We start from the raw sequence: 72,089 nt of genomic DNA on the forward strand, positions 1-72,089 counted from the left end.
CAAAGAAGCCATATAGCTTGGTTTTCTAGTTGGATATTGATCCTAAGTTCCAACACATGAACTTCATTGTTTATGTCATTTCTATTGTGCTTTTGCACTTCCTATGTGTCACCTTGTGCAACCATCATTATTATTGAAGAAATGAAATATCAATGACAAACCTTTCTTCAAGTACAAGGGTTGAAATTCGTTGTCACTTAAAGAACCACTCTTAGGAATCAAATCAAAATATGAAGTTTGCACCAAAGTAGCTAGACGTCTTTGTACAATGAAACATTTGTATATGGAGTTGCTATTTTATAGATGTATGCATGTATTAAACAAAACTATGGGTGTGATGGAACAACATAAATATAGATATATGGGAGCAAAGCATGTATAGGAGCACTTGGAAAATTGGATTATATGAGTGATATGTCTAATTGAGAAAGAGAAAATTGCGACGGGAGAAAACTAGGAGAAACTCCACCCATCGAGGAATTATAAACAAGAATATGTTCATCATGAATTGATCAAGCCCAAGTCATTTGATAAATCATCTTAATTTCATAACACGTCAACAACTTGTTGAGAATGCCAATTTTAATGATATGTTGAATTTGTCACATGTTGCCTTCTCTTTTTCGGCATGAAATGCTCCCAACTACTCTACGTGTGTCATTGTTCATTCCTTGCGTTATGTTTACACTTTGATATCTCACAAAGTATTGTCTGTGGAGCTAGGGTCACTCCTTGTGGATTTAATAATGTTGGGAGTTTAAGTATGTTTTGAATGAAATGGAGATTGATCTCTCATTTGTACATTTTGCCTATCAAAACATCCTTCGAGTTTATTTATGAATGGAGTTTATTTGAGTTTCAAAACTAGACATAAATCAACACAACCTTGCTCATGTATTTTGACTTAATTTGATAATTAGAATCAGAAAAAATAAATCACATATTAATATTTGAATTCCAAAATGATTTGCATTAAACAAACACTATGTAACAAATACTAAATAAGATCATGAGTGTGTCGTCACCTTGGAATTTATGAGTCTTATGGAATGGCCCCTTGGCTTTTAAATGTCAAAAGCATCCAAATTACACGTCTTAATATTCACTCTTTATGTCTCTAATTCCTTTTAGAAGTGTTATATAAAAAGGAACGTGTCTACCAAAACGAGTTATATCAAAAACTGAAACAAGTTTTTACTAGAGTCCAACTTCTTTAAAATGCCTCACATGTGAGAATCCACTTCTTTTGAGATGTTTCTCATGTGTATATGGTATGAATATATAAAACCTAGACTCGAACAAAACATCTTGTATTTACAACTCATCCATCCATCTTCTCGCAAAATCTTGAAATTTTGGTCTATGAACCAATGACGATTACTTTTTGAAAGATCAAATGAATGTGACAAATAATTAATGTCATTCACTAAATAGTGTGTTTTAATATGTCGATTGCATGGAAGCTTGTGCTTGCCTATGACCAGCCGATATATCTTTTAATCATATATTTCGAACGAAAAGATGCAAATTAGCACATAAATCATTCGTGGCAAAATGATTGCATGCGCCTATAGCTATCCTTTATTAAATTGTGCATGGAAAACTTGGATTTGAATAATATGATATTTTGAGTAAAGCACGATCAGTTTCCCTTAATGAGCGTCATGATGATTATGATTAAATATTTGGTAGGAGTGCTAATTGATGCTATGATAGCTTCCAAATCATGAACCTCTACAGTTGTAAATGGAAGTAGTCTAAGTAGGATTCTCGTGTGTGGAAATGTACTAGGGGAAATTTGGACAACTCCACCAAAAGTAATTGAAAGTTGTCGACACACTTATTTGATCACGTCATATTCTTTTTCTACATATGATTTTGAAGGTTGTCTCTACAAATATTTGATCACATCACATTCTTTTTCTACATATAAGACATGATTTTGACTCAAATAAATGTGCTACACTTTGTTGCACATATGTAGACCTCTTGGACTAAATTCAAATAGTATCGGAATCAAGGTAGAACAACAATGTACATTGTGACACTTTAATAGATTTACATGATATCAAAATTGTATGCATACACATGAACCCGACATTGTTAACTATAGGACAAAAGATCCTTGCTAGGTAGTTTTCAAGACATTTTCTTTATCAAGGAAATACTAACAATTCAATATGCTTTATGGGGCTACAATTGGTTTTGAAGCACGAGAAACATGCAAAGATGTAACGAACCAAATATTTGGCAATAAAATGAGCATCAACAGGTCATTCCCAATGGCAAAATATTTAGCTAAAAAATCATGAAGTGGACACATATGTTGTTTACTTTGGGTCGTGACATCCAAATTCAAAAAAGTTACTCGGGTAAGTACTAAGCACACATGAATGGCCCCGCAAAAGAAAACCTTACGTTGAAAATATGTACAAGACACACGAGAAAACATAGTGAGCATTTCTCTTTTTCTTTTTTGTCAAGAGGCAAAAGTTGAAATTATGTAGTGAACAAGAAAACCATAAAAGAAAGTTGTACCACATTCAAACTCACAGGCATTCAATATGGATGTAAATTGATTAAACAAGCAAGTAGCCACGAGTTCCACATGTTATTCCTTGTAAGAGACATGTCAAAGTGGACAAGATTCACTTGCAACCATCATCATGTATAACTTGTCCTCGTCCATATATGGTATAGCCTTGGCCCCTAACTTTTATAAAATTCCCAATTATGTGGCACGATCCATTGTCTAACTATGAGTTATATTGTTTGAGCCTTGGGCCAATAAATCCAATTTTCTAATAAATAATGACGTCCAATCAACCCCAAACCCTAGATTGATAAATTCACCACATTCATCTATAGTAAATGTAGGTATAAAATAATCATTTTATCCACCCTTTTTTCACTAATGTAATAGAATGAACCCCAAGTTATGAAAACAACAATGTTCACGGATGTTATGGATGCATAAAAGGGGACAACCATATGAGGGAGAAAAGAGGGGTCCTTTTGTTAACATAAATACAAAGGCTATCCACCTAAAATTGTTAGAATTGAACACATCATCCATATCATAGTACGTAAAATTCGTGTTCGTCTAGCATAACATTCGTTTTCCTACGTTAGAAAACGAATGCGAACGTTATTCAAACATTCTTATGTTTTTTTTTGTTTTTTTCCCATTTTTTAATGTTTTTTTGTTCTTTTCCATTTTTTAGGCTTATTTACCTCATAATAAATAGTTTATCCAAAAGTATGGTATTTATCATTCTTTGAGGGTGTTTTTCTTACGCGAATGGTTTGAACATTCACGAATGCGAATGCACGTATGATATGTATGGTTCAAACTTCATACTATGATCCATATTGTCTTGAGTAGCTCTTGACGACCCAAAAATCTAATATGATGGAAAGTGACAAAGGGCAGACAGAGAGAAACATAGATTGTGGCGATTCCTAAAATCCCATACAAACGCGTGGATCGAATGAAGGAGTGTGTATAAGTGAACAATGTTGTTAACACACTTGATTGACTTCTTCAAAACTAGTTGGGTGGAAAATTTCAACAAGGGGGAGATATAGGATACTCTCGAAAGGTAAACGATGAACAATGGCACATGACCATATTAGCCCAAAAACCAGGCAAGCAAGGGCACAAGTGAGCAGCCGTGTTCGAGAACTGTGCCTGTGCTCGTGCCCTTGCCTGCCCAAAAACTGGGCAGATACGAGGAGGGGGGGGGGGCATGTCCAAGAAGAAAAGCTCATTGGCCGGAGCTTGACCGGCAAATGGACGGTCAAGTGAAGCGGCCGTCAATCGTTTGATGGAGGGACCCGTCTCATGGGCCAATTTTGGCCTTAGAAGACCTTAATATATCTTTCTTTTTTCTTTCTTTCTATGTATTTCGAGCGTTTCTTGTCCTCCCGTCTAGCGCCGTCCAAAAACGTTAACGGCGTTATTGCTCCTCTCGATTTCTTTTTCCTTCTCTATGTACATACAGACATATTGATATAGTTGTTTGAACTTTGAATGTTTCCTTCTTCCGTCAAACTTAACGGGAGGCCTTTCTTTTTCCTTGTTTCTTCTCTGCTGCATTCCACCAGGAAATGGTTTTCTGAGTCAATTAAGCTCACCATCGCTTCTTTCTTCTCTTCTTCTTCTTCGTTCCTTCTCTTTATTTTCTGCCTACGCAGGGATCTCATGCTCCCTTAGTCTCACCGTTCAACCTCCACATCTCATCCGAGAACACACAGGTATGATTCTCTCTCTCTCCCCTCCATATATACACAAGATTCCGGAATACGCGCGCGCGCGCGCACACACACACACACACACACACACACATGCTCAGGGTTTCATTGACACAGACAAAAGCTTGCTTGATTATTAACATATGCATATATGTGTGCGTGTGTCAAGACAGATAGTCTCCTTTTTTCATTGCAGATTTGACATAGAGATAATATTGCTTGCTATAATATATCTATATGTCAATCTATCTATTTATAATATCGATTCCTATATATATTTTCTAGGGATTAATTGTCAACCTGGCAAAGAATGGATGTCTTGGTTTGCCTATTGCAAGTTAAAAAATATAAGTTCTTGCTTTGTCTATGGGTTTTCAGGTTAAAGAGTCATTGTAGCTGAGAAAAGATCGTGAATCCATTGTACATAAACAATTTGCTTCGTTTCTGAATAAAAGAAAATAATTTGCATCCTTTCCAAATAAAAGAAACAAAGGACGTAAGACCATTTTCCTGAAATCCGAGATACGGAAGAAATAAAACAAATTACCCTTATTCCAATCGAAGAAACAAACCGCCCAATCAAGGTCTTCCGATTGAATCAAACAAGAAAACGGATGATTCTTTGTATCGAAGAAAGGAAACAGGAAATTGACAAAATATCAACATACCTTGTTTGAATCCAAGAAAGGAAGCTGTAAATCCGTACCTAATAATTGACGAGTTTGCAGATTTGACAGAGAAGTATTTAGTGCAGACATATCCATAGCTGATAACTGTGCAGTTTGCTGGTTTGACAGAAGAGTTTGATACATACATTATAAGAGAAGAAACAACAAAGTACTTCCTTTCTGAATCCTTAGCTGACAATTGAAGAATTTGCAGATTTGACAGAAACAATTTAACATGTACATAAGCAAGAAACAAAGAAACTGAAAAGATATAATTGCTAGATTACGGAATTTGCAGAAAGAGACAGCAATTTAAATTCCTTCAAATCTATTTCTGTTAATTTTTGAATTGACAGAGAAGGATTGGTACATACATCATATGCTTCGTAACAAAGGAAACGCAGAAACAAGTCTTTTCATCTAAATCCATAGCAAATACTTGCAGAGTTTGCAAGTTTGATAGAGAGCGCTTGATACATAGAGAGGAAGCAGAAACAAGTATTTTCATCTAAATCCATAGCAAATACTTGCAGAGTTTGCAAGTTTGACAAAGAGAGCTTGCTACATAGAGAGGAACTATACAGACATGCACACATCCAGACAGAGGAAAGGAAAATAAAGATCTGATTCTTGTTAATCCATCACCGAAAACTGCAGAGTTTCCAGTTCTCAAAGAGAAGTTTTAATACAGACAGTGATAGGAAAGGAAAGGGAAATTCAAGATCTGCTTTGTGATCTAATCCTTATCAGGTATTGTTCTTGCCATGCATTTCTTCAGTTGTAAAAACAGTGTAGCGCAAAAATAGGATGCTTAATATTGGTTGCTAGGTGGTCTGTTGTTTAAATTTATGTTGAGAAAGAAAGAAAGAAAGATATATTAACGTCTTCTAAGGCCAAAATTTGCCCATGAGACAATTGGTTTACAACAAAAATGGGGTATTTACCCATTCATCGAAAGAAAAAATAAAAACAAAATAAAATAAAATAGAGCTTAAGTTAAATGGTTCTAGTAAAAAACATGTTCTATAAGGAAATGGCTTTATACTAGGCCTAGTTTCATTTCCATCCAAGTCTCTCGAAAAGAAGTGGGAGGTCAAAGGTTCGATGTGGATGTGGCATGTGGTCCCAATGTAAGAGGTACCCCAACCATAGCTTCTAGGCGGCGTAGCTCACGTTCCCTTATCTTCTTAATCATTTCTACTTCGTGTCGAGTTGCTTTGAAGCCCAACATTCGAAGGCGTTTGGTTGTTCTTTACATTTCTGCTTCATCAAGAGAGAGGCCGAGTGGCGTAGGTGTGTCCACATTTATTGTCTCCCCTTGTTCCTGAAAAATTACATTAGTTTCATATTGGTTGATATTAAAAGGGTTATCGTTAACACTTTGTAATTTATTCTCCCTATGTTGTTTTTGCTCTAAGATATACCTACCTAGTCTCTTTATATCCGGGGTATCTAATAGCTTGGAGAGGGTGGAAGAGGGTCCTAGTATGTCTTGGTATTTCGCCCTTATCTCGGCATAAGTTGGACACTTACATGTAAAGTGATGTTCATCCTTTATCTCAATGTGACATAACCTACATAGCCTTTCCTCTCTAGGGACTCTATTAGCACGACCATTCTCAATCTCAAGTTGGTGAGATGATTTCCTGAGTTGTCCAATGGCCACCCTTAGTGCATTTGATAAGAATATATCTAGATATTTTGGTTGTGTAATAAAACCTAACTTAGAGAAGTGCAAGAAATGTTCCTTATAGTACAACATTTTAGATAGGAGTGGATCTTGTGGGGTGATCCATTTATATCGGGTGTAAATCTGCCATAGTTCTTGGCGTATTACTTTATTACGGTCTTCATGAGAGATTAAAGTTTGATCAGTTCCATGGTTGTACTTAACGGGAGGTAGGTTATTAATGTTTATGCCATTTGCAAGTAACCAACTCACTACAGTGCTATACCAAGAGCTAGTGTCTCCGGACGCATATAGGGATCGGGATGCCTCAAAGGCTTGACGGGATATCCTATCTTGTGGTTGGCTATGTATTCGATTAATAAAAACTACCACTTGAAAAAGTGCTTCTACTAACATTGGGGGCAAATTGAACTCTGTTCTAATAATGTCATGTGGTATTGTCGATTTGCCTCGGAGTTGACGTGATAACATCATCACCAGAGGTCTCTCTAATTGCGTCCACATAAAAGATGGTAGACCTGGATCCCATACTAATGATGCATACATGAGGGAAGGGGTCACTAATGACTCAAAGAGCCATCCCTTAATCCGTGTCTCTTGAAAGTATGCCTGGTGGCATTGTCTCTCTAAGAGTGAGAGGGATGTATACTCTCTCGTTAGTCTTTGGCTGCTTGGGTCATCGAGAATTTACTTGAACGAGCACTAAAGGTGACTCCCAAGTACACATATGATCCAACTATCCCAACTGGTTTATGAGAGAGGATTAGATGACATTTACTTCTAACTCGAGACAATGTATGAAAGATAAGAACTTTAGTTTTCACTAGATTCACTACCAACCCTCGTTGTGTGCAAAAGTCATCTAGGGCATTAAGATGCTTTTGTAGGTCGTGTTCAGACTCCGAGAGCAAGACGATGTCATCTGCATAGAGTAAGAGACTAACTTGCGTACCCCCAATGGCTACTCCATTGCCTCCCTTACGAGCAATAAAATCAGTGATCTCATCAATGTAGATCCCAAAAAGAGTCGGTGATAGGGGGCAACCTTGTTTTACACCAATGGCGCTGGTGAAGCAATCAGATAGACCACCTGGGCATCTTACGCACCCAGAGACTTACTCATATAGAGCATAGATGGCCCAGATCATGCCAGTTGGTATCTCCAAGCTTTTGAGCCTATCAAACAACCGCTCCCTAGGAGCTGTGTCAAAGGCTTTGCAGAAGTCCATGAAGCAACAATATAGTTTCTTCTTGTGAGCCTTCGTCTGGTCAATTAAGCATCTAAGTGTGAAGATATGGTCAATAGTGGAGAAGGCTCATCTAAAACCAGCCTGCTCGGGTGCCTGAAGACTTAAGGTTTCCATATAATCACTGAGCTTTGCACCATATAGTTTAGCGAGCGTATGACCTATCATAATGGTCCTTTATTTGGGTCCATTGGGTCCCCTCCTTTATGTATAGGGGCCACTGTGTTCATGGTCCATTGTGGTGGAAAACCCTCGGCGAGGGCGCGATAAGATTAGTGTGAGAAAAGGGGTTAGGCACTCTCAAGCATATATGATGTGCTTGGCCCGTAAACCTATGTGGTCCATGGATTTCCTATGACCTTTGTGACCCTAGAGGTCGTGAAAAGTGTCCCCATGGTAGGTCGAGGTGTGGAGGGCATGGGGATGGGGATGGGTGGTTGGTTCGGGACGTGGTAGAGTCTCTCTGTATATGTGTGCCAAGTGTTGGGAGTAGATGTCAGGAGCTCATGCGTGAAATGTATTGTGGTCTGATGGTTTGGTTGACTAGGGTTTGTGGCGTTGGAGGTGTCGCAATTTAGCTCAAAGTATAGGAAGCTATGGTCGGCACCAATAGGGCATGGGGCCACCCGGAAGGAGTTAATCATGTGGATAGCTTCAGGGCATCCTATCAGGTAATCAATTGTGCTTTCCCCTCCTCCATGTGGGAAACATGTGAGCTCTTCCGAGCCACCACTTGGCTAAGCCATTATATATGATCATTTGGTGTCTACTTTCGAGTTCAAGCAAATGATGGCCAAAGTTTGTGGCATCCGCACCTTGATCTTTTGATCTACGTATTATGCCTATGGCTAAAGGGTCGACATTCACCATTTCGAGGTTTTTATCCATTTGAAATATTGTGCATTGTTGGGACTGGGTTCTCACATTGAAATCTCCTACAAGGAAGACTTCCCCTTGAGAAGAATATTGGATTATGCCATTTGATAAAGGTTCGTATGGAGAAGGCCCATGTGGCGCTCCTACGTCAACTATACTCGCCTCTCCAGCCATTTTATACCGGGATCCTTTCGGGGGGAAGTAACAAATGGCGATAAATATCGCCTGATCCTTGGTAGTGAGGACTTTCACCCACATAAAACGGGCTTTTAGGTCTGTCTTTAGTATTTCTATCCTATTATGTATCTCTCTCTGAAATAATATTGCAACCCCTCCAGACCCTCTAGTAGTGTGTCGACGTGAGGTTTGTCTAAAGATAGATTCCCAACAAAAACCTTCAACTTGTGGCAGTCTTCGGTTTATTATAATTTATTATCATTCGTCCGTCTCGGTAAAAGGCGCGATGCCCTTCTTTACGAGCTTGTATGACTCGCGGCATACAAGTTTTACGGTGCTCAATTTGCAGCTTGGTAAGGTCCTCATCTAGGTAGATAGGGTCCCCGCCTAGTCCTCGAAGAATTGGTCTCTTCTTGAAAAATGTGATTCTAGATTCAGAGTCTTTAAACTGAAGGACTAAAGCTCTCTTCCTAGTAGTGTCACGTCCGACCCTCCAAGTTTTGGTGATTGGTAGGGCCTCTGTGTACCCTAACATTTTCCCAAGTGTTCGTGCATCTTCGTCGGGAGATGCCCCTTCCTTGAGCCCAATGACTCGTACATTTAGGCGTTGAGCTTGACGCATTTTCTCCTCCTCAAGGGTAGTGTTTACAATATTTTCATTCTTTAGTTCATTTTTAATCTTACGTTTGACTACATCGACCCAACCGGTTTTGGAGGAAGAAATCTGAGTTGTACACAGTTTGTGTAGTGCAGAAATATGACGTTTAATATTGATTATTGGGTTTTCTGTTGTTTAAATGTATGTAGAGAAAAAATATATTCTGTTGGATGAAGATGAAGAAATCTGGTTTACACAGTTTTCATGGTTATCTTCTCTATTTAATGCAGTGAGAAGAAGATATGATGTGTTTGTGTCAAGAAATCTGAGTAATAGACAGTTGGTGTTGTGCTTTTCTGTTTATATGATCTGAGAGGGAGATATAATATATTGGATGAAGAAATTCATGTAATAGACTGATTGTATATTTTTATATGTGCTCATATGAAGAGATAATGTGTTGGATAAAGAAATCTTGAGCATTATGCAGTGACAATCTTTGCTTTGTCTGGTTTCTGTAGGTTATTTTAAGTAATTTATTCTGATTTTTTAGATTATGTTAAGAGATACACTATAATGAGATGATTACAGTAGGAAGGTATGGGTGAAGAAATCCAAGTAATAGAGTCTCTCTTTCTTTCGCATGAAGCCATAACAGCCGTATTGTTCAGATAGTACATGTTTTTTTACATCCGTTTGTTCTATAGCGATTTCATTTTTCATTGGATATACACATATATATCTATATATATGTATACACACACACACACATATATATTATCACTTTCTTCCCCATGAACCATAGCATCTATGTTTTTGCATATATTTTCATTGGTTTCTGTTGGTGATTTTATTTAATTTATTTTTGGTTTCTAGATTAGTTTGAGAGATATAGTTTAATGAGGTGATTACAGTAGGAAGGTATGAGTGAAGAAATCCAATTGACAGACTCTATTTCTTTCCCATCAAGCCATAGTACCTGTATTGCTGCAGACAGTAATGTTATTTTACATTTGTTTCTAAAGCGATTTCATTTTTCATTGGATATATTTAGTTTTTCACTTTCTTCCCCATGAACCATAGCATCTATGTTGTTGCATATAGGATATGTTTTGTCCACTGGTTTCTATAGTGATTTCCTTTCTATTTGTGTTTTTATTTAAAGTGAAGGATTCCAAACTACCCTTGAGTTTCAGTTGATACCCCAAATGTTGTTGGTCAACTCCCTGAAAGAGAAATTATGTGGTCAATTCACCTCCATATTATCTATTTCAGGGTTGACAAAGGGCATTTGGGAAAATGACATAAACTCACGGGAAAGCAAAAAAACTCAGCAGGAAATTTTCAGAGGTTTTTCTGTTTGCTAAATTAGCTTAATTGGACATGCCATATACATTTTAATAATGTAATTAAATTTGGTTATTCTTGTATAGGTAAGAATAATGGGGAGCACAGTGTCCAAGCAGGATTCCAAGAAAGATCAATGGAGAGTGTCCTTGTCTCGCAGTGCTTCTCTAGCAACTGGTAGTACTATATATGAAGCAAAAGAAAGCGCCAATCAGTTTTCAAGGAAATCCAGATTGCCAAGTATGCCTAACTCAAGTAGAAAAGATATTTCTCCTGTGAGTGGTTTATTTCCATCTTCTCAGCTTAATCCCATTCAAGAAGAAAATGGTAAAGAAGTCCTTGAGCTTTCAGATGAGAACAATACTGATGTTGCCACTACATTGTTATCAAAATGCAAGAGAAATGTATCATTTAGCCGCTCAATTTCTTTTCAATCAAATAGGAATGCAGATTCAGTTCAACTTATCCGTGAGCTAGAGTCTGATCATAAGTTGTTGAAATGTAATATGGTGGAAAGCACATCACGTAGTGCAATTGATGTGGGCTCTGGATTCAACTCAACACCTAGTATTCCCAACGATCTGTCCATCGACAAAACTCCTGGTCTAAGATCTCTACTAAAGCCACATTTGAGGCCATCGAGAAGCTTTGCTGCTCCCAGCAGAAATGTGAATGATTTCAATTCGACCTTATCCCCAAACAAGAGTTTCAGCCCAAGATGTAATGATGGCAATGATGATCTTTCTGTTAAAAACAAGTTTTCACTTGATAAACATGACATTATGAAACCAGAGTGGATGAACTCGCCAGATATCTTATTAGAAGGAAATGATTTGTTTGATCCGTCTATACTTGCGAGTTTTGGGACATCTGGAATAATATCAGAAGATAATTGGCAGAGTTCAGACTCAAGTACTTCAGAGAATGTGACATCATCTTCAGGGACAAGCTCAGATGCTGATAGCCCAAAACTTGAAGAACCTGATGCCGTTGAATTATTCAAGAAATTCAGGTCTGGTAGCACGGTGCATAATCAACACAGGTTTGAGGATTCATCTAATCATAGAACAAATGCTTTCAAAAGCTTTAGGTCTCTTAGAATGCGTGATGAACATGTGTTTGAGGATTCTTCTAATCATACAACAAATGCATTCTTAAGCAGACAGTTTCCACTATCAAGAGAATTCTCCTTAAATAATGATAAAAAGGATTGGAATGGACAAGACTACCTCAATATCTTTGAAAGAAGGTGTCCACCTAGGTGTGAGGATAAGGTGGTTCTCTATTTCACAAGCTTGCGTGGTATACGGAAAACATTTGAAGATTGTGGCAAGCTAAGGTTGATTATGAAAGTTTTCAGAGTGTATGTTGATGAGAGAGATGTATGGATGCATTCTAGATACAGACAAGAGCTTACTGAGGTTCTAGGTGCACCATTACCTGTGCCAAGGCTATTTGTTTTAGGAAGATATATTGGTGGAGTTGAAGAAGTAGAACAACTTAATGAAGGTGGAATACTTGCAAAGATGATTGAAGGTTTACCTACCGAATGGGGGAGAGTATGTGATGTTTGTGGTGATGTTAGGTTCATACCATGCATCACCTGTAGTGGGAGCCGGAAGATTCTTTCAGAGGACAATATGATTCAACAATGTCAAGAATGTAATGAGAATGGGCTTATTATGTGCCCCTCTTGTAAATAGCCATGATACTTCAAGATTAGCGATAATAGACACAAGAAAAGAGCATTTAGGTCCCTGGAGAATATTGAGTTAGCATGTACAGCATGTATATTTATTCTTGAAAGATGTAAAGATCCCAATGCTAGTTTCACTATGTAGATACTCAGAGATGGGAAACAGGGAGCCTAATAATGCTGGAGCCTGGTAATGTTGTGGTTCTACAAGGGAATTTCTTTTGATAGGCTCACCCGCATGAAATGTAAGTGTATTGTTTTCATTCTAGAAGGTTATTAATATTTCCCCTCAATATTTTATGTATAGAGTTCTCCGAGGGCAGTACTCTGTCATCTATGTCACATGGACATATATACAACATGTGAATTCATGTGAGTACTCTTTTTTCGTTGCTAGTACTAGCAAACATTGGATACATATATACCTGTATCACAAAATTGTATTGAGTAGTTGGTCATTATCTACGAGTTTTTGGGCCTATGCAATGGCCATATGCGGAAGTTGATTGATGTAGTCAATTTTCTTAGTGGAAAATATAAAACTCTATTTTCTTTTTCTTTTTGTAATGTCCACCTAATGATTTCAACCATTTTCTTGGTTTTGTTAATCCTCTCTTCTTCTGTAGAAGAGATTCGTCGCATTATGGAGTTGTTCCAAGTAATACTATCAGATTCTTGATTTATTCCTTTTCTCGAATGCATCAGAACAGGTTGGACCATAATGCAATTCCTTGTTATCTAAGTTTTTAAATAGGAAGATGTATGCACTAATGATTATAGAGAGAAATCATTATTCTTTAACCATTGATTCTGAATTGGATGCCTAGTGATTTTTGTCATGTGCGTGCCCCAAATTCCAAATCATGAGCATTTAGAGTGACTTGGGCTGGTTAAAATAGAGAGAGAGTTGAGGGTGTCTGATTTGAGTGATTGAATTAAAAGGAGTGATTGTAACCAGCCCTTTTCTGGACACAACTTGTACATATTGAAGCGATAGTTACAAAGGAAGTGCTTGGTAGGGTTCCAGAATTGGAGTTCAAATAGAAGTAGGAGAGTAAACTGAATGATTCTATATCTGGAACTATTAAAAAACAAAGAAGTTTTAAGTGAGGTTATGTTATCGTTTGGAAAAAGATCATATGTTTTATATGATATTGGCCATAGAAGAGTTCATAATTGTTTTTTCAATATTTTTAACAAAAGTTTCTAGGGACGATTTTTTAAGGATTTGTTTATCTATTTTTTTTATCAATATACATGTGTGGAAAATATGTTTCTAAATAATTGATGCCAATAAATATGCTCAATATTAATGGCATAAAGAATGTCAATGAAAGCCATTGTTGGGAGCATAATTCTTATGATATATGATCTCAAACTAAATTTACATAGCTACAAAATGGGACTTCAGCACACAACCTTAATGTAAAGGACGCATGAAACCATTATATTATTTTGCAACGATTCATGTTATTTTTATTGACATTTAGGAGTTTCTTATGAGATTATTACAAAGCGAAGTATATATCGGTAAGAACTTGATTTGTCTCTTACAATCAATGTTGTATAATGCATTGGTCAAGTAAATGAGAACATGTGCTACAGCCTACAACACAATCTAAAAGTGTTGCCTTTATACCAGACATGGAAGCCATGAAGACACCTTCACCAAACCAATGTAATTTATTTTATAATTTATGATCATATCATTACTAAAATTTTGTCTTGAAAAGTGAGTTTTGATGTTGCATTCATTGTAAAAGTTCTTCACGTCTTGTTGACATAGATTTGCTTTTCACAACCCAATGGTAAAGAATGATACCATGCCTTATAAACAACAATATGGATATATGGGTTCTAAGAAACATAATGACAAAGCTCATACATGATAAGGTATCATATTGGGTACTGTTAGAGCTTAGATCTAAAGAGCATATGATAGATTAATAAGATAGGAGAGAGACTCGAAAGAAGGGTGTCGATCCACCCGACCACCCCCGAGCGAAGGGATCGAGACGGAGTCGAGCCTCGATCGGCATCCCATACCACCGCCGTGGCGTCGAGTCATACATGGTGCTGGCGCACTCGCTACAAGAGTTGACCCACCACAAGAACAGAGTCTCGACATAGTCAAGAGATGATGAAATGAGGGTAGTTAGGCCTCATATTTATAGCCAGACCCAAGGCCCCCAGGCAAGTTCACACTTGGCCTAATGGGTTGTCTCAATCCCGAGTATTAAAAGTAATCCTCCCGTTCTTTACACTCTTGTTTAACCCTCACACTTTATCCACATGTATAGAATACTACGGTACATTCTCACCACGGGATATTATATGGCCATGCCCGTAAGAGGTATGAATTTCAGGTTTAAATACATATGTATGGATTTCAGACAATCTTTCAATTGAATTAGAGTATCGAAATTATTGATGCACCCAAATATATATTGTGGGGTAGGTCACTTTGTCTAAATGTATGAATATGAGAGGATAAAATCAATAATGCTAAGTTTGTGTTGGGAGATTCAGGAGCATTCACAAATGTTGGTTGTGTGGCCATGATGTGAATTAATAGGAAAATAAATATATTTAACTAGACCGTAAGGCTAGGTTTATTATGATGGGAACCACTTGTTATGCACCTCAAGAAGTATGACACTAATTCTAGACAATGGGACAATGACTAGCCATGTTACATATATAAGTTGTTGAATGGTACCATTGTAAGAGTGTGCTATATGTGTCTTAGTATTGAACATTTGATTATTTGGTGTAAAATATTTCAATCTCTCACTGATTTATTTGGTGAAACTTCGTCTTTGTTTGAACTATGTAAATTGGTGGTGTTGTAGTGCATTACAATTGATTCTTGATTCCACTCCCTATTGGGGAATGGAATTTTCAACAATGTATTCAAGTTTCTCAACGATTGGAAGATGGAACAAATGGCTTGTCATTGGGTTGGTTGATGATGGGTTGTGGAATTTTTTGTATGCTAGAAGGCATGTTGTTGTGATGTGGGAAGCACACATGAGGAAAGAAATCAAACTAGATATATATAGGTTGAAGTCGGGTAAATATATGATAAGAAGGACAGAAAACAAGATAACTACAAAAAGGTATAGTTCAATTGACAAGAGTGTACTCCAATTGTGAAAGGTCGAGTGTTTGAGTCTTGTTTCAGGTGCTCCAAAGGTCTATAAAAAGGAGAGGAGAGGTCATAATGGGGGTCTCGGTTACCATTTTTAATTGCATGAGGTGCTCCCGAGGCCTATAAGAAGGAGGAGAGCTCATAATGGGGGTCAAATTATGGATCAAAGTGAAAGTGTTGCCGATATCTTTGAACGCGCTTGGAGTAACCAAGCTATTTTGATCGTGATTGTGCCCACCAAGTAAGCAGTTTGAACCTTCTTCTCCTCGATCCTTCTCCACCTCCAACTTCAAGATGGAAAATTGCCACATAGATGTAATCATGTAAGGCAAGATTTAAACAAGATTCAAACCTTACACCTAAAGGGTTAGAAGCATTGTATTGATCAATGGGGCAACTATTATTGAGTGTTAGATTTCTCATAGATAAATATTCCATATGAATACATGTTCAAAAACCAGTAAGAGAAACCCCTTAGGCATCAAAACAGATATCAGTCGGTAACTTGAAGTCTCCAACACAACAATTCGAGTCCACATCCCATCCTTTTTGGTTGAATTTCCCCGTGGTCTTGCTCACATTTCACATGACTTCCGACAATATCATCATGCTTTTGAGTCTTGACAATATTTTCCTCCTTAAATTGAATGATCACACTTGTGAACATGCACTCTACATGTGCGAGAGTGAGTTTGTCCCTGACAAAATGGGTACATTGGAGCATAGTCGTCCTTCTGCAAATTTTTGTCCTTCATGCAACATGTGTGCATGTGTAATTTTGTAAGTGCTCCCATGTGCTTGTAATACCCTAAACCTAAGTTGTTGGCAATTGAGCTATACTTTTTTGCACTATTTAACTTCAAATTGTCTTCTCTCCTTGTCATATCTTTGCCCTATCCTTCAACCTTTTATATATATCTAGTTTGACTTCTTTCCTCATGTGTGCATCCCACATCACGACAACATGCCTTCTAGCATACACAAAATTCCACAACCCATCATCAACAAACCCAATGACAGGCCATTTATTCCATCGTCCAATCGTTGAGAAACTTAAACATGTTGTTAGTAAGTCATTCAAAGGGGTTGAAGCATATAGTTATGCATAACACTCAAGATGCAACCCCAAATGGAATGTGTTACAAAGGCTTTTTAGGTGTGCGTGATGGGAGAGATAGTTCCTCCATCACATACTCTATCTTAATCTTCTCCATTTAACTCCTATTCAACTCTTTAGCAAGCCTGCTTTGAATATATTCCTATATCTTATTGGGTTGGCTAGTGTTACATTATCAAAATTGAACCTTGTACTTCAATAAGAAATTACAAATATATGTTAGTAAGATTATATTATGCACTTTATAATATAGGATTTGGTCAATTAGAAAAACCTTCCAAACGGCCAAACACCGAACAGGTGCTCATACCATGCCCTATAAAGTGGAGTCATGTCAATTGTTCAAAAATGCAAGATGTAGTGTATACACACATACACAAATTCCTACAAATTCATAAGATAGTCTCCATTTTGATTTTAACTCTATGATGATTGCATTTAGAAACTCTGAATTGTTACGGCAATTATCACTCTATGTATATCTTTGCTCTCAAAAACTCAAATGGGCATGCATGACAATAGTTTTATATTTACTAAATCAAGAGGTTAGGTAATGCTTCCCTAGTGAATGTAGAATTGAAGAAATCATGGCTTAGTATTATGTATTCAAGAAAAACTGTAACCTAACAATGGATACAAAGATGATAGGTCAACGTTATAGTTTTTGAAAACTATGGAGATTTACAACTCTTTTTGTTTTGGAATTGGGACACGGCTTACGTATTTTGTTAAACCTTTGCAATGAGATTGAGAAAATACAAAAGCACCTTTTTACTCAATTTAACTCTTGGTGATGAGAACGATAGAATTGTATGCCACCAAATGCATGTCTAATAACATTTTCAAAATCTTGAGACTATGCTTCCCAACATCACCTACAGATAGGAAACATAAGATCAACCACAAAAAACAAGCTTCTCCTTATGTTGGATAATTGAACATTTACAAATGAACCTAAGAACATAGGATAATTTTCTACTTGCCCTACTTTAGGTAGCTTGTGCATTAAGTGGAAGGCTACAATTCACTTCAAAGGTAGGTCAGACACTTCCTCAAATAAATCCACAATATTTGAAACATTACATGAAATGAAAAGTTGAACCAGAAACTTGAATTTAGATGTACACAATAGTGCTACTACATATGTGTTCCCACACACTTTACGAATTAAATGTTGGAAGGCAAAATATTGAGGAGAAAATGAGAACATGTGCACAATGGCGTCTAAATCAAATGGAGATAGAAGCATATGTCGCCTTCATGTGCCTTATATTTGTTGAAATTAGATTGGTTTTTAATGAGTTACTACAAAAGTGCACCACATTTCAAGAACTCCTATAGAGGACAAACTCTTCATCCATGACTTTGGCTATCTCTTTTGCAAAAACGGCAAAACCACTTCTACATATTTTTCTATTGTAGTTCATTTCAATTTGATTCCCAATTTACCCACTATAAGTTCAATGGATGGCACTTTGTAAAAATCTAGAGGTCCCATGAGCCATTTTGACCATCACCATATATCATTTGATGCAATGCACACTATTAGAAATCTTGAATATTCTAAGGACAACTTATATTATATAGCGTGGTCACCTTTTTTTATTGGAAGTACTATGTATCTACTTAGGCTTAAGAAGTCACGTGAGAGGTCCTACAATTGTCTAACTTTTTATAAGATTTCAATTGAGATCCCTAGGCCATCTGTCTTTTGAATTATGATTTCTTTTTATCATTAATACACCTCTATTTACGGAGAAGAAGAAAGTACCCACTCAGAAAGTATGATCAACTAAATGCATCTAGGAGACACTGGTTTCTTCCTTGTTAACATGAAAGCTTATGCAGGTAGTTTGGCACATGTAGTAGTTCTAATGTTGCTTAGTGTTAGTGTGTCACAACACTCGTGGGCGTGTTTATCTTTATGAAAGGACTTGAATGCTTTAAGGCCACATCAATATCCCATGATAACTTTTTTTTCTCCTCACTATTTTCTCGCATATTTCATAACATCTCATGTGCATGTGCTACTTTTTGGCTTTATCCAATTGCTAATACGTTATCAAAGTTTTGTTGCAAAGCTCGCCATATATAAAACTACAAAATTCTATATCACAATATGACAATTTGTCCAACCTCGTTAGGTTGAGTAAAAAGAGAAGAAGAGTGAGCAAGGTTGTATTGAGTGTCCTTGTCATTTTGTCCATACCCATCTATATGCATATGCCAAAGAGATGACGACATCACTATGTGACGATGGGGTGGCGCCACTAAGATAAAATTAAGGATGGAAATAAATTTATATGTGGACACAAAAGTTTGGGGGAGCTAGTGTCCTTGCAAGAGAAAGCGATAGAGAGGTGACACTTTTAAAAAGGCAAAGATCTCTCCATCTCAATAATCTTTTGCTTGAGACATTTTCATGCTTATGTTTAACTTCTAGTGCAATATTGGAGCACTTAAAGGTTGGGTCATCATTGTCAATGGCATGTAAAGTGTGTGCTAACAAGTGTATATGGATGTGAATATGTTTTAAAGGGGCCACAATTAAGAAGAGGATGTAAATGACCTTCTAAAAATGTGTTCTATGCAATATCTCATAGAGAAATATCAACTAAACCTTGACCAGCTATTAAAAGTAGAAAGCAATCTTCATATAGTCTCTATACTTCCTTCCTATGTGGTGGCTCATATATCTGGTTCTGGTATGTGACATGTTTGTATCCATAAGAGTTACAAATGTGATTCAACTTTCATGCCAAATGTTTAATGAAGAATTACCTTTATAATTGACACTAGAAAAACGCTAAAATCCTATTTGAAAATTACTACCATGCATAAAAAAACTTCAACTTAAAATATAAAATGGTTAGATTAAATCAAAACCATTTGAATGTAGTATAAGATGCATGCATTAGATTAATGCCTCTACACTTTAAGGGCAAGATATAGAATACATGTTGAAGGCATGGGTGATAATAAACAATCCAAAATATTGATGTAGGCCCAATGTGTCATGGAACAATGGTGTGGACAAACAACAACATCAACAACAACTTTTCCAACGAGATGTGAATGCCAAATTGACATGTTTTGTAGTTAACTTATCAAAGCATTCTAATAGAAAACTTTATGAATATGGTACCAACACAAACTTATCAAAAACCCCTTTCTTAGAATTGGATGGATCCATATTGGAATGTGTTATTTCTTTGATAATCCCGAAACAAGGTGTTACTCCTTAAATTCTCAACAAAAGGTATTATTTTACCAAGTAAAACAACCACAACACTAAATGTAGTAATGTTTTTGGAACTATACATATTATTTCTAACATGGGGGAGAAAGAATACCACTTAAGTGATATCTTAGGAGTTGTAAATGGATTTGTTGGGTTGTAAGATAGCCAAATCTACAAAGATTTCGATAATAAATATATGTAAAAGGCCATTAATTCCTTAATGTCAATGATCTTAAAACTATTGATAGTTTGTTATACATATGAATTTATGGATGCGTCTTTGAGACAACGTTATTAACAATAAATTATTTATTCCCCCATCATTATAGTGATGATTGAGGAGTGCCAATAACATCTTCCTCATACTTATGCATTTTACAACCTTCCACCAAGACAACGTTAATGCGCGTAATATAATCTTCAATTATTTCATTCCTAATGTATTGTGTTGGTCATTTGCGCCACATCATAACTTGTCTTAATATGCGGTTGTAGTCCCATTGTGTAAACCTCTACTATCAAGATTGCAATATCCAAATAAAAGGATGATAGTTGTAGCAAAGACAATGGCCACCATGCATGTGTCCTTGTTTTCAATGGTTTACAAACACAATATCTAAGCGTGTGAAAAGCTAAGATAATCCATTTTGCCTAACATCCATCATGTACCTTATAATATTCCCCATAGATATAAATTATGTTACATAAAAAATAACGATGGTAACATAACATTCAATATTTTGATTTTTGCAAAGTCCAACATGTTTGTTGTGCATACATTATTTGACCTATAACTTGTAATTGTATGTTCAATGATGATTGTCAATTTTTTCTTTAGATCTTGACAAAAATATAACCAAATTCAAAATCTTACGGTTGGCAACCTTGGGGTGGGAATTTCCTCAACTCAAACAAAAATGATCCATGGTGCCTTATGCAACTAAGTTAGGCATTACAAATTTGAACATGCATATATGATAGTCCATGCATGTCCGTGCAATCAAAAGAGTAGCTTTTAATATCTAAAACAAATGATAGAGCATCAACGCAAGGTTGGTTACAAAAGATTTTACTTCAAGAGTATTTCTAGGATAAGATAGGTTAAAACTTCAATGTTCTTGTAGTCTTGGTTGGGAAAATAGTCATGTAATGCAAACATTATATTGAAAGAAAGAAGAGAAATTGAAACAATCATAAAAGTGTATAAATATTCATGGAATTGCAATTTAAATGTAAAAAAAAATAAAACCCTACCTTGGTCAATTTCAAATCTCAATTGTCTCAACAATGAATTCCACCCCCCCTAAATTGGCAACATGAGAGCTTAGAAGCTCCATACCATTAATGGGCCTAAGGTAGACCAACTTTCTCCCATATATCACAACAAAGGCACAAAGAAACATGAGAGAAATGCATGTGATCACATAATTCCTCGTGTATCACAAGTTTTGGTAATGTTGTGTTATTTTTTTCCTAGTGGATGCTCTACAACAATCAAGACCTAGTCACTTAAATAAATGTAGGAATAAAACACAAGGTTATATACACAATTCGTCAACAATCAATTTATTACTGGAGTCTCACAATGTCATCTTGCTTATGGATAAGAGGGCGATACTATAAGTGTTGTCCATTGGGAATATACTAGAGGCATACAGAGACCAATCAACATCCATAAAATCTAGAAAATTTTAATGATATGGTTTAAATATGAAGGACTGTAATCACTCATGGTTGGTAAGAAATCTCAAGCCTAAATAGGCTACATGGAGGTGAGAGGATTACAAGTGATTCATACAACAGATTGGACTTATTCATACACACATACATACATAGAGAGAGAGAGAGACCTAGAGAGAGTATGGTACATCATTGTCCACATGATTGACAAGTTATGTCTCTTGAGAGACGATGTAGTCTACGAATGATGATGTCATGCGCACAACTTTTTTTATTATAGTGTTGAACAATGAATAAAGATGGATGACTCTCAACTTTCTCTATATTGATCCTTTGTAATAGTGTTGAATAAATCTCTCTCTTTCTCTCTCTCTCTCTCTCTCTCTCACACACACACACACACACACACACACATTTGTCACTACATAAGAGCTAGAGAGAAGAATTATTCAACGTGGGACAATATAACAAGGAATCAACAACTTTAGAGAGAGATGGAGGCAAAGAGAGAATGAGATGATATGTGTGTGCTTGTGACAAAATGGGTTTCGTAACTTGAGAGATTATATTCGATTACATATTTTTTAGCGTCCATGAAGAGGCCAATATTAACCCATGGGACTTGAGTACACGAGTTTTCTTGATGTGTGTGTCCTTCCTAAGAAGGGATATTCATACTTCGAAGCACAAAGTCTCAACATGTGTATAGGGCATACACAAATGGCTTAACCTTCCGGGTCTTCTCTTTAGCGTGACACTTAAGTCATCACGCCCTTGTAATATGTCATCATAACTTCACGAAGTGTACTAGATGTTTAATATGGCCACATCCTCTATTAACCCTTCCTAGCATACTTTACATGCTTTCTTATTCAACAGATTTTGATGCCATAATGCAACTTCAATACCTAGTTTGTTTTATCAAGTTTGAAGGACTGTGATCACTCTACCTGGGTAAGCTTGTGACATTGTCGTTTGAAGATGTGTGGTAAGGTGTGGTATTTGGAAATTAGAAAGTGAACATGTGCGTGTTTGTGGGATTGTCATTTAGAGATTTGCATAATCGATCAAAGGCATAATGGATGGAGCATTGTATGGAGAGACTCATGTATGAAGTCTAAAGATTGTGATCAAATTCTTTAAGGAGATATAGAATTCTAGAGAGAGAATGTGGGATTCCACAAGTCTATGGACATAAAGATAGGATTCTAGAATCTGGAGCTAGAAATATAAAATTCTAGAGAGTCTAGAGTGAGGACACGAAAACTTTTGAGCTCATGACATACACAACTATCCAAAAGACCCAAGGGATTGGGGTGTGTATGTGTTGTTTTTGTGAAGGGATCATTTTGATGTGTGAGAGGAAGTAGAAACCTAGAGAGAGAGGGGAGGGGGGGGATTTTATTGTCCTTGGAGGTCAAATATGTCCTATGGAACCAAAGTGAAACATTTTCATGTAGACATACATACACACAAATTTTATTATGGTCCCTAAATATAAGAGATGATCTATCTTACAAAGAGTGAAACATTTTCATGCGCTATGCATGAAATTGAATAGTGACCCTTGACCCTTGTCACAATAGAGCAACATCACATTATGAGACAAATGTAATGTAACCCATTCTCCAAACCATCTCTCCTATTATTGTATCAATGATCTCAATGGGAAGAGATCCGACGTCAAGAGGGAGGATTGTGTACAATATTTGTATCTTGACACGAGAACAAGCTTCCATAGGTTTTCAAATACTTTGTAAGTGGATTTAGTTAATGCTATCACCCCCATACTTCAACCCCACAAAGACGCCCTAAAACTATTAAATTGTTAGAGATATATTTCTATTCCGTTGCAAAGTTCTCAAATATATACAATAAGCATCTTCCACATAGCAAATAACACACTGGATCTATCTATGGTTGAATGGAACCTTAAGCCCCACATATTTAAAGCTATCTACCATTTCCAATGGCTCATTATTGTATATAAATGGTTTATCATAACTTTTGGTCGTTTCAAGCATAACTTTTGTTTTAGGGAGAGAATTACATAGAAGTCTAGGGAGAGATAGAATTCTGGAAAGAGAAAGAAAGAGAGCTATAATTCTCAAGAGATATAGATATATTTTATTCTCGTTCTTCAAGGTCAAATATGACCTATTGGATAGAGAGAGAGAGAGAGAGAGAGAGAGAGAGAGAGAGAGAGAGAGAATTCTAGAGATGAAGTGACTTTTGAGGTTAAGACACCCAACTACGCAAAAAAGGGCCAAAGGGGAAGGGGGGGTCCAATGTGCATGTGTGTTGTGTTGTATTGTGGAGGGGTCATGTTGGTGCGCGTGCAATGAAGGAAGTTTTGGAAGGTTGTGGCCACACACACAAAAGAAAAAAGAGAAAAGGAGAAAGAAAGAAAGCGAGAAAAGGGGGGGGGGGTGTGCTCAACGACAATCATACTTTCGGCAACAACAACAACACGAAATAATACTACAAAAAGGTGATGCCCAAGTCGTCCCTCCACTACCTTAGAGTTCCCCCCCTCCCCCTTCTAGGTTCTCCTTCCTCAATAACAAGAGACTTAATTTATCTTCACACATATACATACCACACACACACACATACACACACACTTGGCTATCATATATTTTAGTTCCGAAGTTTTTAACTCATGTAGAGATCTATACCACCATAGCTCCCCCCCTCTTCTTCTTATTCATGCCTCCTTTAAAATCCAAGTTTTAATATCCTTTCCTTATTCTGCACGCATAGATTAGTTTGGATCACTTTCGATTGGCATGAACTCGGAACATTATAACCAAAATAAGTCGCTTCGACCACCTCCCCTTGCAGATCATCACCACAACTTTAATAGTGCTAATGGTTCATCATTGACCTACAACAGTAATAACATGGGAGGTCAAATTAACCCTCTTTTCTTCCCCTCTACCAATAGTACCTTCCTTAATGTTGCTCAGAAATTGCCCCATGACACTTTGGAGGCAATGCTTGCCTCTAAACAACTTGCACGAGGTGAGTGATTGCTAATTCATACTTAGATCTCCTTGTTCATAAGTTATAGTTTGTTTAAATATACTAATGTCCATTCACTAACACTAGGTTATTAGAGTTTGGCTAGATTTAAAAGTTTCTCTTAAGTGGGTCAATTAATGTTTGTATAGGAGGGTCATTACAATTGATTGGAGACTTTGAAGGTGGAGGAGAAGGTCATGGGGCCAACACTAGTCAAGAGGATGAAAGAGTAAAGAGGCAACCAAGTTTTAGTAATCCAAGGTCTAATTACAAGGGAGAAGGTACCAATAACAACAACAATATGTATATTGATTTAGGGGGAGGAAGTCGAGGAGGTGGGGAAGAAGCTCACACATTGAGCATGGATTACATGAACATGCACATGGATGAAGGTGTGGAGTATATTGATGGTGATCTAGGGGAACACATGAAAAAAGGTGGTGTCCTAGGGACTACTACTAGGAGACTTGGATATGAACAAGTTAAGGCACTTGAGAAGGCATTTGAAGTTGAAAATAGGCTTGAGCCTGAAAGGAAAGTTAAGTTGGCCTCTCAACTTGGTCTTCAACCCAGACAAGTTGCTGTTTGGTTCCAAAATCGAAGAGCTCGATGGAAAACTAAGCAAATGGAAAGGGACTATACTGTCCTCAAGAACAAGTTTGAGGCCCTCAAAGCCGATCGAGATAAGCTCATCCAAGAGAAAGATCAACTCCAAGCCGAGGTATGTGCATCCAATAGCATTACTTCCTTCTTCTTTTCACAAATATAATAAAATAGTGCATGGTTCAATGTTAGAGTTGGATGGTTTTTGTACAAACCACTTATTGGGTTTTCATGGAGATATGTTATAAGCTATAACATTTGGTTTTAGAGGCCAATTCACTATAATTTAGTAGTTCTATGCTAGAATTTAAATTTGGTCTAAGGGCAACAACTTACACTAACTTAAATTTAGTTCATTGTCTCACACCAACTTTAGTTAATGTATTTGGTCTAAGGGCTACAACTTACTATATTATAGTAGCTTTGTACTAAAATGTTAAATTCTATCACGATGTTATGTTGTACCACGTTTTCTTGTTTTAATAATTTTAGTGTGTGTTTAATCTATCGAAATCTACTCAATCTTGTGAACATTAACAACCCAAAGCCAACTACTTTTCTAGATGGAAGATAGAACTTTCCACTTTAAGGCCCTTTTTTCTTTTATATGTCTAGAATTCAAAATATGTCACGGATGGGACTTTAAATATTAGTGGGGCGTAGCTCTCGGACTAACATTAAAAATGTCTTACTTCTTTTTTATTGTCTACTTTAATAGCTTTCTCGATTGAAAGGTCATGACATGGAAGATAAGAAAGTGGGAGATCAAGATTCACCAACTCTAGCATCTTGCTCTTTGGTTGATGATGCTTCCCATCAAGTAAATGTTGAGGATCAAGGTCATGCGGGGAAAGCTTCCCTAGACGAAAAGCTTGAGAATGACAGTTTATCGAGGACAGAAGACAGTGGCAATGTTAACGGAGACATTGAAGACTCTAGCTCAATGCTACAAGGTCAATCTTCATTAAAACCCGTTAATAATGAGGAGACAGACTTGTACAACCACCACAACAACCATTGGAGGTTGGCCCCATCTCAAAGCTACTACAAAAATAATATCAAGAATGAGGAATGGGAAAACGGTGAGCAAGGACCTCTCAATATGCCGATGGAATGGTATCATAATTGGTGAATGTATATTTTATAGTTAATTAAACCTTCACCTTTCTCCCTTTCTCTCACCAAAAACATGTATCAAAGAGAGAATGAGAGAATGACGAAGAGAATTGCTCGTGCAACATCTTGCCGAGGTCTAGATTTTTCATTTGTAATCTATCCTACATTGATTAAACAAGTCTCTCTAATGTAATTTTGAAGAATGATCTCATTGTATACAAATTCAAAAATTTCATTCTTACAAAAGTTCAAGACTACTCCCTTTACATCATTTCAAAGTGTCAAAATACTATTCAAGGTCCACCCGAAGAAGTGTAACTAGAATTTACACAAATATTCAATTTTGTACATGTATGGAACATATAAAGGTAGCCAGAGGAGCATTGTCCTAAGCAATAGTTTTGTCTAGTTTCAATTGTACAATATGAACCTTTTTTGAACCTTACGATGGGAATATAAAAAGAACACAATTAATCCAATATATTACTTTGACAAGTTCTAAATTTGATGCAGAAAGTGGCGTCCTTGAATTTCGAATTATTTTGTGACCACAACTAAAGTTACCACCATAATCTAGTAATGATGTTGATTGGTCTCTATTTTTGTATATTTTGTCAACATTGTAATATAGTAGTCTTTATCATGAACTTTATCAAGGTCCAACCAATGTTTTTATGCAAATTAAAGCTCTATCAATGGTATGATCAAACTTTCTTACATTATGTGAACTTTTGACCTTCCATTCCCATTTAGAGGCGTGATGTGGAAGCATAACCTCTGTCTTTGAATTCTATAATATCTATCATATTTGATAATAAAATATATAAAGATATATATGTTATGAATCATATATCCGACCTTAGCTCAGTTGGTAGAGCGGAGGACTGTAGTGTTGGCTGTTATCCTTAGGTCGCTGGTTCGAATCCGGCAGGTCGGATCTTTGTTTTAGTTTTCAAATCGATTGTTCACTCTTTTGTGTATTGTATTTTACAACTTTGTTTAGAATTTCCATCATGTTATATAAGTTCTTTATGTTTTAAACTTGCATACATACTTTGCTCTTTAGTGTATTGTATTTGACAATTTTGTTTAGAATTTCCGTCATGTTATATAAATTCTTTATGTTTTAAACTTGCATATATATGTTGAAGTAATTCATCGTGGCTTGCTTTACATGCTATCAACTACAAGTTTACATATGACAGTGTTTTCCATAATGTCTACTTAACCAGTGTATGTTTTCCATATGACAGTGTTTTCCATAACTAACAACACGCACATGGTTCCTTTTGTGGAACCATATGTACAATTTGCACCAACACTTGATGGTATGTGCGCACTTAACCAGTGTATGTTTTCCATATGACAGTGTTTTCCATAACTAACAAGAGCCACTTTGACATAGCCTCAACATAAGTTGAGCATGCTTGATAAGAAGGTAGATAACCTTTTTGCAGAAACCCGAGGACATGTTGTATTCACACTTGACTACTTCATATGATGTGGTCAAGTGATAACATAAAATTAACAATTTATTTCACACCGTCGAATTGTATGAGCATACGCATCATAACATTAGGAAAAACTACAGAAAACCTATCTAATGATCATTTATGGTTATGCACGTAATAGTGCATCACGCTAAATTGTAAAACAACGGGACTAGTGCAACCCAATGGCAATGACTATATCATGACAATCATATCATACATTTGAGCTTATTAGCTTTAGAGAGGGATGAAGTTTGATGAAAAATGCTAAATGCTCTTCTTTGAAAAATATGAAGATTGAGAACACATTAAATTGATAAAACCCCAAGAAATATTTGATCATGTACCATTGAGAACCTTAAAAGCTCTAATCAAAATGTATCACGTTTTCATAACAACAGTAATGAATGGGAAATTTCCAACATTGATTTGGAAAACTGAAGGTAGCATTTTGAAAAAAAAAAATCAATTCTCAATAATACAATATCATTAGGTTATTGTCATCTTAAATAAGTTGATACCATAGACTATAGATGTGGGTGACATGATGATGGGTCTTGAAGAGGCAGCATCACTCTCTGAATGTTCATCATCACCTTTACTATATGCTTGCAAGAGATCGTCACTCGATACTATGCATCAGAACCCGAAGAAGCTTGGGAAGAAAGCAAGGTATGCCAAGGACATAATAATGACCACTTGTGATGATGATGATGATGGCGATGATGTACTCATCAATGAATTCAATGTGTCTCCACGACAGTTTTCTTCAAGGCAGCCCGATTTCACATCACATGCTCAAATGGTTCGGACAAAGCCTGGGAAGAAATCAAGGTATGGCAAAGAGGGCACTTGTGATATTAATGATGATGATGATGATGATGATGATGAAAACACCATCAATGAATTCAGCATATCTCAATCTAAGTTTTCATCATCAAGGCAACCTAACTTTAGTCACAAGAAACACAACCTGAGGGCTGTGAAAAAGCCCAAAAAACTGAAGAATGTTGCTTCAGAGATGATCAGTGAGGAAGGATTCGGCGATGAGAATGCCATGCCACAGCAAGTACAAAACATTGTGAAGATACCGCCATCCAAGGACAACACACACACACACGCAGTCCTCTTGCTAGTGTTCCTCTTAAAAGAAGAGAGAGCATTGCAATTGCAAACAACAGACTTCTCAGCTCTTTAGATGCCATTGCCTCACTGAAGTCCAGCCCTCAAGCTTTGTGTTCATCAACAAAGCATCATGTGACGATGATGACGAAGTATTCAAACCCATCTCCAAAAAGTATGATGGGTAGCCTTCTAGGACAATCTGGATCATCAAGGAGGGTCCTTATGGGTGCAAGTTTACTCTCAAGTGAACCAAAGAAGTCATCGAGGAGAGTTCTAAGATATTCAAATGTTTCATTGTAATGAGCATCACCATTTCACCATCTACAACATAACACATTAAAAAGATCCCACAATGTAAACTCAGATCTATATCTATGTGATAACATATAATTAGAAAACGTCTCTTTTATTATGAATTAAGTGGATCAATTACAAACTAATGTATCACCGAACCCATTGTTATTCTTGTCTAACTAGTAACTATACACATATACCACTTTCTTTTCAATCAAAGAATCATACACTGGTTAAGTGCGCACTTTGAACGCAAGGAAAGAGTGCACACTTAACCGAGTTACGCACTTAGGGCTTTTAAGTAAAAACAAATTCCCCCAATTTTTGTTCTCTTATCTTTCATAGAAAGCGTAGCCCCAACAACCATCACAAAGACCCTCCCTTCTTCTCTAATCAACGTTGCTGCTCCTAACGCTACTCCAATCCACGTCACTCACCACATTGTTGCTCCTAAATTTGTCTCTAGGCATGCATTTTCTTTTCTTTCTGTTTTGTGTGTGTCTATGACCTATGAATGAATACGAGAGAAAGAAGAGAGGGGAGGTTTTGATTCAGTGCATAATTTAGATGGAAATGTCTTTAATTGTTTGGAGATTGTGCATGGTTTCTTAGTTTGATACCCACATATTTGGTTGTGGTTGATATGGCACGTGGTTTAGGAGAAATAATCCACATATTTGGAATTGTGGAGAGGTTATTAGCATTTGGGGTAGAAGTCTCAAGATAGTGGCAACATGCGGTGTGAATGGGAGGGTTGTATGGGGGTCCTTACAGGGGCTAAAGTTAACAGGGGAAGGTTGGGTTAAACAGTTAAACCCCCACAATCATGGATTTATAGTGCAGGGTGCCAAGGTGTTTCAACGTGCTGGAGTTCGACCTGGCACTAACTCAGAATTTTTGGAAGAGATATGGATGATAGTGGCTTGTTTATCGGTCTAGCACATTTGGTCCAAGCGTTGTAAGTTTGTTTTTCATCAACAAAAGCTCCCTAGCGGTGAGGTGTTGTTAAATATCTGGTTCGAGCTGGTATCTTGGATGCGGGGACGGTACAACTCGATTCATGGGGGATATGATGCAGCTGAAAGAGCTCGGTCAAAGTTCTTGCTGAAATGGGGTAGTTCTCCTATGGTAGGCATATCATCATCAGGGCCTGAATGGAACTACCAAGCACCCCGATGGTTGTTTCTACCAATGGCTTCCATTAGTGACTAGGTGCTGTAAATATGTATAGATATGGTACAAGTTAATTACTAGGTTATAGGGGTTGTTGGGATACTATTGTTGAAAATGAGGTGGGGAGTATGACCACTTTGGTGACAAGGCCAAAGTGAGGGTTGCTGAAATTTTGGTGGTCTATGATGTACTTTGTTTGCGAAGTAGTGTTTTTTTGGAATAAGAAAAGAAAGAAAGAAGAGAAGGGGGGTTCTAATTTTGTGCATAATTTAGATGGCAATGTGTTACATAATTGTTTGGTGATTGGGCATTATAATGAATTCATAGTTGTTAAAAAACGCGTATTCTGCATCTAGAGTACGTTTTAGAATACTCTAAAGTATTCTACACGTATTCTACGGTTTAGAACTGCTATTTTTAAAAATCTGGCGTATTCTACACATTCTAGATACTTATTTAATGAGTATTTATCATTTCAAAAAACAAATTTTTTTTTTTATGAAAAAACAACTTTAGATTTTAAGAAGTATTTAACGTATTTTACAAGTATTCTAAGTATTTTTAAAAAAAAGTTAGAATACTTAGAATACGGATTCTACACATATTTTTTGCTAAGTATTTTACAACGATGAATGCAAGAGAAAGAAGTGAAGGGCGGTCTTGATTCTGTGCATAAGTTAGATGGCAATGTATTAATTGTTTGGAGATTGTGTGCGATGTCGTTAGTTTGATATCCACATATTTGACTATGGTTGATATGGCATGTAGTTTAGGAAAAATGATCCACATATTTGGCTGAAATAGGGTAAGAAAAATATCCATAACTAGGGATTTGAATCCCCAAAATTGATTGATAGCTTTCCCTTCATGTACATATGTCCACATAATAAGCTATTAATCGATTAATAGCTTTCCCTTCATGTAAGTCCACATAATGAGTTATTAATCGATTAGTAGATTTCTCTTTATAGACCCATCCCAACCTATTTAATGGTAGCATTGGAATATCTAAGTTCAATTCATTTTGTGGTTCACACCATCTGTCTTGTTCCAGAGCAAAGTTTCCACGAAATTAAGTCAAGATTGTATCCACATCCTAGCATGTTTGCCTCCTCGATGGATAATCCTCCAACTAATTGGAGAAGACCTAATTCATTCGTCTATTAATTTAAACCTATTTGTGACTTAAATAAGCTCGTATGCATTTATCAAAGAGTTTAAACCTTCAAAAGGTTTTTGTACATCTACACTTGATTGTGTATACGATGAAAACAATTCAGATTCTAAGTTTGTTGACATGCAAGACATGCATGGATGCTTAAAGGAAGATGATGTGATTATTCCTAGACTATTGAAACATATTGTTGATAGTGAACTCATGCTCAATTCAATCATGAAAACAACTTATTTGAGTTTTGAAAAAGCAAAGCAAGTAAAATCAGCTTTATCGAGTGCTCGTCGAATTATTCAAGAAGCAAATTCTGCCATTGTTTCTAAGCGTATAGCTAAAAGTAGGCTAATGACCTTACATGATTTTGGTATGAAATAGAGAAAAACTTACAAATCAGATTTTTGTTCATCATTTTGTTGTTTTCTAAATGTTTGGAACAAATTTCAATTTGGTTTGATGTAATTTCATCATGAAACAATGTAATTTCTTTGATCTGGATTTTGACCTCTTAAAAAACCCACTTAATAGAATGGCACACTATAGTGGACACACACTTAATCAAATGTCTACTAATTAGGCATGTTACATGTTCCATCATCCACCTTTAAGTATACTTGTTACGGGCATGACCATATAATATCCCGTGGTGAGAATTTACCGTAGTATTCTATACACTTGGATAAGTGTGAGGGTTAAACGAGAGTGTAAAGAAGGGGAGGATTACTTTTAATCCTCGGGATTGAGACAACCCATTAGGCCAAGTGTGAACTTGCCTGGGGGCCTTGGGTACCACTATAAATAAGAGGCCTAGCTACCCTCATTTCATCATCTTTTGACTCGTCGAGACTCTGTTCTTGTGGTGGGTCAACTCTTGTAGCGAGCGCACCAGCACCAGGTACGACTCAATGCCACGGCGGTGGTATGGGACGCCGATCGAGGCTCGAGTCCGTCTCGATCCCTTCGCTCGGGGGTGGTCGGGTGGATCGACACCCTTCTTTCTCTCTCTCCTATCTATCTATCTATCTATTATTCTTTTATCCTTATCATATGCTTACATTAGGGCATATCTCTAATAGTTGGTATCAAAGCAACTCAAGGACTATTTACGAATGGGTTATATACGTTATAGTAAATCTCCATGGGGTGCACTAGTTCTCTTGGTTAAAAAGAAAGAGGACACATGGCGTAGGTGTATTAATTACCGACGCTTGAATAAAGTGACGATCAAGAATCCGTATCCATTGCCCCGACCTGATGATCTAATTGATCATCTCCAGGGAGCTCGGTATTTTACGAAACTTGATCTCCGTACTGGCTACCATCAAATTCGTATAAGTGAGGACGATGTTCCAAAAACGGCATTTCGTACGCGCTATGGCCATTATGAGTTTTTGGTTATGCCTTTTGGTTTGACCAATGCTCCGGCTACATTTCAACAAGAAATGAATGACATTTTACGAGAACAACTTGGAAAATTTGTCGTTATTTTCTTGGATGATATTTTAGTTTATAGCCGTACATTACAAGAACATGCTAAACATGCCCACTTTGTTTTACAAACATTGCGTGACAAACAGTTTTATGCGAAGATTTCAAAATGTGAGTTCTTCAAAAAATCAATTACTTACCTTGGACATCTCATAACCGAATGAGGATTTGAAATTGATCCTTCTCGCATCGAGAAAATCAAGCTTTGGCCCACTCTTCGGAATATTTGAGAAGTTCAATCATTCCTTGGTTTTGTCGGGTTTTTGCGAAAATCCATTCGTAATTACTCCCAATTGACGACGCCGTTTACTGATCTTTTAAAAGGTCAAACGCATAAGTCTACAAAACCTTTTGCCTGGAATGCTACACTAGACCTCGCCTTTAAGGAACTCAAGGACCTGGTGTGCAAGGCTCCTTCGCTTCTTTTACACGATCCTTCAAACCTTTTGAGGTTGAAACCGATGCAAGCGATTATGCTATAGGTGTTGCTTATATCAAGATGGTAAACTAATAGCATTCGAGAGTAAGAAACTTTCTTCTGCTCAATGTTAGTATACCATTCAAGAAAATGGATTATTTGCAGTTATACATGCGCTCAAAACATGGCGTCGTTATCTTTATGGAAATCGCTTTGTGGTAACTACGGACCACGAGTCCTTGAAATATTTTTGTGACCAACAAGACCTGAAAGGTCGTAAGGCACGATGGGCTGATCTCATCTAGGACTTTGATTTTTCCATACGATATCGTAAAGGTTCCATGAACACTATCGTTAATGCACTAAGTCGCATCCGTGAAGTTAACATGCTTAGCTTCACTGAAATAACATCAGATCTTTATGATCACCTTCGAGGAAAGTATCCTGGTGACAGTTATTTTGCGAAATACTAGGCAAGAGTTGAGTCTGGAATAGACACCACCACATCCTCGAAGGAATACTTCCACATTGCTAACGGTCTGCTCTACCATAATGGGAAGGTTTGTGTTCCAGATTTGCCTGAGGTCAAAAAGAGAATTCTTTTTGAATGCCATGATGCACCCTCAGTAGGGCACCCTAGAATACATCGTACACTCGTTCTCATCTCCACTCAATTCTATTGGCCTAAGATGCGTCCTGACATACATAGCTATGTGACTAAATGTCACCAATGTCAAGTTAACAAAGCCGAGCGACTTAAAGCCGCAAGACTTTTACATCCCTTGGACATTCCCAATAATAAGTGGGAAAGTATATCCATGGATTTTATTGTTAGCCTTCCTTGCACCCAAAAAGGCCATGATGTCATTTGGGTTGTGGTTGATAGACTGACTAAAATGGCCAGATTTATAAAACCACGGTAACAACTCCTGAACTGACTTACCAATTCGTTGACAAGTTATTTCGTTTTTATGGGTTACCGATGGATATCGTGAGTGATCGAGATCCAAAGTTTACTAGTGACTTCTGGACGCAAGTCTTTAAGAAATTAGAAACTACATTGAGCATGAGCTCCACGGATCATCCTCAATCCGATGGACAGACAGAACGAGTAAATCAAATTATTGAGGATATGCTTCGAGCATATGTTGGTACAAAACCAACAAAATGGAAACGTTATCTCCCAATTTTGGAGTTTGCTTATAACAGCTCCAAGCATACATCGACGAGATATAATCCTTTTATGTTGATGTATGGTTTTCAGCCACGAGCCCCGATTGATGTTAATATACATCATGATGAGTTGCGAAGTACGCAAAACTTTCTTCGGGATATGCAAGATATGTTGCATATTGTACAAGATAATATAAAAACATCTCAAGATAGAGCGCGTTTTTATGCCGATCATCATAGGCAACCTCGTGTATTCAACCCTGGACAGAAGGTATTTTTACGTGTACCTCACAATTCTAAGACATTGTCTAATGGTAAGTGCGCTAAGTTAGCCCCACGATTTTGTGAACCTTTTTACAATCCTCAAACGCATTGGGTCATCAACCTATCGTCTCGCTCTTCCCGATGGTGTTGAAATTCATCCAGTTTTTCATGTGAGTCGTCTAAAAGAACTTCAAATAGGTTCTGGCGACAATACAGTTACAACTGAAACTCTGGTTACTTTTGAAGAATTGTCTTCTAAACCACATGTACCTTAAATAATTCTCGATGTTAAAACAAAAACATTACGTACTAAAGAAATCCGAGAATTTAAAATAAAATGGATGGATAAATCAATAAAAGATGCCACATGGGAACGCGAAAATACTCTCAGAACTAATTTCCCTAACTTTCCATTGCAAGAGTGCAATGTTTTAAATAGGGGGAGTATGTTACGGGCATGACCATATAATATCCCGTGGTGAGAATTCACTGTAGTATTTTATACACGTGGATAAGTGTGAGGGTTAAACGAGAGTGTAAAGAAGGGGAGGATTACTTTTAATCCTCGAGATTGAGACAACCCATTAGGCCAAGTGTGAACTTTCCTGGGGGCCTTGGGTATCGCTATAAATAAGTGGCCTAGCTACCCTCATTTCATCATCTTTTGACTATGTTGAGACTCTGTTCTTGTGGTGGGTCAACTCTTGTAGCAAGCGCGCCAGCACCAGGTACGCCGATCGAGGCTCAAGTCCGTCTCGATCCCTTCGCTCAGGGGTGGTCGGGTGGATCAGCACCCTTCTTTCTCTCTCTCCCCATCTATCTATCTATCATTCTTTTACCCTTATCATATGCTTACATTAGGGCATATCTCTAATAATACTAACTAGGTTCACTTAAAAACTCTACCCTAAGAATGCATTCAACATATACAACATTTGAGGAAAGTTGGGCCAAATATTCAAATCCAAACATACACACTTGGTTACATGATAGAGATTGGTTGCATCATGAAGCTTTACATCATCCATAAGGGTTGATCTTGTTGTTTACAAATAAGGGGAAATAATGAATTGCAATATAAGTTAGTATTAAAGTAGATGTGGAAATGATCCAACATGTCTTTCATGAAATTCCCATAGTACCCCCTCATTTTATAGATATTTTTTAATACCTCTCACATTTTTTTGGGAGGAAAAACACACAATTATATTAATAAGTGTGTGTGCAAGGCAAGTAGTATGGTACCACAATGCAGTGGTGTCATCGCTACATAGGTAGTGAGACATGTTGAATCGCCAATAGGCAAGGTGAACACTTCGTCGAGGAAAGAATTTTGATTTTGTTCAATAAACAAAATTGATGTTTGCCTACAATAGTGTACTCTACTATAGATTGAGGGGCACCTATGGGAACAACTCTTCGTTGTTATTTTAAAGAGTTGCAATGTCCTCCTGCAATTTGATCTATAATCTTTCTACGTTGTTTATGACTGTGGGCATGTCTTATCCAATCTCTTCCTTTCCCTCAGTGCTTTATACCTAGGGCACGCTCTTGCATTCAGGGCAGTTCCTATGGTTGCAAAAACAACAAGGAGTTGGTTCCCGTATATACATGGCTTTTCTTGTATGCTTTCGGGAAGCAAAACAAATGCTAGTGGGCCTACCACACTTTGTGCCTACAACTTTGCCAGACAGTATTTGCCAGTAGTGCCATCCCACTCGACCTGAAGATTTAGTTTGTCCCTTGCAGACAAGCGATTGGTCTACACATCCCAACATGAAACAAGTATAAGCTTAAATGAAACCTCATGATGGTTACACGTTCCACTGTGCCGAAATGCAAAGGGTGTTGGTCGTATAGTTACCTTGCACTTATTTATTCTGACCTCTAATAAATATAACAAACCTTTACAACCTTCTCCCTTCCCTTTCTAGGTTCACTTCACTTGAGTTACTCAACAACCCAAACTCGTGATTAGGACACAAAAGTTGCCTTCGTGCGCCAAGGAACAAGTGGAACATCGCCAACAACTTTCATTTGACCAACTTGATGCTAACAGGTTCATGCCACACTAGAATAATTAGATATGCGGCTTCATTTCTTTCCATAATTATTTATCCTAGTGGTAAGTTGTTATACTAATAGACCTAGATTTTGGGTTCGAGACCTATCTTTCTCACATACATATCCTCTTAATTTACTCTATTGGATGCCAATGTGGAATGTAGGGGATTGAAACCATGACCTCTTAGTTTCCATTGGGCAACCTTACCAATTGAACTAAATGTCTCTCTCTCTTTCTCTCTCTCTTTACCCTCTCTATGGACGCTAAAAGATATCTATGTATGTATCTATCTCACTCACTTGGAAATGACATTGGACACCATCATTGCATGTTAGGAGTGAATGTTTATATGGCATGTAGAGTTGGGAAACAATGTGTCTCTCGAGTCTCACTCAAGAGAAAGGCCTATTGTATGCATAATAGTTGATGAAACAAAGCGAAGGATCACTCTTTAAAATAGTTGGATCTACGCCAAAGGTACACAATGCTTTATTTGTGAATATCGTACCCTCTCACAACAAAATGATGTTGGAAATTATATGACGAGAAAAGAAAAGGTAAGCTTCAAGGACATATCACAAGACAAAAAGATACATAAGAAGACAAGGTCCTTAAAAAACATAGAGACCCATGGAACATGATACTCAAAGTGTTCAAGGTTGGACAAATATAATATATACTTTTTTATATGGGCAAAATATCCAAGATAACAATGAGAACAAGGAGGGTTGGCATGTTCGATTAAGAGGAGGCTAGAAGATTGTGTCTCTATTGCTAAAGATGATGCCCATATGCTCGACATGGAACTAACAATTGGCAACGGTTCGGTTTGAACCGAACTGAACCGCGAAACCGCGGTTTAACAGCTTAATGGTTTCAACAGTCAAAAACCGCGGTTTAAACAGTTTAACGGTTTAACGGTTTTTTATTTTTAATTTTTTAATGTTTTTTTTAATTGTAAAAAAAAATTTAATTTTGTTTTTAAAGAATCTTTTCATTTTTAGACCTTATTCTCACATTTTAGGAACATCTTAAAAAATTTAAATAAATGAAATATTATAAATTTAAAAAATTTAAAAATTGGACCTATGTTGAAAACCAAAACCGAACCACGAAACTGCGGTTTTTACGGTTTAATGGTTTAACGGTTTGAAAAATGTTTAACGATTTGGTTTAACAATTTTGCGGTTCGGTTTGGTTTGGTTCAGGTTTCAAAATTTTTAAACGGTTCAGTTTGGACCCGCTCAAACCAAACCAAACCGTTGCCTGTTACATGGAACTTTAAAACATGACACCAAAAGACATTCCCGCTTTATAATTAGATGCTACATCCTTCACCATGATTCTACTCCAACATGATTCAAATTTTGTTTTCCGCTTGGATGCAATATATGGAAAGATGGTTTGGAAGATGGGATGCAACACACTCGTCTCACAATGAACATTAGATCCCTTAGTGAATAAGGCCTTTTTGCAACAATGTATCATGAAATGAGAAAAATGTGAAGGCTCACACTTCACATCTTATACTACATATGTTGCATCGAACGACAAACCCATATTCTTCGTCGAACAAGAAAACACGCATGCACATGTTGGGCATCTTGTGGTCTTCCATCTGAAACATTGCGTCCATGCAAATTAGCTCACACTCTCTATGATGTGAACAAGGCGTTGGGGTACAAGTAATGAGAATAATCGAATATGCACCCTTTGCCTTAAACAAGTTTGGGAGTCTAATTATCACACTTTGATACAATGCTTTGCTTTTTATCACATTTGACTATGCTTTCCACACATTTTTAACCTAACTAAATCCTTGCATGAAATTCTCTCACAATCACAATGTATACTTAATAATCGATAAGTGTTTGGTTTGAACCGAACCAAACTGCAAAACTGCGGCTTAATAGCTTAACACTTTAAAAAGTTCGGTTCAATTTCAACAATTAGAAACCTTAGTTTAAACGGTTTAACGATTTTATATCTTTTTATTTTTAAAATTTTAAAAAATTGTTTTTAAACAATCTTTTCATTTTTAGACCTTATTCTCACATTTTAGGAACATCTTTAAAATTTTAAAAAAATTTTAAAATGAAATATTTTAAATTTTAAAAATTTTAATTTTAATTTGGACCTAAGTTAAAAACCGAAACCGAACCACAAAACCACCATTTTAACAATTCAATGGTTTTAACGGTTTGAAAAAAGTTTAACAACTTTGTTTAACAGTTTCATGGTTCGGCTCGGCTCGATTCAGGTTTCAAAAAATTTTAACAATTCGGTTTTGACCCTCTTGAACCAAACCATTGCCGATTGTTATGTGTACTCGTGATGCAACATTCATTAGTACTTACACATTGAGAATCGTTACTCACTTTCACAAGTACTACATGATAATGTTATGTTTTTGGTCTCATTGGCCATTTTACCTTCAAAGACGATAATAAAATTTCTCTCCTAAGGTTGAGGAAAATGAGAAAGTTGAAAGGTATGCTTCTCATCATTGGATACTAGAAAAATAAACTTTAGTCCCAAACAACTTAACAAGTGATTTTGAAACTAATCTCATAGGTCATATTGAACCCACAAGGATGGTAATAAAGTATATCTATCCATTTATTTATAATCAAAGTCATAAAATCATACCCAACTTCAATCCTTGCCACAGGCTTGGTTCCTTTAAATAGGTTAATATTTGGTATCCCATGAACATTAATAATGTGTCTATTCTCTAATCTCCCATTCACCTAACCTCTAATCTCGTTTCATTGACCAACATTTCAATATCATTTTCAATGAAAAACATGACCAAACATATGTTTTTCAATATCCAAGAATCCGAAGCATACTTCTTTAATTTTTCCAAATGTAAAAGTAAAACACAAATATGTTTCACATTTATCCATGTAGTTCTATTAATTATTTCATGTCTTACTAAAATTCCCTTGATGCACATTAATTGAAACGTATCATGCACTAAAAAATGTCATGCTTCCATTATATATTTGTTATGAATGCATACAAACCTTTCTATGTCTTTCCCTTTTGGGGTATGCCTGATTTTAGGTTTTATTTCTTCCCTTGGCCTATTGAATGTTTTGAAATCTACCTTTCGACAAGACCAAGTTATCATGCCACCCATTTAACATGGTTTTTATCAGTATATACTGATGTACTTGGGCACCAACGATATGGGTAGAAATTGTAACAGCTTTATGATTATGTTGCAATACATGAAATAAGAACAAACGTTCACATTCTCTACAAAACAATTCAATAATAAGAAATCAGAATTCATATGCATACAATTTGAACTCTCTATGGATGTATTTTTGTTTTTGTTATTCTTGAGAAAATATTTTAAGTAAAAAAACTTCATTGGCAAAAATGAGGCTCACATCAATCATTGAACTCAAAATGCCTAAAAAATCATTAAATTTAATGTGTACTTGTTAGAGCAATTATCCAAGAGGTATGTTCCATTCCTTCAAATTTACCATATGATTTGGCAAGATAGCTAAATCCGTTAGAATTATATCATCTAGATGTAAAGGTGCATAAACAAATAGTTTTTAGGATGATTTGTTAATCTTTGTCTATTGAGGGTCACATGCATGGAATATATTATCCTTCTCTAGAAGTTTTGAGCAAGTTCTCAGGATAATAATGAATTCATGACCCAAATGTTCCAATTTCCTTGAGCTTTGATTAAATGGTTGAACCACCTCTTCTCAATGAAATCCAAGAGTTTCAAGCTATCAGATTCTATACCCACACTAAACAACCAAAAGCCCTATTAGCCCAATACTTCATGCACTATAATAATACAGTTCAAGAGGTCCAAGAATCCAATATCGATCAATTTAACACATCAAAATCCATTGTGCCATATGCAAAGATCTGAATATTATTTGTCTCAAAAATTTGATGGTTTTAGAAGCAAGTTGCAAAGAATCTCTAGAATCTATCATATGATCCACCAGACACAATAATATCATTCATTATTCAATGATTGCTTGTCAAATAGATCTAGAGGCCAAATTATACTATTAGGGTATTGCTCTTTTCTTGATGTAAACCCTTGTGTCAAGTGGATTTCTAGATTGCTAAATGATTAAGGCTTTTGCACATGAGTTTCATACCACATTTGTTCTCTAGAAAATAAGGATAATATCTTCTAGAAGTGGCTCTAACCTTCTCTAACTCTGTCCTCATCTTGTTTCAAGTTCTAGAAGGATCTAAACTGGTGTCCTTTTGCTTATTAATAGAGTTCTTGAGCTATAATCCCCTCAATTTTGCCAATGTCAATCATGACACTTTTATGCATTAATTTTTGTCTCTCAAACTCTTTTTATCAATGTTGTTGTATTTCTTTCAAAATCTCATCTCTTACATGCTTTTTGTGAATCCTCCATCTTGGGTATAGATTTGCATTCAATTCTTGGAACATGATCTAGTGTGTTGTGATCTAAATCTCTTTGCACTAAAAAGATATGTACGTCACCCAACATTTCCATGCTCATTGTTACCCGTACAAGAGGTACAGAGTTGGATGAGTGTTATGAGTGAACCGTATGAAATGTAAGGGAATGGGTATGGGTGAAAGACTATAGTGTTGTTGTTGTGTATGTGCAAATGTGCACAAGAGGGAGTACGAGTGTGAGTATGGTTGTATGTGAACACATGCACATTTGTGTGCATGTGTGCAAATATGAGAGAGTGTGGGTAAGTTGTGTGTAAATGGTGAGAGGGTTATGTAACTACCCTACATGTCTCTTTGTACATTCTTGATTTGTAACGGTTACCCTCACATACCTATATAAACCCAACCCATGAGGCATGAATGATAATAGAAGAAGTTGCCTCTCAAAATTGTGTCTCTCTTTCTTTCCCTCTCTCTCCCTCACGCTCAACCCCCTTGGGAGGGGGATGCAGATATTCTTGGCTCCACCCCCCACCCATCAACACTCATGAGGATTAAACATGCCAATCTCAAAGAAAAACCTTAGATGTGTCAAATCCCTCATAAAATTTTAAATAATGCGCCAACAAACCCCAGGCGCAAAGCCCTTGTATGGCCTTGTTGATAATCTTGGCTACTCATAGAAAGGCTATTTATTGCAGCTTAGTATACAGATCCAAGTGAGATATCAATAAGTGGATGCAATTACTCCTCATAAATTATATATGCATTGATTTGTGAGAGAAAAAGATGAAAATAGTCATGGCATTCATGAACAAATTACTAAAGATCTTCCAAAATTAACATTTTTAACATATGATGTAACCATCTAACAATTGAAAGAATAGTATAGCTTATATTTGTATGTCTGGTTTCACATAGTGATGAAAGAATTTATATACATGTGATACCTTCAAACATTTAAAAGAATTGTATAGTTTATATTCCTATGCCTGGTTTCACATAGTGACGAAAGAGTTTTTATGCATGTAATTCCCAATCAGCAAAATACAAATTTTATAGTTCAGATGGTCATGCCTGGTTTGAGACCGCAATGAATGATCTCGTGCCCTTAATAATTCATCTTCAAGGTTCCTCGTTAAATTCAGTGACTATGATGATTATCATCACCAGCTCCTTGTAAGTTTCCAATAAACTGCCGATAAACATGAAACATTAAGGATTTATCATTCTTTAAAAGTAGAAAATAATGGACGCAAACCAGCAGTACTCTTGACAAACACTTGGGAAAATCTCACTCTTAGATGGTAAACACTAGCACCATTTATGAACCATTGAATTTGTTAATTTGTCTGCTACATTTCACAGGGTTGTTGTGCTGAACACTTCACAGTAATGTTACTTCTCATGCAAATCAACTCTCTCATTTGACCACTTCTTCAGGGTGCGCCATTCGTTACAACCAATTCCAAAGGTAGAATCTGTCCCTTATACGTAGAGAAAGAAAACCAACACCGTAAATATTAAGTTTGTCATATAGGCAAGGTTTTGGTTGAAGAGAAAAAATTCAATAGAAAAGCCAAGCAAACACCATATAAAAGATATGGCATCCATATGAGTTTTTGGTTATGTTCCACATTTGAGGAAATATGTGAAAAGAATATTTGATATAAGAATAGGTCAAAAACTCGACCATACCAATGAATGTTTCTTCATCTCCACAAATGCGCCAAAGTTTCCACTATTTTACCCAATGCCCTTGGTCAACCCCATTGGAGCAACTATAGGCAACTATAGGGTCAATTCATCCTGTGTTCTCTCTTTCAAGGTTTGGGTGAAATAAAGAAAAACTTATATCTGCCTGTTGGCTTCGAGGTTTACATGGTAGAATCGAAGTCATAAATTTGAAAGAACCCGAGGATCATCCTCGCAATAGGCTTGATTGACCCCCTCCCATTGATCAGACAGTCTCCCACGGATATTAAAATGATATCGAGTTATCCATTCAATCTTTGCTCCATACAAAAAGAAGAAGAAACATTGGATCAACACTTACTAGTACTATGTCCTTCTCCTCTGCTCCTTGGCACCACTCTAGCAGCACATTTGGGTAGATCCTTCCGATCAAAGTAAGTCCCTTACATAGATTCATTCTATGTTAACTTACCTACTTTGCAAGCAATGTAAGCTAAATCATCTATGAGGATTCTTTTCTGGATGCATACGAAATGTCCATATGCGAAGAAGCTCCGACTCTTGTACCATCAACCTTTCACATATTTGTATGTGGCCGATGGCCGCCGCCTAGGGTTGAGCAACGGCCCTTGAATTCGAACAGATAATTTGCCATCATTCTCCATCATAGCTTGAGCTTCTTCGGTGTCCATGTCTAAATCAGACCTCTGAACAGGACATGACATCCTTCTGTCATCTCCTGTTCAGAGGTTCTGATTTAGACATGGCTACTGAAGAAGCTCAAGCTGTGAAAAGAACTCAGAAACCCTAATTTCACATTCTTCTTAATTTACCTTCTGGCCTTTAATCTTTTGATTTTGGGATTTTGATTCTTGCTTTGGACCCACGATTTCCTGACTTTTACACACTTTTGCACCTTAAGCCTTGGACCCCAAACTCCTAGTCCAGGCATTATTCCTCTATGGAGTTTCTGAAGAGATGTATGTATGTATGTATGTATGTATGTATGTATGTATGTATGTATGTATGTAAGTATGTATACATACATACTTACTTACTTACATACATACACATACATATGTATTGCTCCTACGGATCGTTAACCCCACCGGGGTGTATTTGATCTCCAAACGGGGTCCGTTTCTTTCTTTTTGCTCGCATATTCTCGGACGAATGAACCAAATGAACGATGAATGTTCGTGTCTCCAAACATTTGGTGTTTAAGTCATGATGTATGTATGGAGGGAGACGGAGGAGTCTCCAAGATCGGATGTCTCGTGTCCTGGTCCACAATGTGGATGTCTCAATTCCAAACCATTCTTTCTGCACACATGAACAAGTGCTATTGTCTAACTAATATGGCAATCATAGCACTTACTACTGCTTTGCGCGTCAATTGTGTGTGTGGGTGACTTACTTTGATATGTTGGGCATTTGGTTTTCCGTAATAATGTCAACGGTTGCGGTTCCAAGTCCATGCATTTACATTAATATAAAGAGTGTATGCAAATAACGCTTCCCAACATAAGTGTTTATGACATTATTCGAATATTGTAACCATAAAAGGAAGTGGGGAATGCGTTGTGTATTACGTCTTGCACAATGACCATGTCTATGTTTGAGCAAATATATTTAAATGTTTAATTTCCTAATGTTGTTGGCCCTCCTCCTACCTTTTGTCAAGTTCAATTGGTGTTATATTTTGTCCTCGTACATCTAAATGAAATGTCTTATACTTTTAAACTTGTGGGATTATGTGCATGCGTATCATGCCCACTAAACCAAGCAAATTTTTCGATTAAAAACAAGTTAGAGTTACGGGTTCATTGAATAAACAAAGCATACATGAGATTTGCATTTTGTACTTTTTTCTGTTTTAATACGCCAAATTTATTGACTTTTTGCAAGAGCATGTGAGCCACCTCATTTATCATTTGCAATATACCAATGCAATTATTACATGAGTATGATAATGATCTCAATTCACGAGTTCTAAAGTGTGAGGATAAAAGTTCAAATGTCCAGTATTACAAAGATCAAGAAATTGGTGGTTCAATTGGTTTAAAATCAAGATTCCTAGTTATCCACAATAGGGGACGAATAGTCAAACACATCCTTCTAAGCCTCGTGCTATGGAGATGAAATCATTAACAATTGTTTAACATATTGATTATTAGTTATTCATTTGTGATTTATGATAAGTTATATAATTGTGATATATGTATAATTATAGGTTGTTGAACATGCATATAATATGTGTTATGTTTGAGTTGTCGTTTCAATGGTAATAAACACACATGCACAATCTTGATAATTTATAAATCTAAAACAATTAAACTCCTCGAAGCATGAGAAGTCCATCCCTAGAGGATATGCTTAGTAATAGTTGAGCTTTGGATTTCGACAAAGTATCCAATCGTATGTTATAACACATGTAACTTCTTCTCATCCATGTTCTTGACTTACTTAAAAAACCTCATTTTGGCATTGTCGTGAAAACAAAGATCAAAAGTATGCATCTTAGCCACGAGTCAACCTAGTGAAGTTGAGATTGACAAAAGGAGGAGATGCACCTACAAGGATATGCTAAAAATTGAGGAGATGCACCTAAAAGGATATGCTAAATATTGTTCTATGAGGAGCTTAGAATATGCTTTATTTATTTTGTCGAGGTGGATCTTTCCTTTTGAAGATGTCCTTTCAATGCCTACCAACACTACAACTTTTAGGAAAACAACATTCTATGCATAATAGCATGCCAAATAAGCATATTAAGGAGCCATTTGCAATTATACCAAAAGGGTTGCAAAATAAATGACACCTTGTTTTGAAATAATAGTTATTTTAATCATGGGGGTACAATATTGTGGTTCAAGGCTTATCTTGGACCAACGTTGCTTCAAAGGCTTGGATATATTAAAGAGGTAATGTTATATTCTACCAAATTATAATGTGAGCATGTTATTTCTTAATTAGGATCAAACATGTGATAAGTTAATACAATCCTTCCCTTTACTGATACTAATGAAAATGAGCATTTCGTAAATACACAAAGATTTGACCAAATTTATTAGTTGTAAAAGTATAGTCATTTTTCATGCATGAAAGAATAGGGAAATGACAAGAAACGCTACAAATGAAATCTAGCTCAAATTTTATACATACCAATTTTACGTTGGATTGCTTCTCCCCTTATAAATGTTCCCAACCAACATACCCATGTTTTACAGAAACCATCACAAGGGCATCCATTTCCCCAAGTGTCTAACGAGGAGATGTAAAAAGGGGAAAAGACAAATGAGATCAGAATCAACACCACGTGAGAGATCAAAGATATACATATTGGGAAGCTTATATGCACATCTTCGGCAATAAAGAGGTTGGGTTGTGTTTGCTGAGGTCTCACTCATTCATAAAGTTGGTAAAAGAGACTTTGCCTACCTAGAGCGCATATACATCTTGATTGTTTTCTCGGGCTTTGCATTCGTTCAATTGGCCACAAAATAACAAAGGATGTATTGAATGCAATACACAACATGGGGCCCTTTTCTGTTTGGGCCGATTGCAAGAGCGATCGAAGATGGGAGGGAGGGAGAGAGAGAGATACATACTGGGAAGAATAGAATAGATGAATGCAATGTCCAACAATAAGGAGGTCAGTTATTCCCCACATTGGAGGTCTCGAGGGTTTGGTCAAGGTGGCTCTTCCTCATGGCCATGGCCCTTGCACCATCCATCCATCTGTTCGTCCGTCCATCCGTTTGTCCGTCCATTTGTCCGTCCATCGGCATCGGGACCTCCCGAGTGTTGTTAACGTGTGGGGATGGGATACTTATGATACAAATATAAATCTATAAAAATAAAGCTGCTCGCAAATTTGCGTGTGTTCGTGGTGTTCATCAAAATTTTGTTGTGTTACAAACAAGAAAACATCCATACGGAAATAAAAATTGGAATAAAAAGTCAAAAACTATAATTTAAACTAACTGTTCTTTTGTTTTGTTTCCCCTACTTTAGTTACTATTAGTAAATATTTGACGCCACAAAAAAATAAATTCTTAATTTCAAATATGTTAAGACACACAAAATACATACATACTATTTCACATTAAATACCTGTAATAAAAAAGTAATTGCAAAATAATAATAATAATAGTTTAAATTCCCTGTAACAAACTTTCGACGGGAAATAAAATAAATAATAATAATAAAACAAAAATACGCGCCTTTGCTTTTTCTTTTTCTGCGTTTTATTTTACATATGTACATACTTCTTCCTTCTCTTTCTTGTTTTTTGCTTTTTCCTGACTTTTCTTACCTTCGCCTTCGCCTTCGCCTTTGCTTCTTCTTTTTCTTGCGTTTTATTTTACTTCTTCTTCTCTTTCTTGTTTCTTTTTGCTTTTTCCTGTCTTTTCTTACCTTCCCTTCGCTTTCGTCTCCGTTCTTTTCCTGTCTTTCCTTCCCTTCTTTCTTTTGCTCCTCCTCTGCTTTCTTCCTTCCTTCTAATTCGTCCATCCCTATTCCTGGTGCACATTTATCTTCTCAAACGCAAGCTTCTCACGATCCAATCCCCTTCGCAGATCTTCAAGCCCTAACTTTGGTAAGTAAATTCCCTCCCTCCCTCTCCCTCCCTCTCTCCGTACCTCTCTCCCCCGCTCTTTCTCCAGTAATCCTAACTATGTCATGCAATGGTACATTCTCTAACCCTAACCGGAAATTCTATAGTCTCTAACCCTAACTAGAGATTGTGTTTTTTTATAACCCTACTTTCCTTAGTAAATTCTCAAATTCTCAAAATCTCAAACTGGGAAATGTATAATTTCAAACTCAACCTGGTTTAATTCTTTCTCTAATTCTAACTGGTAAGTGTAATGTTTTTTAATCCAAAAAATTCTTGAATTGTACGCATCATCTTTCTGTTATTTGAATTGAAAGTTATTTTACGGTTGGACTCTTCAGTTCCTATTTAAATTGTAAGATTTTTCTCTTGAAATTTGCACCTTCATTTTGTTGTTCAAAATCTAAGCAATGTCCTTTTGAATTGATCTTTGTGCCTCCTCTCATTATTTTTCTCTTCAATTTTGTGCCTCCTCTTATTATTTACACTTTAAGCTTTGTCCCCTGGAATTGATCTTTGTTATTAAATTCAAAGATTTTCTCGTCAATTCTGCTTCTGTGCTCATTGTTTATACTGTTGAATTTTTTCTTTTTCCAAAGATTTTCTTCGTCTTCACGGCGCTGGTTCTCTAAAGCACCACGACAATTTTTATGTATCAAAAAGACTGCAAGGATGAAGTTTCTCGAATACACCCCTGTTGCCAGGTATTACACTATTATCACATGCTTTTCTCCTGCGTTTCTCTCTTCTATATATCCTTATATATATAATGTTCCGTTTTCCTTCTTTTGAGGAGAAACTCTGAGTAAACCTCGAGTTTTTCTTTAGGTCACCCCAACATGCCCCTAAGTTTCCTTTATCTGAGAAAAAGGGGATGAATTGATCATATAGTTGCTTTAGACGGGGTTTGACCAATGGCCGTTGTGGAAATAATGGAAAATCTAGGGGCATTTAGGGGAACATAAATAAAAGCTTGCGAGTAATTCAGTTTTGTTTCCCTTTCTTTTTCCAATTTCTTGTTTTCATGTATGAAAATCATTGTCCTGACTTTTTTGTTAACAGGATCAACGCTTTTTTAAGTTCAGTAAACCTTGGAGACAGCCTTCTCAAAGGAAACCTCGAAGCATACTCATGTATGGTTTTTCTTTGTCTTTTGAGAGTGACTATAGTTTTCTTGTGAAAACAAGTTTTTGGAGGTGAATGATACATCAGATACACCTGTGATTTTGTTTTCTTTTAAAAAGAAATTACCGTTGTTTCTTTTGAAAGGAAAGATATAAATCGGAAATTAATCCATATTTTAATTTTTTTTGTCAAGCTTGTACCACATTTGGAGATGGCAATTGAATGAAGCTTGTTTTCTTTCATTAACTTTAATGTTTCAGGCAAAGCTGCCGGTGTCGATAAGAAATATTCTCGGAGTTTAGATCAAGAGGTAAGGTATTTCACACTGATCACATTGTGATCTTTATTTTGTATATATGTGTGTATATTTATCTTGCTGACCTTAATTAAACTTTTTGAAGGTTATTGACTCATTGGCCTCATCACCTTCCAATCTCTCGGTATCTCCATTGGGACCACTCTCTAGCATGGCTAGGTATGGTTCCAATATTTGTATCTTTGTGTTGATATGTGCATTTCCTTTTTCAAAATGTATCTGTTATGGAGAAAGTTAAGATTCTCATACTGTATATACAAATACATCTTTTTACAATGCATGCCAGATTTAATAGTGACAGGTTAGAATTGATATAATAATATCTGTTTGTTTGGATGTGACAAGTATCTGTATATCATGCATGCGAGATATAATTGTAATGGAATGTAAGGGGGGCAATAGTGCTGTATTTACTTGGTTATACTCGTCTGCCTATGTGTCAATTCAATCATGTGTATATTTAGTTATTCAGATTTCTTGGATGGTATAAATCTTTGTGTGTAGTCTAGAAATCAGTGTGCATATTTTTTTCATCCATTTTTATCCCTTGAATGGCATACATTGTTGTGTATGCGCAGAAATCAGCCCTTGATAAATTTATGTTGCACTCAAGTTTTTATTCTGGCTTATTTCTTTAATGGCGCGTATCTTGTTCTTGTTATAATAGTCGCAGGACTTTCATCTATCTCATCCTTGCCATGGGCCACATGTTCCCGGATTATGACTTCAGGTGCATATTGATCCACATCTGAATGACTTAAATTGTTTTGCTGAATCTAAGTAACTTAGGTAATGCCAAGGCTATAAAAAACAATCAGAGCATGGCAACCTATATTGTTTCTATAAAGTTAAATAAAGGGGATTGTTGTCACTGGCTGACAAGCGGGTAAAACTGCTGCTCCATGAAAGAGCTGAGAGTTCAAGTCTCTCCATTTCCCTAATTTTGATGAACATCAATATTTACATCAGCGAGTTCTAGTTGTGGAACTTTCACCACTTTCAACTTGAGCAAAGATACATGTATACATAGTACTTAAATACATACATACACGCACATGCTTGTATACATACATACAAAAATCCATACATACCTATGTATAAACATACAAATACATACATACATACATACATACATACATACATACATATGCCTTTTTGTTTCCATTGCTTTTCAAACATGTACAGTTCAGTTCGTCCGACTCATTTTTCCAAGGAGGATTCTGAAGAGACAGCTAAGGTGAAAATCGAAAATTATCTGCTTGAGACTTCAAAGGTGTGTGCTTCTCCTGAATGGTAACATCTTTTTTTCTCTTTTCCTTAGTGGTGTGCTTTCTATTCTCTTTAACTTAATGGTGTGTCTTGTATTCTTTTTTCCTGTGTGTGATATGTAGAATTTTCTTTCCCTTAGTTGTGTATTTGTGTTCTTCACCGAATCCATATTATAATTCTCATTGGTTTATAGTGTGTCTTGCATTCTGCTCTGGACTGGTATATGCACACAACGAACACACCCATACACAGACACATATGTATTACTGAGTCTGAACCTGGTGGTATTGCAGGTTTGGGCAAATGAGTTTGGAGAAGACACTTCCTTAGTTGAATGGATATGGGATGCTATTGCTGAGGTCTAATTCCATTTTTCCTCAATTCCTACATTCATTCATTTACATTTTTACTCTTAAGAAAATCGAGTCATCATCAGCTAAATCTGCAGGTGATTGGACTTGAAGACTGCGATGTGTATAGCTACAATCCAGAAGTTGAAGGCGATCCTTTCACTGAGTGTGGCACAGTGTAAGTTTTGAGTGGATGAATCTAGAAAGGAAAAGCATATGTATTTGGATGGAAAGTAAATTTTATTTAAATTGATTCTGCAATGTACAGTTGGTCGTTCTGCTACTTCTTCTATAATCGGAAACTCAGAAGAATCCTTTGTTTCAGCTGTCGATGTTTAAGGTGATTTAAACTTTCATTTATTAAATAGGGCAATAAGTTTGTTTATTATCTGAAAAGCTCAAAAGAATCCTTTCTTTAAATTCTATGACACTAATCAAGTTTGAACGCCTAGCAAAGTTCTTCTGCGTAAGCCAAGGAAAAACTTCAAGTAACTCTTTTAAAATCTTCTGTCTTTCACCAAATGCCCCTCAAATTTGATCATTTCCATAAATGAGTCTGGTAAAGACACCCAAGGGGAATTGCTATAATTGACAAGAATGGGGCTGAACTGGCAGTTGGGGAGTGTGGGGAGCATTTCGGGAAGTAATGAAAACTGGGCTATCTCAAAGTTTCCCCTGTAATTTTAATCTAGTTGTAGGGCAAAATTTTGTTTTAATTATGTCAATTTTTTGTTTTGTTTTGTACTATAGCAAGCTTGCCATGGACGAAGTCTCTCTTGATGAAATGCTCAGTGATGAAGAAGCAGATTATCTCCAGAGTATGGACATGGAGTAACTATTCACAACTGCATTGTACAGTGTAGGAGTATATTAGTTATCTGTATACAAAGTGTGTTGTCAAATATTAGGTTATGTCAAACATACTAATATAATTCCGATAGTAAATCTTTACTAAGCTCATCCAAGACCCCCTTCAGTGTAAAAAGCTTCTATGCTTTGTAGCTGACCTATTATGTTGTATAATGTCTGTTTCTTCTTTTTCTGACTTTATGCTCAGGCACTATCTCAATGCAGTATGTTGGCTCGCCCTTTCAGCTTATTGTCTTTCAAAATTGCGTGCATTTTAATTGATTATCTTTTTTAATAAATTGTTGCTGTGGGTTGAGATTGCATATGCAAGCTTAGAATGTTCAATGTGCGCAACTGCTAACTTTGCTTACAATATGGAGTGATCGAGGATCGAGGAAATGATCCCAAACACTAGGATCTTTGGGTTGAGTTGAGTTTGACTAATATAAATGGCTATACAGTATGAGCAGGCACAAATTCCTTCACACTTATGTTATGCCCTGCAATATTATGTTTTTCTTAGAAGTGGACTCAGGAGCATTCAATATATCATAACACCTTCATTTTTGGGTGACAAATCTATTTTAATCCTTGATATTTTCATTAGACTAAACCTGAATGAAACAAGTAACATCATCCCATCACTGCCAGTACTTGGTCTTTATATTGACGAGGAACCAATTTCATTATTATTCGCAAAAAATTCCTGGTCTTAATCATCACTACGAGAGAATCTTAGTTTTATATTTAAACTAGCATCTAAGAAATGAAACTAGAATCTGCAATTCAAATGGTAAAAATACTAAGACATGAAAATAGAATCTGAAATTCAGATAATAAAATTGATGAAATTTATACACTATTTTGTTGACATCCATATGATTTCTTTTGCTTTCTTGATAGCTTCTGGTTTAAATACAACTTTGCTTGAGACACAACTCTTACACAAGTGAAAGAAATCTATCCTATAGAGGTAATGCATTTGGTGTGCACCTAACTTCCAGTGTAAGTGATACTTTCACTACTGTTTGCCTTTTCACTAATATTTAGAGTTGGTCGAGACATACAAGTTGATGAGTTTGGCACCCTGATGTAGTACAATTTTATTGTATACATTCAATTAAGGTTGTTTTCTACACAAATATAATGTGAATATGAGTAACATGATTCAAATAAAAAAACAATTATTAGACCGATTTCCACACAAATTATACAATCCAATAAGGTATATAAAAAGCCATATTCAAATCATCCCATATCCACTATACTCTATACATTATCCTTTGCTTGAGATCCATCCTTCAATCATGCGTTGTGAGGAATATGCTTGATCTGCAGGTACTAGATGACCCGAGTTAGACACCACAACATGTGTCAGGGAAGAGAAAGATCGAACATATCCTAAAACAATGTTATTCTCCTTCCAAATCTGCCGATCTGAAGCATAGAAACGATCAAGCCCATCCCATTCCAAGAGTCTAATCCAAGCTTCTGAAGAGGCAACTCCATCTTGAAGATCAAACTGTCCTTGGTAGAGTAAAGTAGGGATTGATTGATTGAGCAGCTCTTCAATCAAATGTTTGACACTTTTAGTCACATCCGATCCCAATCTCTCTAGAACTTTACTACTACATGATTTCCAATGTAAGGGTCCAATGTTCAATAAAGATGCTTGCATTTCCTCATTGTTCATGAATTCAGTTAAATAATCCACCCCATCTTTACTGGTATAATACCCCACTTGCCGCCTCACATCAAGCAAAGTTGGCAACCCAGTTTTGTTCTTTATGTAATCCAATAACTCAACCCTTGCATTGTGAGCATCCTCCCACTTTTCCTCCTCAATAAGGTCCACAACTTTGGTTGCCAAAATTTTAGCTTCGGATGTTTGATGTTCATCTATGAGTCCCATGTAATAAGCCATTGGAGCATTGTATTGGACCTGGATAAAATTACAAAGGCTCCTGAAGACATTGTCGATACGCTATTGTCAAAAAAACATTTGGACTTTGAATATAACTAGAACTTATATGCCAAAAGTGTAAATTCGAGAATAAGAAGTTGGCAAACCACTCCATGTCCCCTTCCCTATAGAAGCTCATAAGATTGGCTGCCAATCACTACGTGGAATTTGTAATCTTCTTATACGTACATGCACAAACATTTTTGCCTCACCTATAATTTGCAAACACAATCTTTTAAATGCCTTCTTAACTAAAGGAATTCATTGGATGTGTCAAATGGTACAGTTAAATTTGCTGGCAGTATTGGAGGTGGTCACTGTTTATCATCAACCCAAGTGGTAGAATCATTCAAAAAGGTCTGGGAGATATGCATGAGGAACCTAGTAGATCTCTTATTTATCTTGAGAACTTTCAGGTGTAAAGAGTATTATATTTTCTTCTCAATCAACATAGAATATCAACCATTGTGAAGAAGTAGATCAATGTATTTTAAGAGCAAAGATTTGACCTACTCATCTATGACAGGTTATGCATTCCCGTTAGATGGAAGATAAAATGGATGAGTCAGAAAAAACATTGCCCATAATATCAGCACCAAAATATTTCCTTTCAACAACTATCTAATACAATGGGCTTGCCAAAAATGATAACTGCTGTACCCAGTGGACTATGGGATGAGATATGCATTGTTCATGCTGACACATTATCCCTAAACCATATAAAGGGGCCATGTCAAACTTATAGTAAACAATCCAGATCTGGGGTATGGGATAAGTAAAAGGGCACTGCCTATAGCACCAATTGTTTCCTTAACAATTAATCCAACCTTATCCGCCATGGGTGGATGTGTCATGAATGATCATTAAAATGCCTAGGGTTTCCTGAACAATTTTATCCAAACCCTAAACCATATATGGTGAAAAACACAGATTCCATTGCATATTTAACAACATCAAGTCTTTCATTAAGAAGTCTACATATTTAAACACTAAAACCTGTTAAGATATATATTAAACACCGGTCATTTTAATAATGAAATACCGAGTATAACTATAGAACGAGTACAACCCATGCCTATAGCAGACCATCATTTAGTATTTCCTTAAAAAGAATGTGTAAACAATAATTTACTAAGACATATTTCATTAACTACCAATTTAACCAGTGCAATAGGTGTGCCACAAAACAATAATGAGAAATTATAATATATACCTGGACTATGGGATGAGTAAGGCCATTGCCTATGGCAATACCATCTAACCGCAAGGGCAAAGAAGAATTTGAACTTGAACCAATGTGCCTATGATGACTTATATGGCCACCATATGTGTGCAGATGAACCATCTTCTTTTTCTCCTCTTGTTTCCGGAGGATATGAGTAGCAATTGAAGGTACATATTTTCCTGCATAGCTTTCTCCGGTGACATAGAAAGGTCGGTCCTGGAATTCTGGGAACCTCTCATAAAATCCTTCTAACGCCACATAAACATCCCGGGCCACATGATCTTGATCACTGGGAATATCTTCGAGGGAAGGGGCAATACTAAATCCAACACCGACAGGGTTGTCGAGGAAAAGGAGGCCAAAGCGATGGTTCCATGGATAAGGGTTGCGGTGAAGACATAAATCCTCTTCAACATGCCATGGTCCAAGTTCATAAAAGTTCCCAATTGAACTCGAACAACCAGGTCCTCCTTGTAGCCACAATAGTATAGGAACCTTCTCTAATTTCTTACATGATCATCACCAGCATTAATATGATTACTGGCATCATTATCTATTGGGGAAAAAGTACACCAAATAATCTTTGGCAATTTACTGGATATTATTTAACATAATACTCCTAATTTTTGGGAAAAAAATCTGAATAACCATATGCAGTGTGGAACACTTAAGCTTCCAAAAATTACCAGACTACCCCTGTGTAGAAACTTAGGGGTAGTTTGGTAATATTCCAAAATTTAGGGATAGCATGGTAAATAAGATCCAATAAGTTGGGAGGATACGTTGGTGTTTTTTGCTCTTCATTTTGATAACTAGCAATGCCAAACAGCTAGCCCAATTAGGTCGACAATTAGAGCATTACTACCTCTTGTGAAGACTAATTAGTAACAACCTCATTGGTGCACATACAATATTAATGCACAATTACCTCCTTCAGACCATGACTGGGCATAAATTAGCCAATTCTAATTATCCGGTTACTAATCATTAAGTTTTACTCTCCTTCCCTAATTTTCTAATAACCATTTGTGAAGAAATGAATGAATAGTGATTTGCTAAATTTCAAAGGTTTGGAAGGCTCTAATCTTGGAGAAATTCCCCATAATTTTTGCATTTATTTTCATTATTTGATCATTGATGGTCATTATAATAATTTGATTCATTAAATAAACAAATAAGAGAGTGTGTGTTTGTGTGGGTGTTGTGTATGTATGTAAATTTCTCTACATCTGGACATTATAATGATTTGATATTATATATATATACTTAAATAAGGATCAAATTTACCTCTAGTTGTGATGATTCATAGAAGGTGAAGAACATCTTTGAACCTCTGCTTTCATTGATGGTTAAGTAGCCTGATGCCGTGGGGGCTGCTTCCCTCGGCCAACACGATGACGACGAAGAAGAAACTAGTAGAGCAACATGAATCCAAGTAAGAGGTAGAAGAAAAGGCAAAAGGATTAAAGGTGTATCTTTAGCCATCATGGATTCAAAATTCAAACTTTGGCTATGGAAACCAAAATCATTTGCCCGGAAGTTTTCTAATCAAAACAAAAACTGTTGGGCTATTTTAGGGGGTTTCTCTCCTGAGACATCTTTCTCTTTTGCTTTCCTTCTGTGAAAACAAAACGCCACAAACCACAAACACACAATCTCAGAATAGCAACACTCAGCCAAGTGTAAAAAGCAATCAGATCACCATGATATCTCTTGAGCTTTTTCCACGGAAAGTGTACAGGAATGGCCCCAGCATGTAGGTTATCACCACACAACAATACTCATGACTCATAACATTTCCTCAAAGTTTCTCTGTATGACTGACCATATATAGTGATAGGGACAAGCTGCCTAACAAGGCTGTTTGATTCTGAGAAGAAGATACTCCACTACTCCAGGAAGCCTTTTCTCATATTTGTCATGTCCCATGTGGCCCATATGTTTTTTCATGTGCTACATATATAGATAGACCCATGAATGTGTATTTTCTTATCAGTGTGCTCAAATGTCCATACCCTGAATGTGGCCATTTAGGGCTTGAAGAGGCAACAACAGAGTAGGGTTTATGCCCGATGGACTTTATAAGAAAGAAATTATATTAGTCGATGTGAGTGAACATAGATGTCCATACCCATTGATGCATCCATCGGAGGGCTTGAAGGGATGATACAATATATCTACAGGTGCCACAGGCTTTAAAAGATTTAATGTGGGCGATGGGAGTCAACACAAATGTCCATATCCACGATGTGCCCATGCCACAAATAAAAGACAATGAATAGTTACATCCAACAACTTTCCACTCATGGAAATTCGAAGATACAAAAATCAATTACAAGATTCATGACAATGAAATCATACTAATATTAAGTTGTAACAATTTTGTTCCAGTAGAGTTAGCACAAGATGTCCTACATCATATTGGTTCAGATCATGGTTCTTGTTCAAGGTTGAAGAGTTCGCATAAATAATATGATGTTTCGGTTGGCACTATGATTTGCTTTTTCGAAACAACTTACTACATGTTCCCAATGGCCGTTCTTGACTCCAAGTCTTTACAACACCATTATGGCATGGCAATGGTTTGATTTTGTTAACAATTTGTCCTCTTCCAATGGTTTTGATGTCATTCTCATCGTGGTAAATCAATTCACTAAGATGATATATTTCCTTCCATGCTCAAAGGTGGTCAACAATCGAGAGTCAATAGATCTGGTTATGCATAAAGTATTTAGGTATCACGATATTTTTTTTATGACATCATCTAATTTGACCCCAAGAGATTCAGACTATTATGTCTCATCGTTTACATGATTATTTGTTTTTCCTAATCAAAATTCGAGAAAGGTAGAATCTCAAGATTAAAAGCTTAATCATTGATCTCATTGCTCAACACTATAACTTTTAGCTTTTAATCTTTACCATCAGGCCTAAGTCAAACTTTTCTCTTATACTTTAACACATTTAGACGTAGGCATTTGTATTTTTAATTTCATACTTACTATGCGGGGTTAAGTAGATGAAAATTAAAAGAGAGCCAAATGATGATATGCTAAATAAATAAGTGAATAAGATGAAATATTGCAACATGATTTTTTCCGGTAGTTACAATAATAACTAAACAAAGCGCAATAATGCATTAAAGGTTGAAGGAGATAATTATCAATAATGATTATGGAGAGATTACAAAAATAGATTAGCAATCTAATTACCAAATTGATATAATTTTGTTTGAAAGGAGGAAGGAAGATTGTGATAGTAAGGTTAAAAGGGAGATTTTCTTGAAACTAGGCAAATATTCAAGTTAACTACTAAGTGTCAAGTTCATATACTAAAGGGGGCCCAAGTGTATTTTGGCTCTATGAAGATAAATACTTAACCCACTTCTATTTACATTCAGTCTTGTGATCAATATTTTGTGCAAAAGTGGATTCCTAATATTTATTTCAACAATATGTTTGGTTGCAGGAGGGATAGTTTTGTAGAGGTTCAGTATGTAAGGCAAAAATATGTTATGATTATTATATTGGGAATCCACCCTTTGGATGTCCTCCTAGCATCCCATCATGTGGGATTGTTGATGCTACATGCATGATAAGTAGAGATGAAACCCTACTAGGCTTGAATGACCATGAGGATAAAGAAATAAGATAGCAAGAAGATCTGCACTACTTTAGCCAACAAATCCTTGTTCGGTTTCTTGCAAAGGAAGAAAGAGAGAGAACAAAAAAGTATTAATTACTTGCAATATTCAAACCATTAGTATAAAACATAAGAATTTTGAAACACATCCAAGAAAATCTCAAAAACCCCTTGCTTTGCAACTCCTTTGAAATGCTAAATATGCCTAAATTACAAGGTGATGCAACTCTCACCTTCATATATATGCTCTACGATCATATACCACCAAATCATAAGGTGATATCATACTTTGGAAGCATACACACAATTAATCTTCATTGTTTTGTTGTTAAAGTGCTCTTTCAAAATGAGAAAGGATAAGAATTCATCCACTTCTTTAACAAGCTAGACTTCAATTGATGGAATATTCATCCACAAAGGTCAACACAAATAATGCATATGTTTAACTCTTCACAAAAAGCTCAAGTATTAGCATCAAATATAGTTACATAACTTACAATATTTGAATTATGTTATTACCTATTTGGGCTTGGTGAAAGGGTGATGCCACAAAGTGATTGTAATTATTTTTTCTTAGTTGCGTGATAGGAGTTCCTATTTTTTTGGGTTGGATGTCTACAAATATGCACCTCATAGTTCTCATTTATCCATTTCCAACCATTTAGTGTTCTCTCTCTCTCTCTCTCTCTCATCAATTCTAACGGGACCTTTATCTTGTGAGGATTTCCCTTAATGTCTATCATGTTGCCACTTTCCTCTTTGATGGGTCCCCCGCCATGTTTCATCATCAATAATTTTGAAAATCAAGCCATTAGAACTTTTTGCCATTTAATTTGAAGGTACATATATGTTGAAACTATAAGCTTACATTGGTAAAGATTACATTCGTTGTGGATAACTGTTATTTCCTTTGATTGGTTGATTGATATATATACATATATATATATAGAATTAGAATTAGAATTTTTATCGTCCATAAAGAGGCCAATTTTGACCTATGGGACCAGAGTATACATGTGTTCTTGATATATGTCTCCTTCCTAAGAAGGGGTATTCATATGTTGAAGCACAAAGTCTCTATGTGTTAATAAAGCATACACATATGAGCTCCACCTTCTAGATGGCGTCTTTAAGTATGGATCTTAAGTTATCACTCCCTCTTAGTATGTCAACATATCTTGAACGAATTGCACTATATGTCAAGCATGTGAAGAGCAAGTGACATTCATGCTCTACCATGCCTTCATTGCATACTTTACATGTCTTCAAATTCGTTACATTTTGATACCATGATGCAACTTCAATACCTAACTTGTGAGATTGAGTGCGAAGTAGTGTAAGGGCTCTACGAGCATTGCTACTCATATTGGTAATGAGATAAGGTTGGATACGATCAATAAACATTCTTGCTTTATATTGAGACCAACATTCAGGGTTGACATTTGCAATGTAGTATTCTAGCTTTGTCCTCTTAGCATCCTCCCACTTCATCCTTAATGATTCCACCAACCTTTCCTCAATCATTTCATATTGCATAGCATTGCCTGAAAGCTCTAAAAGATCATCCACACCCCATCTTCTAAACCATTTCTTTATGTCAACAACCCAACCAGATGAGAGAATCTTACTTTTATGATTCTTTTGTAGCTTACATCCAACATTCCAAGAAAGATGTGGTAATCGATGATTCGACATATTCTTGACTTTTGTAATGTATTTATATACTCTTTGGAGTGCCAATAGTTCTATGGGTCGAACACCCGTTTCCAAGAGCATAACCTGGTAAGAGGTAGTGCATTTAACTCCTAATTGCCTCCTTAAAAACATCTTTTGAATTTTCTCAATCTCGTTCCATGCATTAAGAGAGATGGTGCCACCCCATACTTCTACTCCATAAAACAATACTTGAGTTACCATGGCATTGAATAACATTAATTTTACTTCCCATCCACAAGTATCACTTTGGTTGCATTGGTTTTCCAAAAGGTAATATGATTTCCAACCGGCTTGGAGTCTAGAATCAAAGCATGCACTCCATTTATTTGTGGTGGGTACATCAATACCAAGATATTTAAAGCTTTGAACAAATTGTATATGTTCACCTTTATATGTGAGCATAGGGTAATGATGAGGTTGGATGGTTTGCATTACCATCATTTTTGTTTTCTCCACATTCACTGTTAGTCCACTACTATGGCAAAATTCTTCTAATACCCCAAGTAAATGTTGCATACTATCAACATCATATGAGAAGAGTACCACATCATCCGCATATAGAAGCAATAAGATAACATGTTGCATCAAATTGGGGCCATTCAATCCTTCTTCTCTTGCAACCTTATTCGCCACTTCTTCTAATTTATCAATACATAAGCCAAAGAATGTGGGTGATAGTGGACATCCTTGCTTGACCCCCATGTTACTTAAAAAGCTCTTTGAGAATCCACTATCCATTTTTAGTTGGCATTTAACTTGTTCATATAGGCGTGCAACCGTTGAGAGAGAGCGATAGATAGATAGATTATATTATCGTCTTCGGAGGTCAAATATGACCTATGAGACCAAAAATATTACATTTCACGTGATATGTGTGAAAGTGAGTAGTGACTCTCGATGTTCAAGAACTTTACCAATGAATGTTGCAATCGAGAGTGCACATTGTGGTTGTGAGAGGAATTCATGCAAAGATTGGGCTCGATCGAAGAGATGTGGAAAGCATGGTCGAATATGATCAAAGGCAGAGGATTGTATCAAAGTGTGATACTCAGACTCACGAACTTGTTTAGGGCAAAGTGTGCTTAGTCGACCACTCTCATCACTTGTACCCCAACGCCCTGTTTCACATCGCAATGCATGTGAGCTAAGTCGCATGGAAGCAATGGTTCGAATGGAAGATAACAGTATGGGCTCTAACATGTATGGATGTGTACGATTTCCCCATTCTGCAAAGAATATGGTTTTGTAGTTAGGTGCAACATGTGTAGTATAATGTGTGAAGCGTGAGCCTCCACATTTGTCCCATGTCATGATACATTGGCGCTACAAAAATGCCTCATTTACAGAGGAATCTAATGATGCATCATGAAGCAAGTGTCTCGCATCCCATCTACCAAACCATTTTTCTTTATCTTGCATCTAATTGGAACACAAAACTTTGCTTTTATGCGTCTTTTGGATCTTTTTGCTTGCTTCCCACGCAATTCTAGGAAGTCGATGTGAGGGACTTTTTTGAACCTTAAGCATGTATTCAACAACCCTTTCCATGGCCATGATCTCAATGGGAAGCAATCCCGTCTCAAGGAGGAGGAGGGTGTAGGGCGTTTGTTTCTTAACTTGTAGAAACTTGGTAAGAAAATGCTTTTGGACATTTTCAAACTCTTTCCACATAGATTTAGGGATGCTACCGCCCCATACTTCCAGCCCATAGAGAAGAACCGGTGTCACCAAAGTGTCGAAAATATATTTCTTGAGGACCCAACACTTAATATCTCCAAGATTGCATGTGTTCTCAAATGCATAGTATCCTCGCTTGCCCGCCTCTAAGCGGCGTGTAGCACATTCATTCCATCTATGATTTGAAGGAACTTCAAGGCCAAGATATTTGAAGCTTTCCACACATTCAAGTGGCTCATTTTTGTACATAATGCATGGTTTATCTCTTTTTTGGCTCTTCACAAGCATAATCTTTGTTTTAGAGCTATTGACACTTAATTTAGTATGCATGCAAATTTTTTCCAATGCCTTCATAAGCTTTTGTGCATCTCCTAAAGTATTTGCAAAAAGCACTACATCATCTGCATATAGCAAAAGCATAATCACAACATTCCCAATGGCAACTTCTTCAACACATTCTTCCTTTGCAAACTTGGTAACCATTTCTTCAAATTCATCAATGCATAGACCAAATAGTGTTGGTGAGAGTGGGCATCTGTTAAAGATTGCTTGCGGAAGCGTTAGAAAGAACAATACACATAGAGAGAGAGAGAGAGAGAGAGAGAGAGAGAGAGAGAGAGCAGGACACACTATTTTCAAAAATTATATGAATACTCTGTGCTCTCACACTATCTACAACGCGCTCATCAGCGCTATTTATACAAGTCCACACGGGACTATTAGAAGTACGGTGTACTTCAATGCTCACACGAGCATCTGACACTAACTACGAAACTATAACTGCCTAGTAGTCTAACCTATATTAGGCTACCAGTTACGGATTGGATCCGGCATACCGGCTCCCCAGCTCACCGGTCCTTACTGCTTACCGGCTCGGTTGCTCACCGGCATACCGATTCCTCTCACTTACCGGCTCAGGCTTATTCAGCCGATCCGGCTCTGGTTGAGCTTGCCACTCAACTTGAGGTAGGGTCGTAGTGTCAACCTCTTTGGCAGCCGGTTCTTCCAACCAACTTCTCATGGCGTCGCTTCGCCTTGCTCGCGCTCCTTGTCCGGTCCGGTCCCGTTCGCCGCGACCCCTTTGGTTCTGCGCGCCTCGACCTTCGGCATGTCTGCTCAATAGGCCCATCTCAGCTCCTTTGTTGCTATGACTCCGGCGCTTGCCGATCCGTCGGTTCCTCCACGATGGCATCGACTTCCGCTGCGTCCGTGTCTCCTTGGCCTCTCGTTGATCCGACTCATCCGGATCCGTCTGTTGATCTGAATCGGCTGTCTTTGACTCGTTCCAGCTCTTGTCCGAATTGGTATCCTCCGATTCGATTTTCGGCTTCAGGCCTCTAACCACATCGGACCACGTCCGGGTCTTGGCCTTCTCCGTGCTTCCTTTGGCTTCTTCAACTGGTTCACCGAAGTTGAATTCTTCGGTCAACTCCGCATCATGGCCATTACGATCGTGATGACCTCCGTATAACATGCACTTCTCTTCCTGAGTGTACACTTCTTCTTCACAGCCGCTCACTCCGACCTATTCGGATGTGCCGACTTCCTTCGTCGACTCGGCTTCATTTTTCTTCTTGTCTCCACCTCTACCGGTTCTTCTCTTACATACGGGTTCAACAGTTTTTTTGCCTTTGCGTCTCCCCCTCAAGTGCGACACGTCGAGATGCTGAACACCAAGCATTTCGGTAAAGTGCTACAACTTGTCCGACCCGAGCGGTTTGGTGAAGATGTCGGCAACTTGTCGATCCGTGTGAACATACCGTATTTCAACTTCACCGCTCAGGACCCGCTCACGCACGAAGTGATAATGCACTTCTATGTGCTTTGTGCGAGCATGGAACACAGGGTTCTTGGCGAGCTGCATGTTGCTGAGGTTATCGCAGTAGATAAGGATCGGGGTCGGTACCTTGATCCGCAGGTCTTGCAGTAGTCGCCGAAGCCAAATGGCTTCACAGGTGGCAACGGTCACGCCCCAGTATTTAGCCTCAGTGCTGGATAGAGCCACTGTTGGCTGCTTTTTGCTACTCCACGCAACAGCCGTGCTCCCAAGAGAAAACATAAAGCCGGAAGTTGAGTGACGATCCGTTGCATCGCCAGCCCACTCAACATCCGTGTAGCCAACAAGCTCTTCGGTTATACCTTGCCGGTATAAGAGCCCCCGGTCCTTAGTGCCGTTTACATACCTTAGTATTCGTTGCACGCATTGAAGGTGCTCCACGGTCGGCTTCTGCATGAATTGGCTTACCACTCCAACCGGATAGCTAATGTCGGGTCGGGTGATGGTCAAGTAGATCAGGCTTCCGACTATTTGTCGGAACCTTTTCTCATCGCAAGCTGGTCTGGAGTTGGGATGGATCTTCTGATTCCGGTCCAGGGGTGTGGAGACAGGTCAACATTCCGTCATGCCGAACTTGTACAATATATTCAACGCATAATGGCGTTGAGAAAGCAATATGTCGTCGGGAGTGTGGATGACCTCGATCCCCAAAAAATAATGAAGGTCCCCCAAGTCCTTCATATCGAATGCGTCCGACAACTGGGACTTGACGCAGTTGATTTCTGGAAGACTTGGGCCGGTGATGACTAAATCATCAACATAGAGTAAGATACATACCAGACCGTTTGAGCCTTGACGGATGAACAAGGAAGAGTCTGACTTAGAGGCACCAAACCCCATCTTTCGCAACCAGTGCGTGATCTTAGCATTCCAAGTACGGGGGGCTTGCTTCAAGCCGTACAACGACTTCCTCAGCCGGCATACCGCCAACTTGTTCACCTTCGACTAAAATCCGGGGGGCTGAGTCATAAAGACTTCTTCTTCAATATCTCCTTGAAGGAAGGGATTCTTCACATCCATCTGATGAAGATGCCACCCCCTTGCCGCAGCAACCGCCAGTACCACACGAACCGTCGTCATCTTCGTTATAGGAGCGAAGGTCTCGTCGTAGTCGATTCCGTGGGTCTGCGCATATCCCTTCGCCACTAACCCGGCCTTGTACCGGTTAACTGTACCGCCGACATTGTACTTTACCTTGTACACCCACTTGCATCCGATCGGTTTACAGTGACGGGGAGAGTCAACCAAGTCCCAAGTTCTGTTGGCATCCAGTGCCCGCATTTCTTCCTCCATAGCGGCACGCCAATTTGCGTCCTTTGCCGCTTTTGCGTAGCTCTCCGGCTCACGCACTTCCGCGACCTTGGTCATGTACGCATAATGATGCGCCATGTACTCGTTATACCCGTACCGTTTAACGAGATCCTTCTGTTGGGATTTCGGTCCCTCCGGATGGGATGTCCGGATATGAATGACGGCAAGCCCGGTTGCGGTTACGGAACCAGATGATGAAGAGTACCCGGCATGAAGCCGGATGAAGAGCAACCGGTTACGGATCCGGATGTTGAAGACCCCGGCTACGGAGCCGGATGACGAATGTACCCGGAGAGAGATCCGGATGCGGGGACATATTTGCGAATATGTTTGCCAAGGGCCCTTGAGGCTATATTTGTAAATAGCCCGAAAGTCATATGTGTATAAATATGACTTAGGGCAAACAGTTGTTGTTGTTGCTCATTTTTCTGTTTTTCACTTAGAGGGAGAGAGTGAGAGCAGTCGAGAGAGAGAGAGAGAGAGAGAGAGACGAAGAGGTCGTTGCCTCTGTGTATTACCGCCGCCTGTGGCGAGGACAGCGAGCTCAAGGTCGTCGCCTTGCAGCTCGCCATTGTACATTCCCTACGCATAGTGATAGTTGGAGTTCGAGGACTCCCGTGGTTTTTCCCATTTAGGGTTTTCCACGTAAAACATCCTGTGTACTCTTCTCTCTATTGTCTTCGTGCATTCTGTGTATTTCCTGTTTTCTGTGAGTTGATCCTATTCCTCGGTTGTGGCCGAGCGTAGTGTCTAACAAAGTGGTATCAGAGCGACGGTAACACAGAAAATGGAAGGCGGCGGTAGTGGGCCTCCGGGCATGATGGTGTTGAACTCATAGAACTATGCCGACTGGAAGATAAAGATGGAAGACCTTCTCATCGTCCGAGACCTGTACGAACCGATCGACAATGCCGAGATACCCAAGGGAGTAATAGAGTCGGAGTGGAAGCTCCTGAACCGGAAAGCCGTAGCGACGATCCGGCAATATGTCGATGTAAGTGTCCTGCAACATGTGGCGAACGATACGAACGCCTATGAGATGTGGCAGAAGCTGTCCGGACTGTATGAGAGGAAGAATGCCCTGACCCGGACCTCCCTGATGAGGAAGATAGTGAATCTTAAGTACCGGGACGGCGAGAGCATGGTCGAACACGTCAGCACGTTCATGGGATTCGTGAACCAGCTTGTGGCGATCAAGTTCCCGTTGGATGACGCGATGCAAGCCATCATGCTGATGTGTACCCTCCCGGAGAGCTGGGATAACTTGGTAGTTACACTCAGCACCTCCTGTAAGGAAGAGAACTTGTCTTTACTAACGGTAAAGACAAGTATTCTAAATGAAGAAGCGCGTCGGAGAGATAAAGAACCGGCCTCCGACTCGAAGGCGCTGCTTACCGAATCGGAACGGGGAAGACAACGGAACCGGAGTCCGCAAAGACGGGAGAAGTCGGGGACACGGTCGCAGTCGAGGGGGAGACCTACATGCTTCTACTGTGGGAAGCCGGGGCACTTCCAGAAGAACTGTCGGCATTTCCGGAAAGACAACGGAACCGACGGTACCGATTCGAAGAAGTCATCGGAGCGAAACGGTGCATACCGGGGAGCCGCGGACCGGAGAGGTCCGGATCGGCGAGGGCAGGACCGGAAAGGAACGACGGCACTCGCGGCAAGTGAAGAAGAGATAATGCTCATTACCGAAGAGAGGGAGCTGAACCTTGCCGGTGAAGAGATGACCTGGGTGGTCGATTCCGGAGCGTCGTTCCACCTGACCCCGGAGAAGAAATACTTCTCATCCTACACAGCCGGTGAGCACGGCTGTGTCCGGATGGGAAATGAAGGTACATGCCGGATTGCCGGCATAGGAGACGTGTGGCTGATGACATCAACCGGATGCAAGATGCTGCTGAAGGATGTTCGACACGTTCCGGAGGTTCGATTGAACCTGATTTCGGCCGGGAGGCTAGACGATGAAGGCTACACGGGTAGCATCCGGAACGGTGTCATGAAGTTCAGCAAAGGGAGCCTGATAGTGGCTCGGGCCCGGAAGGTCAACACACTGTACCTGATGAATTCCCGGCTATGTCCGGAGGAGCTGAACGTGGCAGCTGACACTACCGGTGAGCTGTGGCACAAGAGACTGTGCCACATGAGCGAGAAGGGGATGAAGAGGCTTGCCGAAGACAACCTGATACCGGTAAAGCACGTACAACTGGGGAAGTGTACCGACTGTCTGGCCGGTAAGCAAAACCGGACCGCCTTCCGCTCAAGACCACCGACGAGACGTAGCGCACCATTGGAGTTGGTGCACACTGACGTGTGTCAAGTAGAAACGAAGTCACATGGTGGAGCCCAGTACTTCGTGACATTCATTGATGACCACAGCCGGAAGCTGTGGACGGCACCGTTGAAGACAAAGGACCAAGTATTGTCCGTCTTCAAAGAACTCCACGTGAGAGTGGAAAGGGAATCCGGCAAGAAGCTGAAAGCGATACGAGCGGATAACGGAGGGGAATACCGGGGGCAGTTCGAGGAGTACTGTCGCTCGAAGGGAATCCGGCTCGAGTTTACTGTGCCGAAGACGCCGGAACTGAACGGGCTGGCCGAGAGGATGAACCGGACCATAATGGAGAGGGTCCGGAGTATGCTAACACATGCGAAATTACCCAAGGGATTTTGGGCTGAGGCAATGTCAACGGCGACATATGTGATAAATAGATCACCCTCAGTACCCCTGGATGGAGACACGCCACAGAGAGTGTGGACCGGTAAGGAAGTGTCCTACCGGCATCTGAAGGTGTTTGGGTGTCTCGCATACGTGCATGTGGCAAAGGACCGGAGAGGAAAGCTAGATCCAAAGACCCGGCCATGCATATTCCTCGGTTACGGCGATGACGAGTTCGGCTACCGAGTATGGGACCCGGTCGACAAAAGGATATTCCGGAGTCGTGATATCATCTTCATGGAGGACAAGACACTCGCCGACTGGGAGTCGAAGAAGAAGATGAAGAGCTCCAAGTCGACCGGTGAGGATCAACTCTACGAGGAGCAGTCCCGACCGGCAAGGGACCGGTTAGCACTCGAGGATCCGGCCGAAGACGGTGAAGAAACAGAACCGACCGAGGAAGATGATACTGATACCGGAACCGGCCCCGATCCCGAAATGGATTCGGATGAAGAGGAAACGGAGAAGCCGGTTACCGAAGCTCCGGAACGGAGATATCCTCTAAGAGAGAGAAGGGCCCCCCGGAGATTTCCGGAACCAGAGCACGTGCTGCTAACCGACGAGGGGGAGCCGGAGAGCTTTGAAGAAGCAAAGCTTGACACACATAGCCGCAGGTGGTTAAGTGCCATGCAGGAGGAGATGGATTCCCTGCATGAGAACCACACATATGAACTTGTGGAGTTGCCGAAAGGAAAGCGGGCACTTCGAAACAAGTGGGTGTTCAAGCTGAAACCGGGAGATGCCGAAAACCCCCCGAGATACAAAGCCAGGATCGTGGTGAAGGGGTTCCAGCAGAAGAAGGGCGTCGACTTCGACGAGATATTTGCCCCGGTAGTGAAGATGACCTCCATCCGGACGGTGCTGAGCATAGCGGCAAGCATGGACCTTGAGGTAGAACAGATGGACGTGAAGACGGCATTCCTTCACGGTGACCTCGAAGAAGAGATCTACATGCAGCAACCAGAAGGATTCGAGAAGAAAGGGAAGGAGCACCTGGTGTGCCGGTTGAAGAAGAGCCTTTACGGACTGAAGCAGGCTCCCCGGCAATGGTACCGGAAGTTCGACTCTTTCATGACCGACGAAGGGTACCACAAAACGCAGTCCGATCACTGTGTGTTTGTGAAGAAGTTCGAAGGAGGAGACTCTCTAATACTCCTCCTGTACGTGGACGACATGTTGATCGTCGGACGGGACCAGGCCAAGTTACGGATGCTGAAGAAAGCGCTTCACCGAACTTTCTCAATGAAGGACCTGTCGAATACATGTGTATAATGGACGTATTCACACTATCCCGTGTTGGCCATTTATGTAATTAGCATAAAGGGTAGTTGCCCTAAGTTGGTCACTATATATAGTGACCTTGTAACCTCTTTGTGAGGTTGGTTGTTGTATTCTTTGTTTATGCAATAAGAAAGTCTTTTGTGTCTCTCTCTCTCTCTCTCTCTGTGCAACGACCTACAATCTCTCATACGCAGGTACTGAACAGAACAGAATGCTTCAAGATCTTCCGCATTAACGACCTCGCTTCCAACATCTGGTATCAGAGCGGAGGTTCGGCCGTCATCACCGCCTGCACAGCATTCGGTTCCTCACTTCATCTCGGCCTGCACAGTATCCACGTCATTCGAAGAAAGAGAGAAGAAGAACAAAAACGAGGTTTGCACCTCATCGCGTTAGATCCTCTTGCTTGGAGTAAGCCCACAGGTTGTACTCTCTTCCGTGTGATCGTAACCGCTCGAGGTGAAATCCCCTTGTGCATCATTGACACGATCGTGCTCCATTCGGTTAAACGGCAACCGAAGAGGTCACCAAACGCTGCTCGTTGTAACCACTCGGTGCAGATCGGTCTCAAGACAACAACCCCAATTCGTGCTTCATCCGGCTGATCGACATTCGAGAGGATCAGTTGGATCTGTCTCTCTCGTCGCTGCAGCCACCCGAAGCAGAATCGGTCCAGATAATCGGTTTCAATTATCGGTATTCGGCATATATATCCGAAGCGAACCGGGCTCACGCCGACTCGGCAACATTCGGGAAGACCAGTCGGTTCTGTCCCTCAAGCTACCGGAGTCAATTCGAGCAAGTTCCGAAGCCGAACCGACTCGGGTTCAAATCCGACTAGAACGATATCGGGTGAGCCAACCGGCTGCACTCCAACAAGGTTCGTAGTCAACTCTGAACCGAGCTTCGTCAACCAAAACCGAATTTGATGGCATCAACATCCGGCTCGTCAGAAATGAGTCTACGAAAGTTCGATGGATCGAACTTTAACTTCTGGAAGAAGCAAATGCAGGACTATCTCATAGTCAAGGGGCAAATCGATCCCATCGAAAATGAAGAACCTCCAGAAGGATACAAACCAATTGAGTGGCAGAAGCTGGACAGAATCGTCCGCGCCACGATTCGGATGCACCTATCGGAATCGGTATACTTTACGGTGCAATCGTGTACGACAGCATTCGAACTGTGGAAAACACTGTCGGACACTTACGAAAAGAAGGTCGCCGCAACGAAGATGTTTCTGATCCGGCGCCTCTACAACTTGCGGATGAAAGAATCCGATTCGGTTCAGGCACACCTCAATGAGTACGAAAGCATCAGCTCCCAAATCTCATCTCAGGGGACGGCAATCGAGGATGAACTCAGAGCAATGATACTCATGAGCAGCCTTCCCTCATCATGGGAAACTTTCGTCACAACTGTGTGCAACGCGTCAACCACGGCTGTTAAATACTCCGAAGTCACGAGCGCAATCCTAACCGAAGCAGCTCGGAGAAAGTCTTTCGGCAAAGACTCAACAGAAGACGCTTATGTAGTACAAGGTTCGACAGACCGATCGAACATACGAGGAAGAGATTCCTCACGACCGCCGAACAATCAGCGAAGACGGAGCCAGTCACGGGATAACCGAATCTGCAACTACTGCAAGAAACCCGGACACATCAAAGCCGACTGCCGCGCACTCAAGAACAAGAACAACAAGAAGAATGGCCGGCATGAGGAGATCAATTACGTCAGCTTCTCAGCTGATGTACTACCGGACGACCCGAATATACTATCAATCGAAAATCCAGTCGGATCAGAAGTTCTACTCACGACTGAAGAATCGAGCACATGGCTCTTAGATTCGGGCGCGTCATTTCACGTGACTCCTCATCGATCCCAATTTCGGCAATACACGATCCGTCACTCCGACTCAGTTCGGGTCGGTAACTCGCAACACTGTGACATCATCGGAATCGGCACAGTAGAGCTCAACCTTGCAGGTGGCTCTACACTTGTACTCCACAATGTCCGACATGTACCCGAGCTCTCAAGGCCATTGATCTCAGTCGGACAACTAGATGAAGACGGCATTCGTGCCGGTTTCTCTTCGGGAGGGTGGACACTCCACAGGGGGAACCTCCTGCTTGCTAGAGGACCTAAGATACACTCCCTGTATCCGTTACATGTTACGCTCAGAGAGGGTAACCTGTTCTTGGTGGATATTCCTGTGTCATCATTATGGCACCGAAGACTGGGACACCTCAGCAAGGCCGGCATCACGCACCTATCTAGAGCCGAATACATCCCCAAACTCTCCTTCTCGGACCATCAATTCTGCGAGCATTGCCAGTATGGCAAACAAGTAGCCGCATCACACCCGACATCAGCACCAAGAGAAACGAGACCTCTCGATTTAGTCCATTCGGACGTCTGTGGCCCAATGCCGCATCAGTCTCTAGGCGGTGCATCTTACTTCGTCACTTTTATTGACGACTCGACTCGAAAGGTGTGGGCGTATCCAATTCGCACCAAAGATCGTGTCTTCTCGATCTTTTCAGATTGGCTCGCTATGGTGGAAAATCAAACCGACCGAAAGCTGAAATGCTTTCGGACAGACAATGGGGGAGAGTTCAAATCCGAAGAATTCGTCAAATTCTGCCGACAACGCGGCATCCGACGTGAACTTACGGCACCACACAGTCCGGAGCAAAACGGGATTGCCGAACGCATGAATCGGACAATCCAAGAACGGTTAGTCTCCATGCTCCAACACTCCGGACTGTCGGATGGCTTCTGGGCAGAGGCTCTACTCACGGCAGTACACATAATCAATATGTCGCCAAGTAGACCTCTAGGACTTCAAATTCCTCAGGAACTATGGATCGGCAGTAAGCCGAATTACGACAAGCTGAGGATCTTCGGATGCGAGGCGTACG

The 72,089-nt window shown here is 38.5% G+C and overlaps 4 protein-coding genes and 1 non-coding gene across 7 annotated transcripts; 4 read left to right on the top strand and 1 right to left on the bottom strand.

The window, feature by feature from the left end:
- Positions 1-4,113: 4,113 nt before the first annotated feature.
- On the top strand, positions 4,114-13,115 carry LOC147868982 (uncharacterized). 3 transcript variants are annotated; one of them, XM_087325455.1, is made up of 5 exons: positions 4,114-4,257; positions 4,633-4,674; positions 4,983-5,672; positions 10,786-10,860; positions 10,944-13,115. In XM_087325455.1, exon 5 carries the CDS (start codon positions 10,953-10,955, stop codon positions 12,558-12,560), a length of 1,608 nt encoding a protein of 535 aa, XP_087181581.1. In that variant the 5' UTR covers positions 4,114-4,257; positions 4,633-4,674; positions 4,983-5,672; positions 10,786-10,860; positions 10,944-10,952; the 3' UTR covers positions 12,561-13,115. The 3 variants fall into 3 exon arrangements, with proteins under 3 accessions (XP_087181581.1, XP_087181561.1, XP_087181571.1); XM_087325435.1 differs by having other exon boundaries at positions 4,633-5,672; XM_087325445.1 differs by lacking the exon at positions 10,786-10,860 and having other exon boundaries at positions 4,633-5,672.
- Positions 13,116-24,328: 11,213 nt separating this feature from the next.
- LOC147868983 (uncharacterized) lies at positions 24,329-26,756 on the top strand. Its single transcript, XM_087325466.1, has 3 exons — positions 24,329-24,766; positions 24,916-25,487; positions 26,088-26,756. Exons 1-3 carry the CDS (start codon positions 24,532-24,534, stop codon positions 26,499-26,501), a joined length of 1,221 nt encoding a protein of 406 aa, XP_087181592.1. The 5' UTR covers positions 24,329-24,531; the 3' UTR covers positions 26,502-26,756.
- Positions 26,757-27,338: 582 nt separating this feature from the next.
- On the top strand, positions 27,339-27,422 carry TRNAY-GUA (transfer RNA tyrosine (anticodon GUA)). Its single transcript is given in 2 exon segments — positions 27,339-27,375; positions 27,387-27,422. It is a non-coding gene; the product is annotated as a tRNA-Tyr (tRNA).
- A 20,315-nt stretch (positions 27,423-47,737) lies between these two features.
- On the top strand, positions 47,738-52,039 carry LOC147868985 (transcription regulator). The gene is made up of 11 exons (XM_087325476.1): positions 47,738-47,867; positions 48,485-48,589; positions 48,948-49,018; positions 49,271-49,320; positions 49,412-49,485; positions 49,994-50,056; positions 50,512-50,599; positions 50,889-50,954; positions 51,044-51,123; positions 51,214-51,285; positions 51,696-52,039. Exons 2-11 carry the CDS (start codon positions 48,558-48,560, stop codon positions 51,778-51,780), a joined length of 681 nt encoding a protein of 226 aa, XP_087181602.1. The 5' UTR covers positions 47,738-47,867; positions 48,485-48,557; the 3' UTR covers positions 51,781-52,039.
- Positions 52,040-52,889: 850 nt separating this feature from the next.
- SCPL50 (serine carboxypeptidase-like 50) lies at positions 52,890-56,776 on the bottom strand. The gene is made up of 3 exons (XM_087325488.1): positions 56,270-56,776; positions 54,971-55,489; positions 52,890-53,736 (listed from the first exon to the last, which is right to left on the bottom strand). Exons 1-3 carry the CDS (start codon positions 56,468-56,470, stop codon positions 53,071-53,073), a joined length of 1,386 nt encoding a protein of 461 aa, XP_087181614.1. The 5' UTR covers positions 56,471-56,776; the 3' UTR covers positions 52,890-53,070.
- Between the last annotated feature and the right edge of the window lie 15,313 nt (positions 56,777-72,089).

This window comes from Azolla caroliniana, unplaced genomic scaffold (genome assembly GCF_043228905.1).
Source record: "Azolla caroliniana isolate FFs.n. ecotype wild unplaced genomic scaffold, voAzoCaro1.0.p SCAF_1, whole genome shotgun sequence".
NCBI lineage: Eukaryota > Viridiplantae > Streptophyta > Polypodiopsida > Salviniales > Salviniaceae > Azolla > Azolla caroliniana.

Coding starts and splice junctions, on each gene's coding strand:
- LOC147868982 (XM_087325435.1), top strand. CDS start 10,953: ATGGGGAGCACAGTGTCCAAGCAGGATTCCAAGAAAGATCAATGGAGA.
- LOC147868983 (XM_087325466.1), top strand. CDS start 24,532: ATGAACTCGGAACATTATAACCAAAATAAGTCGCTTCGACCACCTCCC. Junction 24,767..24,915: donor CTCTAAACAACTTGCACGAG/GTGAGTGATTGC, acceptor ATGTTTGTATAG/GAGGGTCATTACAATTGATT. Junction 25,488..26,087: donor AAGATCAACTCCAAGCCGAG/GTATGTGCATCC, acceptor CTACTTTAATAG/CTTTCTCGATTGAAAGGTCA.
- LOC147868985 (XM_087325476.1), top strand. CDS start 48,558: ATGAAGTTTCTCGAATACACCCCTGTTGCCAG. Junction 49,321..49,411: donor CTCGGAGTTTAGATCAAGAG/GTAAGGTATTTC, acceptor AACTTTTTGAAG/GTTATTGACTCATTGGCCTC. Junction 51,286..51,695: donor TTCAGCTGTCGATGTTTAAG/GTGATTTAAACT, acceptor TTTGTACTATAG/CAAGCTTGCCATGGACGAAG.
- SCPL50 (XM_087325488.1), bottom strand. CDS start 56,470: ATGATGGCTAAAGATACACCTTTAATCCTTTTGCCTTTTCTTCTACCT. Junction 55,490..56,269: donor ATGAATCATCACAACTAGAG/GTAAATTTGATC, acceptor TGATCATGTAAG/AAATTAGAGAAGGTTCCTAT. Junction 53,737..54,970: donor TTACTCATCCCATAGTCCAG/GTATATATTATA, acceptor AATTTTATCCAG/GTCCAATACAATGCTCCAAT.